Below are 71,811 nucleotides of genomic sequence, written 5' to 3'. Positions count from 1 at the left end.
GGAATATAAGTGCCCTCTACACTTGAGAAAATGAAACTTGAGTGAATCTATCAGAGATTTGTGAGCAGCTTAAGGACTATGCTCTCCAAAAGTTTTGGAAACGACTCTTCTTTTGCATTTCACCGCTCATGTTTTGCACATTTATCTTTAGATGATTAAACTACTATATATATTATTTTGAGTTCAAAGGTGCTTTTCTTTATTGCTCGCTAATGAGATGTATAAACCTCTGAGAATAATTAAGGAAACAAGACCATTTGTACTAAATAGAGGAAGTTTGTGAGTACCTTCTCTAGAAAACTCTTACGAGGCTTAAGCTCGTTCACTAGGGAAGTCCTAGTGGTTTAAGGCCTTGTTGCATATGGTCAATACAATCGCACTCCGCGAAACGAGACTAGTATAATAAATCACACATTTGTGATCTTAGTTTTTTCTCTCTCATCTTTTGCTTGAGGACAAGCAAAATGTTGTTTGGGAGTAGTTGATCAATCTCCAAATGTGCGTTTTATTACCTTTATAATGCTTCAAATATGCCCTTCTTATGCTTAATGAACATACAACTTATAGTTTTTCCTACCATTTGCAGGATACATGCCATTTAAGATACATATTCCTAATACGTGCATTTTAGCACAAAAAGGATAGGTATTTATGCTGCTTAGGAAGATTTCAGCTTAGGACCAATAGTGCCGGAAAGTCAAAGTAAAAATTCAAAGTCAAAAGTCAAGTCAACTGTCAAAGTCAAAGACTCAAGGACTCAAGACTGAAAGCTACTGACTAGGGACCTAAAGCCAAAATCAAGACTTCTATTGTATGGGCTTAGGTCAAATGCCCATAAGATTGTTTATAGAATGAAGGGTATAATTGTAAATAGTGTCTTATATAAACCAAAGTTGTAGAGAAAGAACATTACTCTAGAGCTAATCTTTGGTCAATTAGGAGTAGATTAAATGTTTTTTAATTTAAATTGTTATTTAATTATTTTTCATTTTCATGTTCTTCAAGCTTTAGTATTTTCAATACAAGTCCTTAATCTTTTCAATATAAGTTCTTAGTCTTTTCAATACAAGATTTTCATCCAATCCAATTTCATACAAGTTTCTCCATTAAAATGTGTTTAAGAGTCCAAACTACTCTAGATAAGAACTAGTGTTTCCACCATTTGAACTCAAGAACCATAAGAAAGATTAGAAAATAGTAAAGAGAGTAGTTCCATCCATCAAAATCATTCCTCCCACCATAAGAATCTAATATGAACAACACAACCCTCTTTATAACCACTATTCTACCACCATCAACACTCTAGGACCCGACGTCAGCAAGGAGAAGGATCTTCTCGACGTCGCGATGTGTCACGCACGGATTCTGACTAGGCTGCTCCCTAGTGTCCGTATAGATAGATGTTTCTTTACTTTTAGCACTTGCATACATGTGTATAACTATTAGTGTAATTTTAATTTTATTTACATGTTTAGTTTTTCTTATGTGGAATTTGGCATATGAGTAGAAGATAATACATATACATCATGCCAAATCTCAACTTTTTTGCACTACATAAGTTTTCAAAACTATAAAAACCCAAAAATTTCATAAATGAATAATTACGTAACTTACTATTATAATAACTCATGTATTTCTCATTCTATATCTAACAACTCACGCTCCAAACTTGTTTGAGGGTGGTATATTTTCATCACGAAGAACATAATACAGGTGTACTGTCGTTTTTGCTCATGTTTCTATGGTAATCTATTTTCTTATCTCTTCATACTTTGAGGACAAAGCATATTTCTATTTAGGGGTGGTATAGTAACATTTTGCAAAAACTATGAATTTCTTATATTAGATATATTAGTATATTTCTGTATTTTTTGAGGATTTGTCTTGAATGGGGACCTCAAGTGAGTATATTATTCTAACCCTGCGATCTGGTGTACCTATTTTTTTTTCCTAAAATAGACGTTATTAGTTTAGGTTATTAGATCCTATCTTCTCCTCTTTCCGCTTTTTTCCTTTTTGGGTAGCTTCAAACCACCTGAGTAGAGGTTCGATCTTTATCTTGACAACCATTTCGTTATGGCTTCAACCTCCTCATCCCACCCCTCTCTCTCCCCCACCTCCTCCTTTTCTTTGGAGCTCTCTGTTTCATAATCGTAACTCAGTCTCTTCAGCAACCACAAAGTTAAATAGTTATGCACCCATCTTTGAAGATGGGGCTACTGTAGTTCCACAAGATATCATCGATGAAGATATAAGTGAATGGAAGGGCACGGTGGTAGGGTATTTCTTGGATAAGAGGTTGGGTTTCCCTTTTGTGAAGAGTACATTGGAAAGAACTCGGAAACTCAAAGGTACTATGGAGATAACTACGGACAGGGAACTATTTTTTATCATGTTTGCTATGATTGAGGACAAACAAATGGTGCTGGAAGGTGGTCTTCTCTTCATTGCAGGTAAGATATTTGTAATTCGGCCTTGGTCACCTGAGGTTGAAGGACAAAGAAGCAATATTAGCACTGTTCCTATCTGGGCAAAAATCTTCAAAGTTCCAAAAGAACTCTGGACAAAGAATGGTCTCTCATATTTGGCCAGCTTGATTGCTGAGCCACTCTGTATGGATGGAGCTACATCGGAGAAAAAAAGGCTGGACTTTGCAAAGGTATGTGGAGTATCCTTGGAAGCCTCCATCTTGTACTATCTGCTGTAGGTTTGGGCATGCTACAAACAAATGTCCAGCCTCACCACCTCAGGTCTGGGTTCCTAGGGGATGAACTACTAGAGCACAAGAAAGGACAGTTCTAGCTACAGTCGGGATCACTCCAGCTACTGCTGTTGTCTCTGCTTTGAACTCGAAAATCTCTCCAGCTGCGGCTACAGATTCGTATTATCCTATCGATGTACCCACCCAGCAAATGTCAATGTAGCTTCTGCATATGTCAATGAAGCTTCTGCAACCATCAGCCCCGCTTCTCAGTTGGCACCATCAAAGTTCACTGAGGCTGGGCATGGTGACGCATATGGTAAAGCAGAGCCAGCCCCCAGTAGCAAAGGGCTGCTATTAGCTACTCCGCCACTTCTTGTTAGGAACTCATCTCCTTCGAGAGATTCGTTGTTCAGCTCTCGCCATGGAAATGCCCCTTTTGCTCTGCGAACATCTTCAAACTCGACAGTATCTAGAGACAGGCATAAGGATTCTAGTCCTCGAGGAAAAGAGGTAGTGATCTATTCTTCAACTTAAGAGCAAAATGAGACAGCAAGGATTGATGACAGCATCCTAACTGAGGAAGAGCTGTTTAACTTTAATGTAGAGAATAACACTTATGCAGCTCTTGTCCTTGAGGAAGAAGGAATAGCTGATGATGATATCTCAGAGCAGCATGATGAACCTTTTGATGATCATAATGTGAATCCAGCTCCACCTCTGAGAATACCATCACAGGTTACCACTAGAGCCCAACTGCATCAGCAGTAGCTTTCGGGCAAAAAGGTAAAAGGAAGGGCCAAGGGCTCTGGCAACAAAAACAAACAAGAAAAATAGTTTTTTTTATGAAGATATGTATATATAATATTAAAGGAATAAATAATCTGAAAAAAGCAAGAGACCTTAATAGTTTCAGAGTTAGGAATAAACTATCTTGTTTTTGCTTCCTTGAAACGAAAGTCAAAAAAGAAAAATTTCAAGGTATTAGTAATGTATGCTGTCCTTCTTGGACTTTTGAGAACAATTACTCTAGTGATTTTTTTGGTCGTATATTGTTCTCTTGGGATCCTTCTAAGCTATATATCACCAAAATCCTGGAAAGTGCTCAATTCATCCATGCTCAGGTCACTGTCCTAGCTACTTCATAGGTTTTTCACCTTACGAGTATATATGCAAGCAATAAAAGATTTGGAAGACTGTTACTCTAGCAAGATATCATCAACCTGCATGTCACAGTTACTGGGCTTTTGTGTGTGATGGGTGACTTCAATAATGTCCTTTACTCTCATGAAAGGATCAGCTCAGAATTGGTTCACCCGAGGGAAACTACTCCCTTTGCTCTTTGTCTCAATATTGCAAGTCTTTATGATCAAAGCTATAGTGGATGTTTCTTTACCTGGACTAATAATGGTGATGGCTTTTTTTGAAAGTGGTCCAAGATTGACAGGTGCCTGATCAACCCTATGTGGGTAAACATGTTTCCCTCTTCTGGAGTTGAGTTCTTGCTGCAGGGTCTCTCTGATCATACTCCGATAGTGTTAACCCTTTCTAATATGGTTACTTGCAGACCTCCTTTCAGGTTTTGTAACTACTGGCTGGTTCATCCTTTATTCAAGGATACTCTATGCAAATGTTAGTCTATACCAAATCAAGGAAATCCTTCCTATATGCTCTCCAAGAAGCTTAAACTTCTAAAGGCTAATCTCAAAGGATGGCCTAGACTCAGCTCCACTAATCTTCAAAATTTGGTGAACACGGCAAAAACAAATCTTGAAGAGATACAAAAGCAGCTGCATGCGAAGCCTCTAGACATTCATCTATTCAATCTTGAAAGAGTAAAGAGGTTAGAGCTATGTTCACTCATGCTCATGGAGGAATATGATATTTTGCAAAGAACTCATACTGATTGGCTATCCTTTGGGGACAGAGGAAATTCTTTCTTTCACAACTTTGTAAAAGAAAAAAAGACCAGGAATAACATTTGGTGTCTATTATTGATTCACAAGGAGTTATGCAAGAGGGACAGGACAATGTGGCCCAAGCATTCATCTCTTATTATACAGAGCTCTTGGGAGAAGCCTCACTATCTACTTGCTCCCCCCACTTCCTCGAGCAGCTAGATCTCAAAGTGTTAAAAGCAGATATGGCCAATAATCTAGTGAAAAAGATTTCAGATTTGGAAATCAAAGAAGCCATTTTCTCTATGAATGACAATAGAACCCCGGGACCAGATGGGTTTAAGTCTTTCTTTTTCAAGAAGTCTTGGGATATTGTGGGTAAGGATTTCATTCTTGCTATTAAGTATATGTTTTCACATAAATCTATCCAGAGAGGTACAAACTCTACTCTTTTATGCTTAGTTCCTAAAACTCTTGCACCTTCAAAGGTTGATGAATTCCGACCCATTGCTTGTTGTAATACTATATATAAATGTGTTACTAAGATTCTTACAAGCAGGATAAAGGAGTGTATCACTTTCTTAATCTCTGGAGCTCAGTCTGCTTTTGTCCCAGGCAGAAACATCCAAGATAATCTCATTCTGGCCCATGAACTTATTCGAGGATACTCAAGGAAACATGGAACAAGAAATTGTGCTATCAAGATTGATATCAGGAAAGCATTCGATTCTATCAACTGGAATGCTATGGAAATGAGTCTGCACAGTTTTGGGTTTCCCCCTCTCTTCATTGACTGGCTTACTATGTGTTATGGCTCTCCTACATACTCCATTATTATTAATGGCAATTCGGAAGGATTCTTTAAAGGAGGAAAAAGATTGTGACAAGGTGACCCTATCTCATCATATCTGTTTGTCCTTGTTATGGAGATTCTATCTGGGCTTCTACGGCAAACACTCCTCTCTGGGCAGATTCATCCTCACCCTAAGTGCAAAAAATTAAATATTTCTCTTCTATTTTTTACGGACGATGCCTTATTATTCTGCAAAGATGACATGGCCTCCATGCTAGCTGTGAAGGAGATACTCCTGAAATTTTCACTAGCAACAGGACTGAATATAAACTCAGCCAAATCCATTCTTCTAGTTGGTTGTATGTCTCATGAAGCTGGGGAAGATTTAACTTCTGCAATGGGCATCTCTCTCATATCACCTCCTATCTCTTATCTTGGTCTTCCCTTGACTACTACAAGGCTTGGCATCAGAGATTGTCTCCCATTGGTGGAAAGATTAACTTCGAGAATCTCTAACTAGAAGAATATATCTTTGTCCAGAGCAGGTAAACTTGAACTCATACAATCAGTGATGTCTTCCTTTCAAGTTTATTGGTCCAAAACTTTTGTGCTTCCTAAGAAAGTTCTTGACAAGGTCTCCAAGATTTGCAATCGTTTTCTTTGGTCTGGGCCTAGCATGATAAACAAGATGCACCATGCAAGTCATGAGGTTCTCAGATACTCAAAGGAGCAGGGTGGTTTGGGCATGACTGATGCACGAACATGGAATAAGGATGCATATTATGGGTTAGTATATAGAATTGCAGTGAAAGAGGACTCTTTGTAGGCTAACTAGACCTAGAGCCAGCAGATCAAAAAGCAGTTTTTCTGGACTATGAAAATTCCTTCCAGCTGTTCCTAGGTATGGAAAGGAATTTTACAGCACAGAGATATAGCTCGGAATCATATTAAGTATATCATTGCAAATGGCAAGAATACTTGGTTCTGGCATGACCTATGGTGCACAAGCAAACCTTTATGGGAGATACCTGAAGCAAGGAATCTTATCAATCTCAATAAGGCTGCTAAAGTTAGTGAAGTATTGGAACAAGGTGAATGGTCTTCAGCTATCACTTCCCTCCCAAATGGAAATATCAAGAATTCCATTCTGGGGACTGAAGTAAATAGATATCTTGAGAAGGACGAGGTGGTATGGGCTCCTAGTACCGTAGGTGAATTTACAGTGAAATCCGCGTATGCTGTTCTAAGGAAAGTGCACTCAAAGGTGAAATGGTATAGAGTGGTTTGGGGGAAGCTCTCTGTCCCTAAGCATTCTTTCACTTTATGGCAGTTACTCTCAAATTTCCTTCCTACTCAAGACAGATTGATTCAAAAGAATGTTCTGCAGCACTCTGTATGCAGTCTCTGCAATGTCTAGATAGAACATTCTAAACACTTATTTTTTGACTGTCAATATTCAAAGAAAGTGTGGGAGCAAGTCAAGAGAAAACTTGGGATAGGTGGGAATGTGCAGGGCTTTACAAAAGAATGGTATAAGATATTCAGACTATGTAGAATCAACTCTTCTAGTGTTGATATCTTTAAGGCATGCATTGGTGCTACAGTTCACAAAATCTAGTGTGAAAGGAACCGAAGGAAGAAGGAGAATTAAAAGGTCCCAGCGCAACATCTAAGCAACAAGATTCTGTCCGATATGCAGTTATTCCTCCAAAGGAATCTATCAGATGTCAAAGAATTGGTATCCCAAAGAATTTTGGCAGCAAGATTGGGGCTTAAGCTAAAATTCAAAGAACCAATGCCCAACTGGATCAAATGGGCATCGGCAGCTGAGGGAACTTACATGTTAAATACAGATGGTTATGTCCAAGATACAGGAAATAGCTTTGGAGGGATCATTAGAGATGCTATGGGGAATGTTACGCTGGCATATGCAGGAAGTTCGGCCAAGCCTTCGGTCCTCTACCAGGAGCTTCTAGCTATCGCGAAGGGTATGCAGTATGCGAAGGAGATAGGAATCACCGAACTGGAGGTCAACTTAGACTCATCAGTGGCCATAAGCATCATTCGGGGCCCAAGTAAAAGCCCATGGCACTGTTCCAATTTAGTGGCCCATATTGATGCTATTAGAAACTAGTTTGTCAAATGTAGTTTTAATCATGTATATAGGGAGGGAAATCAGGTAACTGATTACCTCTCCAAGTTGTACAGATCACAAGTTGATCTTGACATTTCTTTTTATCCTCCACTTGATTTTACTTTGCACAACATAGTGGAAGAGGATAGAAAAGGAACTATGTACTTGAGAATTTCTTCTTATACAGGTTGAGGTCAGCCAAAACTTCTAAACTTTTGAAGAAAAAAAAAAGTATATTTCTTTGTTTCTTAAAAGGTTTTCGAAAAGACCAAAAATATTTTTTGTTTAGTACTAAAAGTCTTTTTTCTTTTTTATATGATGAATAAATAGTCTAGAAGTCTCGTTATAGCAACAGAGTTTCTACATTTTTTCATGAATGGCATGCATAAGCATTTGAATGTATATAGGAGTGAGTTTCCGAAACCAAGGTTAGAACAATTAAGTTCCATATCCTGTAAGAATCTAGCCAAAAGCATCATCTGAATGATTATTAAGTGATGACACAAAGGATGTCCGGATAGGAAGATCACACGTCCACTTGCTTGATCACCACGCCATATCTTATAAGAGAATTTAAGCCTTTTTATTTTATCGATATAGCCAAATAAACGTTAAAAACCCAGAAAGATATTTTTTTTTTCCTCTAACTAGTTACCCCTTTTTAAGCTTTCAAAAACTTCTAAAAGCCTTTTTATTCTTCGTCATCAATCTCTCACCACTTACAACACACAATAAAAAGTTTACCCGGCTGACGAGTAGAGAATTGGATAAGTATCTAAAAAAGAGAAGAGAATACCTTGTACAAAAAACAGATCAGCTAGTTGCTTCGAAAAGAAATAAAATAAAAGAAAGACCCCTCAAAAACCAAAACTCCAAATAAAATCAAAGGAGTCAAAAATCGACTCTCCCAAAAGTTCAAAATCAAAAGGAGTCGATATCAAAAGAAACAAAAGCAAAGTTAGAAATCCAAAAAAATCAAAATCATATAGAGTCATGAAGGCAAAAGGCTAAAGAATGAATTAGAATTCGAAAGCAAAGAACAAAATGAGGTTCTTCTCTAGTTACAAATATCTTGAAGACTCGATTTCTCAACTTATCATATTTTGTTTTCCTTTCCATTTTTCTTTATAAACTATCACCCTAGCCCCACAACTTTTAATAAAAGACATCTAGCTCGATTAGGAATAGGTTGGTGTGATAGTAAGTGGCAATTGTGATCAATCGACCCTGGTTTCCTTTGGACGCCATTCATGTATGTGAGGAATATAAATGTCCACTGTATTTGAGAGAACGAAACTTGAGTGAATCTATTAGGGAGTTTGTGTTTTAACACATCCCTATGAGAACCCACTTTAAGGACGCTCTCCAAAAGTTTTGGAAACTACTCGATCTACTTTTGCATTTCATTGCTCATGTTTGCATATATTTCTTTAGATGATTTAATTATTGTACATATGCTATTCTAAGCTCAAAAGAGTTTGTCTTTATTCCTCACTAATGAGATGTTAGATAGAGGAAGTTTGTGAGTACTTTATCTGAAAAACTCTCATGAGGCTTAAGTTCGTCCACTAAGGAATTCCTAGTGGTTTAAGGCCTTAATGCATATGGTCAATGCAATCACACTCTGCAAAATGAGATTAGTATAATTAATCACACATTTGTGATCTTAGTTTTTATCTCTCTTATTTTTGCTTGAGGACAAGCAAAATGCTATTTTGGGGTTGTTGATCAAACCCCAAATCTGTATTTTATTACCTTTATAATGTTTTAAATATGTCATTCTTATGTTTAATAAACAGACAACTGATAGCTTTTGTTACCCTTTGTAGGTTACAAGCCTTTCCAGACTATTTATTGTAAAATATGCACTTTAGTGCCAAAAGAAGCTCTATTAACGCTGCTTAATTAGGAAAACTCGAGCTTATATGAGGAATTACGGAAAAGTCAAAGTCAACAGTCAACAGTCAGTGACTCAAACCCAAAAAACTGAAGATTATAGCATTTTCTCAAAAGTAGTCTTGCTTAACCAAAGCATGCTCAAAAAGAAAACCAAAAGTAAAAAGCATAAATCATAAAGGAAAAAAGCAACTCATGAGGTGTCTTGCATCTAGGAAAAAGCATAAAGCAAACTCATGAGGTGGTTTGAATCCAAAGGAGGAGGGCAAATTTGTAAATTGTAAAAGGTGGAGTATATAAACCAAAAAGTGAGAAGAGAGAGAGGCACCTAGAATTAATTTATGGTGATTAGGAGTAGTGTAGAATTTTAATTCAAGTCCTTTATTTTCAAGTCTTTTATTTGCTTTATTTCATTTGTTGTTTATCAAGTTCTTAAATCTAAAGTTGTTTATCAAGTTCTTCATTCCAAGTTTTAATCAAGCTCTCTGTGCTTTGCAAGTTCTTAATTAATGTTTTCATTCAACTCAATTTTTCATCTCTTTTTTTTTTGCTAAGGGTAATTGTATTAATAAGAAATTTTTTGAAGTACAAAGAATAGATAGGATTGATAGTAAATCACTATCTCAAAGCTCATTTTACAAATCTATAGTACGTGGTGTTCATATCCTCAATTCTATGCACGAATGCAGGCTTACCATCCCACCACTTCTTCTCTCCCTTTGCCAAGTGAGTTGCTTCTTTGGAACAAATGTCCCCACCAAAATTAACCTCACGCCAAGTGTTAGTCACAATGATCCAGTCCGCTAGCCCTTTCACTTTGTCCCAAGCTGCACGAATTTGCCAATGTACCTGATCATTCTGAAAAGATTTCACTGCCGTAGTAGAGTCAGATTCCACCCAGATATGTTTCCATCCCAGTTCCACCGCTTTTGAGATGCCCTCCACTATCGCAAAACTCTCCGCTATAAAGTTTGTGGCAATACCCATGCCTCTTATATATACACCAATAACATTGTTGGTACTGTCTCGAAGAAGCGTGCCCCAACTTGAAATTCTGGGATTTCCTCATGAACAACCATCAGCGTTCACTTTTATCATGGTACTGGGAGGTGCTACCCAATAGCATTCAAGGATGCGTGGAGCCCTCCTTAGCTTGACCGGTAACTTCCAGGCCTTCAGAACTTCCAAGTCTCTGGTGGAGTTGTTCATGTGTTTCTTCGATCGGTCATATGCTCTTTTAACCGCTCTCGAACTTGAAACATGACGGAACTTATACTCGACTTCTTGCTGCCATATAAGACCCCATTTCTATTTCTCCAAACAACGACTAAACATGTGATTGCGGCTGCCTTCCACAAATCCTGTAAGAGAGGGCTTTCATTTCGACATTTTATGAACATTTCCTCCATATTAGCAATCTTCGAATGATGCTGCATGTTCTTTGCTATGAGCTCCCAACACCTTTGTGCAAACCTACATTCAAATAAAAGGTGAGCTTGAGTAGACGCCAACTGAAATTTCCTCCCCCTTAGTTTCTCATCTGTATGCATGGCCCTATGAAGAATTTTCCAGCCTGTCCCAAGCGTCCTTGGCAACACCTCAGCTAACCAGAGAAACTTGGTCCACAGCGGCCCATTGGCCCTCTTTCTTATTGCTTCATATGCTGATTTTACCGAGAACAAGCCATTAATGGATTGACACCAAACTCTTATGTCTTCTCTGTGCTGATTCGGGAGCTGCAGCTGACTTAAATCCACCCCAAAGTTGATAAGAATTTTTTTTAGGGAGTCAGGAAACTTCCATTGATTCCCCTGAATGCAAGCACTGAGGGGTGCTTTGAGTTTCTGCTGAAGCCTTTTGTCCTGGATATAGTTTCCGATGATCACCTCACCTATCCCATTGTCCCTCCATAAGCTTATATTCTCTCTCCTTTACCGATGATCCACCCTTGATGCGTATCCATCTCTCTGAGAGCCCACTGTAAACCGGTCCACACTGCAGATCTCTTATGGCTCGACCAACCCCCCGATTTGTTCCTGTATTTTCCATTCATGAACTCTGACCAATCCAAAGTGATGTTCAGTAAACTCCAGGCAAGTTTCATGAGCATAGATAGGTTTATATCTCTGAGCTTACGGAGACCCAGTCCACCCTCTTCCTCTGGCTGACAAACCTTTTGCCATTTTACTGTGATGAATTTCCTCTCTACTGGACTGCCACTCCAAATGAAATTTCTGATAATGCCCTCGCATTCTTTAATCACAAACATTCGCCATTTGTAAATAGCCATGTTATGCACCGGTATGCTATTGAGAACCTGCTTATCCAGAACCAATCGACCCTTGAAGGATAGCATCTTTCCCGCCCAACTGGCTGCCCTTTTCCTAATATTGTCGACCATAGGCGCTAGCGTTGCTCTTGTAACCCTGCCTACAATTAAGGGAACACCCAAATATCTTTTCAGAAGAAACCCCTCTTTTATGCCCATGATATCCTCGATGTCCTGCTTCCTTCTATGTGTCATTGGACTCAAGAAAATCTTGCATTTTTCTTTGCTTATGAGTTGCCCCGAAGCCAACTGATAGGAATCTAGAAGCTCCATAAGATTAATAAGCTACCTCCTTCTTGCATTGCAGAAGATGAATATATCGTCAGCAAACATAAGATGTGTGGGGTTGGAATAGTTACTTTGCATCACCATTCTTTAAATTTTCCTATTCACACAAAGCCATTCCAGACCCTTACTTACACAATCCTCTGCGAAGGCAAATAGTATCGGAGAAAGTGGGTCTCCTTGCCTGAGCCCTCTCTCCGCTATGAAACATCCAATAGGCCCTCCATTAGAAAGAATAGAAATGGTATTATTTGTTACAGTCCCTGTATCCACCCTATCAGTTCTCATCAAAACCCATTCTCTACATAACTGCCCAAAGATATTTCCAATCCAGAGTATCAAAGGCCTGCGAAATATCCAGCTTGATGCCTATATTACCACCTCATCTCTTGACATTCAGCTTATTGATGAGCTAAGAAGCCAACCCCACAGCTTGAGAGGAATTCCGATTGGCAAGGAACTCATATTGTTCTTTTGTGATGATCCTTTGAGCGAGAATATTTAGCCTTGAAGCCAAGATTTTTGTAATGACTTTGAAACCGAAGTTTGCCAAACATATTGGTTTGAATCTGTCCAGCTTATTCGCCCCATTTTCTTTTGGGATCATTACCAAGAATTTTGCATTAAAGCTACGCGAAATTTGACTTCTGATGAAAAAGTATTGTACCGCTCTGACTAGGGGTGTAATACGGGGCGGGCCGGGTCAATCGCGGGTCAAATAGTGATGGGGCGGGGCGGGGGTAGGGGATACAAATCCAGTGGTCCCCGACGGGGCGGGGCGGGGCGGGTTGAAGTGTTATGTCTTAGTACCATCACCCGGTCCGTTGGGTCAGTTTACGGGGCGGGTTTTGGGCGGGTCATCTAGGTCGGGTGGAAATTATCATTTTAACCTAATTTCACTAAAAAAAACTTTCTAATTCTGCAAGTAATATATTTCCAATTCACAACATAGAGAAAAAATGGAATCAATCAATAAAAAATAAAAAAAAACTTGAATTTGAACCCAAAACCATATTTGTAAATTTGAAACTTATTTATCGTGATTTACCATTTATAAATTATTTTCCATAGCATGATAAAATGAAGATGGGAGCGAGGATCTATGGTACAAAACAATAAAATATAAACTAAAAGAATTCGAAATGAATACAAGGATGAATGATTTATCTTCTCCAAAATTCGAAAGTTGAATTTGAACTTTTGATATTTTCCCAATGTTCAAACTTGAATATGTGAAATTGATGTTGAACTCATAAGTTTGTATTCATATCTCTCAAATTCCTACAAAAGTTAAAAGAAATTATAAACAAAATACAAAAATATTAGAGTTAGAGTCTTGAAATTGTGCGGGTCAACGGGGTTGGGTCAACGGCTTTTGACACGGTGCGGGTCGGGCGGCTTGACGGGTCGGGTTTGAGCATAGAACCTACACCCATAGCCCGACTGCATAAAAAGAGTGGCGGGGCGGGGCGGGTCTATTTTTGGGTCGGTGCGGGTTTGGGTGGCAGGTGAAGACCGGGTACCCTACCGAATGATGGGTCAACGGTTTTTTTTTACACTCCTAGCTCTGACCATGTCCCCCACTATATCCCAGAATGTCTGAAAGAAATGGAATGTGAAACCATCCGGCCCAGGGGAGCTATCTGGATTCAAATCAAATACTGCCTTCTTTATTTTCCCCAGAGAGGGCAACCGAGTCAAGCTCACATTATCCTCTTCTGTTACAGACCTTGGCAACAACTTGATAAGATCATCATCCGTTGGCAACTCAACCCTTTCAGTTTCTTAGAAAACTATTGCACCATGAAATCTCCAATCTCCTTTTGATCAGTGAGAATCACCCCCTCTTTGTTTCTGAGTTCAGAAATGTATGATTTATTTATGTTCATATCAGCTAAGGCGTGGAAGAACTTCGTACTTTTATCCAGATCATTGTCCCATTTTACCTTGGACTTCTGCCTCCAAAAAGATTCTTCTTGCTCCAGCAAGCCCTCGACTTTGTTTTCTTGATTAATCAAATCAATGGCCAAAGCATCAGTGAAATTCCTCTCCAACTCTTTTTGCATAGTCCCCAGAACCTCAGATTCCTCTCTCACTTTTGTGCCCAAGTTCCCAAAGGTATTTCAGTTCCAGCGCTTCAAATCACCTTTCAGACGCTTGAGCTTTTGGGTAAGCTCGAAAACTGAATGACCTTCTATAGGCTCTCACTAACTCTGAAGCACTAGGTCCTTTAAACTTGGATCAATGGTCCACATCTTGAAGAATTTGAATGGTACATTCCTGGGTCTTGGAATTGTGATTGTTCAGCCAACAAGGGGTGAATGATCATAACACAACTTACTCAGAGCCCTGTACCTCCAACCTGGGTGCATAAGGTTCCATTCATTATTTACAAATTCTCTGTCTAGCTTCCCCACAACCTTGTCCACTCTCATATGTTTATTCCATTAAGTAAATTCGAAACCGGAGTGAGGTGCCTCCATCAGCTGATTTGAGCTTACCATGTCTCTGAAGTCCGACATTGCCACAGACAGGGGAGTTCTTCCTCCTTTCTTTTCTGTTGGGCTAAGATAACCATTGAAGTCGCCTATCATGAGCCATGCTCTAGACTGAGAATATAAACTGCTCAACTCCGCCCATAGTTGTCTTCGTCTCACATACACTGAGCTTGCATGAATGATAGTAATCAACCCATTCGGAGACTCTGTCGTGATGTGTTGGCTCGATTGACTGTGTAGAGTTGGGGCCAACACATCATTCCTCTAGAGCAGCCAGAGATTAGGCACCCTGTTATCATTAGAATTGTGAACAATTTGGGTGCAAAGCCCCATTGAACGAAGATAAGATGTAGAAAAACTAGACGGATCAATCTTAGGCTCTGCTATACCAATGATATCTGGTTCCCATTTTTTCAAAAGCTTTGCCAGCCTAGACTTCGTTTTATCATTCAAGATACCTCGAACATTCCAAAATATGCACCTCATTAGGAAAAGAGATGAGTTTATTATCAAATGAGGCAAACCTCAATTCTTATATGCTGATTTCACCCCAGACTGAAGCCTTGTCTTGGGTGGAGAAACATTTTGCAACTTCCATTGCGGCATATAGCCTCTTTTCTTTACTGGGTTGTCCCCCTTATCAGGTGGTAGATGTTCCTCTACCATATCCGCCCAGCTGAAACCCCAATCTTTATTCAACTCTGAGTTCTCCGCATGCTGTACCCCAATACTTGGTTGTGGAGGAGTACTCATCATAGCTAGTAAATTCGTGGACGGCAAAAGTTCGATACGTCAATTATTCGCCTAAGATTCGAAATTTTCAACAATAATACTTTTAAATATTCGGTCCAATAAAACGCTAATGATAAAAATATTATATACGTGTTTTAAACGGGTATAATACGAATGTATTTCTTTAAAATTTGGCTATATATTTTACATTTAAAATTTTGATATATAAGTATATAACGTTTTTATTTTTATTTTTACAATTTTATTCATGAAAAAATAATACAAATGTCAAATTTTTTGTTCTACTTACTATTACTAACACATTTATTTTTGGTTCCAACTAAGGCCCGGCCCAACCAATTTGCGAATTAAACCGTATCACTCAAAAATTTGCCGAATTATTCATTTTATTCGCCAAACCTTATAATTCGCGAATAATTCGGCAATTATAAGCCCGACCCAACCAATTCACAAATTAAACCGTATCATTCAAAAATTCACCGAATTATTCGTTTTATTCGCTAAATTTTATAATTCGTGAATAATTCGGCGAATTAGTAGCTATGGTTCTCATCAGTGCATTGTTTCTCTCGACCAAATTAAACATAGAGTTGTTATTATAGTGCATGACAATACTTGACGTGGCCGCTGGTAGTATATATATATATCGCTGGGACCCATACGTGGAAATCGGGCTCCGGCGATATTTCGAGGGAGGGCAGTGTAGGTCAAAATCGAAGGAGAAGTAAAAGAAGGAAAAGCCCGTTTCTCCATCAATTAACAGGCGAGACAAAAATTCTCTGGGGCGGGCAACCGTGTTTTGTTTTTATCATATCAGAAACAAAATAAGTAATTTGGGTAAGCCCTTTGTTTTCTCCTATTGCCAATTCTCAGTATCTGCCTCAGTAGGTTTACAATTATGCTCTATTAGGTAGATAGATAGATTGATAAAATTAGGGCTACAAATAATCATGAAAAGCCGTTCCCACCGTTTGCCCATCAGTGAGCCACCCGATGATTGGGGCGATGGCTCCTGGACTGTTGATTGCGTTTGCGGTGTCAATTTTGACGACGGAGAGGAGATGGTTAACTGTGATGAGTGTGGTGTTTGGGTGCACACTAGATGTTCTCGTTACGTCAAGGGGGACAAGTCTTTTGCTTGTGACAAGTGCAAGACCAAGAAGAAGAAGATTACTATTAATACTAGGCATGACAATGAAGAGACCGAGGTCGCTCAGTTACTTGTCGAGCTCCCCACCAAGACTATGCGGATGGATAATCCATCTGCCCCTCCCAGATCTTCTTTTAGGCTTTGGACCGACATTCCCATCCAGGACAGGGTTCATGTTCAGGGTGTCCCTGGCGGTGACCCTACCCTCTTTCACGGATTATCCCCCGTTTTCACTTCCGACCTTTGGAAGTGCTCTGGTTACGTGCCCAAGAAGTTCAATTTCCAATACAGAGACTTCCCTTGTTGGGATGATGATAAATGTGAAGACCCTGTAGACAGAGGTGCCGATGCTCTCTTCTCCTTGTCCAAACAGATTGTCTCAGCTAGTCCAGTGGAGATGCTGGTTGGTTTGAGAGGTTCCCTTGAAGGTTCCAATAAGCCATCTCATAGAGAAGCAAAGAAACGGGATATCAACAAATCAAGTGCTGCTTATGTTCATAGTGGTGTCTCCAGAGAGACCAACCATCTCCGGCCTTTTGGGCTTCATTTGGGTAAGAGGAAGAAGGATGGTTTAAGATCCAAGGATCTTAATCTTAGTGGAAAGAAGAAGGCTAGAAGTACCAGCAGAGACACAGATGCTAAAAGAAAAGGTATGATATTGTATGTATCTGTATCATTTTTTTTTTTTTGCAAAGTGAGCTGAGAATTGTAGTAAGTATAGGAAAAAAAAGGGGGAGGGAAATTACAAAAAGTGAAGGTGTAAAAGAAAGCAAAAAGAAAACCAGAATCACAGAGTGAAACTGTCTTAGGCATTAGTACTTGAAGAAGTGAATTGCAACCCTACTAGGTATCATCATCCTATCAAGTTATGAAATTTGTAACAGTTTCTGATTTTATATGTTTAACTTTCAGTTTCTACCGCTGGTCTTGGTGCACAACAACTGGACTCTCCCAAGGTTGTTGAGACACATTTCCATGACTCAAAGAACGGAGACAAGATGAAACTCCGTGATCCTGACCACGGAGGTACTATCGGTGTAACAAACAATAAATCCAAGGAAAGTTCGGCAGCTAATGTCCACTGTGCTGAGGATTCCTTTCTGAGAGCAAAATCCAGGGATAATTTAGCTGCTGAAGTCAACTATTTTGAGGATGCGTCCAAGAAGGTAAAAGCAAAGGCAAATTTTGCTGCTAATTCCCATCATACCGAGGGCTCTTTCAAAAAATCAAAGCCCAAGGACAAATTATCCACTAGCGTTCATCATACGGATGACTCCTTTAAGAAAGGAAAACCTAAGGACAGATTATTGGCTAAAGCCCACCATGCTGAGGACTCCAACAAGAAGGTGAAACCCAAGGACAATCTAGCAGCTAAGACCTACCAAGGTGTGGATGTCTCCAAGGAGGCATGGAAGAATACCTCTTTAATTGAAATAGTGGTTAAGTCAGAAAATGACCATCAAACTTCAATGAGGACCGGGAGTACTTCTGAAACTGTTGCCGTGGAGGTGTCACTTTTAGAACCAAATGATGTAAACATTCTCAGGAGTCAAGAGGTATGCACACTAACATACACAAACATGCTTTATATTGTTATTATAATGTTTTTAGAGATTGGTATCGTTCGCAGTATTAGTATGTCAAGGAGACTTGGTTTGAAGTTTATTTTGCACAAGGAGTCTCTTTTCATTCTATTACAAGAAGCACGAGTCACGCCAACTGACGAGGAGAATTGTATTAAAGTTGAGGAGACTTGGAAATGGCAGTGAAATGAAATGCCATTCTTTTTAGGGCAACACATCATTAGGATCCAAAATTTAAAATTGTGACATGCATATGCTTAGACTGTCCTGACCCTTCTTTGTATGCTCTGACGTTGTCTTCAATGATTTTGTAAGTAATTTTGCTCAATATCTTCTCCCAATTCCCTTTGGAAACATAATAGTAACTAGTGATTAGTCGTGTGGATACTTTAGGTTTTGGTATAGTAGATTTTTTGTTTCTTATCGTTAATAAAAATGGGGGAAGAGTCTTCATTTTGCGGGTTAGACTATTGCTAAGGGTGATGACCTGGATGACTTGAGGATGTTGTCGGGTATTCTGTCTTGTTTTTGTTGCTTTTTATTTTAGGATCAACATAAACAAAAATAAGGCCTTTTGTGGTTTGGTTGCCATTTTTTATTTAGCTTCATATCTCCCTACCTTGGGCTGCCCTTGCCTCCCTCCATACTTGAGCAGGGGTTAGTGGAGTGGAGGTGTTGTTTCCTCCAGGAAGTTAAGACAGGTCTAGTGAAATTTATCCATCTACCCTCAGGTGTTCTTTATGTGCTATTGGATTGGTGAGTTGCCAATGTCAATGAATGCCAGGGTTGGTGACTGACCTAAAATCATGGTACACAGGGAATTATTATGGTCCTAACTGTAGGCAGTTATGTACATGGATCCTCTTGCTATTTTTATGGGGAAAATGGTTAGGGATGAATATCCAGCACTTGAAGGAGCAACTTTAGAGTTTAGTGACATTATTATCTTGGATAACGGTTTTTTGATCCCATGGTCTATCTTTGGAATAAGTTTTAGAGGCATTTCTTTCTTATGAACTTGTTTAAGATGGGAGTTGTATTTGATTCTGGGCCATTGATGGTGCTTTTACTTTTTACTTTTTTTGTTTGTTTGTTTGTAATGTGCCTAAAAAAAAGAGGTGGGGGGGGGCCTGGGTTATCTCAACGTACAACAGGATTATTTGGGTAATTTTCCTATTTGCCTACCCTTACACAATTAATGAAACAAGTGGGTCTGAATTTTAACATTTCATTTTGAACTTCTGTCCTAGAAATGCTTACGCAGTTCATTTTTAATTAAACAAGTAAATGCAGTTGAATATGGCAGCACCATCACTGGCCATCTGCACCCTACGTTGATGCATTTTACATCTGCTATCATTTGTTACTGGTTGACACATATTTTATATTTATTTTGTTGTTTTCTTTCTCCTGCTGTCTCTTTTTTCTATTGTTGTTAAGTTGGAAATTTTAGTTCTGAATCCATTTATGGTATGTGCTCAAAATCAGGATCTTAACACACCTGTTGATGGTTTCAATCATCTTAATGACAAATGTGATTTGGGAGACTCATATAGGAGTTCTTTCAATACTGTGTCAGAGTCACTTAAGTTGAAGCCTCCTGTTGAAGATTTAAGTGATGATGCCACTGAAGTACAACAGAGTCGTGTTCTTCAAGATTCAGATAATAGCACGTCACCGTGCTCTTTGCAACCTGACTCTAAAATGAAGACTGATGGAAATGAGGATCAACCTGAAGGGAAGGCCAGTAATTTGTCTTCAGCACTTATTGATGTAAAGCTGGATAGCACAGAGAACTTGGATCAACATCTGAAGATTTCTGTTTCTGAACAATCATTTGAAGCTCTTCAGGTTTCCAAGACATTGACTACCAATATACCATCTGATGAAGATGCCGCCAAGGTGTCAAAAGCATTAAGCGATTCTGATAAAGTTGACATGATCGAAGGTATGATTTCCATATCTGGCGAACCTTGTCAAACAAGAGAAGTGATAAGCTCAGCAGGGACCGTTTCGGTGCAGGAAAGTTCTTCCGAGCTAAAGCACTTGAAAAGTGTCGAAGAACCACTGAAAGTAGAAAGTACATCTCCAAGGCCGCCATCTCCGCTAACTCAGCATAAAGTGATTGTGGATTCATGGAAATCATCTTCTACTGCAGTAATTTCCAAATCAGAAGTTTTAGGTAGTTCTAAGCCACCAGGGAGACCTGCATCTCCAAGTACTCTGAGGCCTATCCATTTCACCAAGCGAGTAAAGGTGAACTCACATGCAGATATTAAAAAAGTTCACACATTGCCTGAAACGGTAAGAGATGGTACCACAGATGAGGAACCAAGAAAGACAGCAACAGAGCAATTAAAGGCTTCTGCATCTAAAGCGTCTCATACAAGCAGAACTTCACATGCTTCTACTTCTAAGCTTCGTCAGACTTGAAGGAGGCAGTGCTTTACCCGTCTTCTAAAGCATCAGTGGCACAAAATGTGGCAGTATCTTCAAGTTCTGTTGAGTTTGCTAGCACGTTGCCGCCCCAAAGTGCTTCACAGGTACAGAACAAGACTACAGTTTCAGATTACTCTGAAAAAGGTGAAAGAACCAATCAATCGGGTTCCCATCAGTCATCGAAGGTGACTCATTCATCTTCAATGCATCCTCCAGCGCCTGTTAAGTCAACATTAAGCGACGAAGAGGTGAGATCAGTATATTAATTATTCGTGCCGTTTTTTTTTTAAAGTACAATGCTTTTTGTCAGTTGTCATATTGTTTTCTTCTCTTTGACAGCTTGCGCTATTGTTACATCAAGAACTTAATAGTTCTCCTCGAGTTCCACGGGTGCCACGTGTGCGTCATGGAGGTAGTATTCCTCAGTTGGCTTCTCCAGCGGCTACAAACATGCTTATTAAGCGCACATGCAGTTCTGGATTAAAAGACCAAATTTTGGTTAGTCTATTGCTGTACACAATCATAGATGAATCTGAAATACATCAGGCTATCTGCGTCCTTTTTATCTATTTTATAGTCTTGTGAAATTTTTAGGTTCTTGACCATTCTCTGGGTGCTTACTCTTTTCAATATCATGAACGCATTTTGTAGGTTTCTAAGAGAAAAAGCAAAGAAGGAGCACCAAAGGATGGCTCTCGTAATTCGCGGGAGTTTATTCATGATGCAAAGAAGATGGATAAGGTGCTTTCTTCCCATGATCAGTGGAGGCAAGATCAAGTCTTTTCATCAGATGTTTCTGCTAAGAAGGAAACACTTGGTGGGTCATCTGAAGTGGGACATTCCGCTAAAAAAAATGCACCTTCAGCCTCCACTGCCACTCTCGGTCAATCCACTGAATCTGCTGATCAGAATCAGTCACCCTCGCGTAACTCACCAAAGGACACCTCTGAAGAAGACGATGATAGTTCTGGAGGAATTACTGGTCCAGCCACTCGCACTTTGCCAGGTAATTTCTGGTACATGGATTTTAGTTTTTTCTCATACATCTCTATTTCTGCTATTTCACACAAATTCCATTCCCATTACTTATTTCTATTCAGAATTTTAAGTTCCAAATCTCGTTTACAGGCCTACTTGATCAGATAATGAGCAAAGGCAGGCGGATGACATATGAAGAACTGTGCAATGCTGTTCTTCCGGTATGTGTATGCTCTTCACTTCTGATATGGAACTCAATTTACTCTGTTTTACATTTTATATACTAATTTTCCAATATTTCGCTGTTGTAGCACTGGAATAACTTGAGAAAACACAATGGAGAGCGTTATGCATATTCAAGTCATTCACAAGCTGTTCTTGATTGTTTGCGAAACAGAAATGAATGGGCTCAGCTGGTTGATCGTGGTCCCAAGGTATACAACCGAAAATCAATGTGAAACTTTCTATTTCTTTGGTGTTCAATGAAAAGTTATTTCTTTGGAATGATATGGCCTGCAATCAATAGTAGTAGAATAGTGGCATTCCTAGTAGACAATTAACTATTAGAGCATAAACAATTGACTTCCCGATCAATTAAAAGTAAGAGGCCAGCAAGTAACACCGAGATACTTATATATCCTAATATGTATAGTACAAGATCTTTCTAAGCATGAAAATCTGTTAGAAAAATTGTTGAATGGTGTACTGTATTTTTCAGACGAATGGTGGAAGGAAGAAACGCAAGCCTGACTCTGAGTCACCTCTAGTTGAAACAGAGGAGATTGAATATGCCAAGGGGAGAACCACAAAAGAGCTAGAAAGTAAAATTGTCGGGTCACACAGAGAAGACTTCCCTAAAGGCAAGAGGAAAGCGCGAAAGCGCAGACGATTGGCACTGCAAGGAAGAGGAGTAAGAGAGGCCAGGAAGGGGCGAAAACCAAATGCTGTTATGGAGGATGATCTGGGGTCATTTTCCCATTCAAGTGACAATGATATCTTCAGTGAGGACAGTCGGGGTGCTAGTACACGTCCGCTTGGCAATGAAGCTTCTAGTAGTTCAGATGAAGCAGGATCCATGTAGGTTATGGAATTTATTTGTTTTCTGTATGTTGTGATCAGGTCTTCTTTAAGTAGCAGTTCATGCTAAAAATCAAGGCGACAGACTTTGACTTAGATGCCAGTCCCATCCATTAGGATAAATATTTTGTAAAAAGGTCCATTCTTGAAGCTGTATTTGTTGCGCGGTTTTGTGATACATAGATGAACCTCAACCATCCGGTTGGCCCTTTGCATAGTTTGATCTCGAGTGGGGAAAACTTGGGGAGGACTGTAACAGTACAAGACAGGAGTTGTCGGTCCATAACTCTTGGTAGGATGAGACTCGGGAGGTGTAACATTAGTGTAAATGTAAATTCTTTCCAGACCATATTTTGTTTGTGAAGCAGAACTAATGTAATCATGGCAGATCATAGAGAAATGATAATCATATCAGTCAATGTGTTAAATTCTCTTCTTCTGAGTAACTAGCAAAATGCAGCTATAAATCGAATGTGATTGACCTATTCAGCACATATTCATTAACCTATTCAGTGTCAACAATATCTCATTTATATCAGAATGTGATTGACCAGTTGCAAGGAAGACATGTAAACCACTTTTCAACTCAATCCAGCTGCAACCAGGCTCTGTTTTAACATGGTTGCTCTTCATCAAGTCCCTGATCTTCATTGTTTTGCATCCTGCAGAAACCAAGGTAGTTCTATGTAATGAATTTATGGGTAGTCAGCAATGTACTAATGTTAGTGTTCTATGTAATGAATTTCATGTTAGTGTTCTATGTAATGAATTTCTAAGTTAGTGTTCAGTGTCAGTTTTGTGTTAATTGTCATTTCTTAAATTTGATGGTTTGGATTGTCAGTGATGTTTGTTTGAAGAAAAAAATGAAAGGAAGTGAGGACAGCATAGTGGTCAAACCTCTTTTTTACAGGTCCTTCTTAACAATTTGGAGCATCCAAATTGCCGTGCTTACTAGCTATAGCCTTAGTTCTCACCATCTCCAGCAGTGCAACAATTGGCGGCTGAACTTCTCTCACATCTACTCTTGGAAGAACATCTTCAGAAGGACTCAATAATACAACACATAATTAGCCCCCTTATATGTGTTTTAGGGTGTGGAACTCAGATATTGCAACACAGTTTTTAAAGCTCTTGCCAGTATTGCAGATAGATTTAGCGTCAATATTAGCGTGTATCCTGCAGTTTAGTTCTGAATATTTTTTGGAAGTACTTGTTGCTGTGTTGCTGGAAAGACCAATTCACACTCAATGAAAGGAAGTGAGACAATCTTCTCTTATAACAGAAATAAAACAACCAGTTCTCTTATAAAGTCAATCTCCAACAAACAATAATAAAACAGTTAACAAAAACCAATATCAAAGATAGAGACTACAACCAATTAAAATCCTTCAGTCACTCTCTCCATCATCATTTGTATCTTCGTCTTCACCATCATCTCTATCTTCTTCTTCATCGTCATCTCTATCTTCGTCTTCATCATATATCGTTCTCCTCATCAACAACTGTCAAGTAAGAATGTCATCATAAATGTCAATTTTAAAGTGAACTCTAACAAAAATGTTAGAATACTAAGAAAAAATGAAAACTACGGAAATTACTTTACTTACTTATCCCTTTCTTTCTATTTGGATTTTCAGGACAATTTCGTTTGTCGTGATTCACACCAACCTAGTTACAACAAGTACATCATCTCCTGCCTGTCTTCACTTTGGTGGCTTTTGCAATGACTTTCTCCAAACCTCCTTTTATTCTAGTCCTGCTTTTGTAACCCTTCATTTATCTTTTCCTTCCTTCAATTTGTGAGAAGTTGGGATTCATAAGTAAAACTTGAGAGGCATCAACTACGGCTTGTGAGTTTTCATTGACAGTGCACGAATCCACAACTAAAATCTTGCTCTAGTCATTAGTATTTTTTATTTCCTTGAGCTCCAAAGATAGTTCTTCCAATCATTTCAACATCAATTGGTAAGTCTCATCTATTTCAACCGCTTCATGGGGGGAAGAGAATTGCATGGGATGAAATTGAGAAGAAATTCTCCATCCATCTCCCATCTACCTTTATGCAAATCACCTTATCCTTTTTACTAAGGCAAGTTTGGAGGAGTGTGGCAAGTTGAAACAGATTCTAAAAGATTATTGCAACATCTCTGGACAAAAGATAAATTTTGACAAGTTCAGCTTATTTTACAGTAAAAATGTGATCATAGACGCATGATGCTTATAAATTTTTTTTTTTGGAAAATGAACTTGTTCAATCCAAAAGACAAATATCTTGGGTTCCTACTATGTTATCTAGGAAGAAATTTGAAGGCTTTGATTACTTTGTGGATAATGTCCATGGCAAGATAAAGGGTTGGAGAGTTAAAGTTCTCTCCCAGGCAGGGAGAACTAGTATCATTAAATCAGTTATACAAGTCACCCCTATTTATGCAATGTATTTTTACTCATTACCAATGTCAACTTGTGAAGTTGGGCAAAGCATGTAGGGACTTCTGGTGGCATAGTACAATTGATAGAAACAGTTTCCACACCATTCTGTTTATGAAGTGGAAGAAAATCCCCTTCATATTTTTCTTTACTTGTCAGTGGATGATATCTAATCTTGGTATTAGGATAGATTACAACCCTCTAGATGAAGTTAGAGACTGGTTGGATGAGTTCATGAAAGGCAGTAACAACTCGGATAAGGGCTTAGCTGAGAAATGTATCTTGGCATGCATTTTTCTTGAAGGTGTTTGGGAGTTAAGAAATAATATAAATTTGATGGAAAAAGAACTGATATGATATAGGAAGTTTGTTGAGAAGAACTAATATGCTTTGGAACCTCTCCTTACAAGCAAATAGCTCAGATAAGGGAGTAATGGAGTCACAACCTACTATCTCTTTTGGTTATATTGATTTATTCTATCAATTTCCTATAATTTATAATGATTGTATTCCAATCAAGTTTGATGCTGCCTTCAACAGGGAATAAGGTGATGTTGGAGTAGCAGTGATAGCTTGGGATGACATTATAAAATCAGTAGGAGCTACTGCCTATAGGAGATTCAAAACAAAGGACCCTGAAGAAGCTGAACTAGTATGTAGCAGCATAAGTAGCAGTGAAGTTAGCAGCTAACAAGGGATTCATTCATGTTTTGATAGCGGGTGATAGCAATGATAAGCACCCAAAACTGTAATACTAAACCCCGTAGAGACATAACATTTTGGGTAATTATGTGTTTAATAATCATGAAATAATTATATTTTCATACTTTTGCAGGTTTTCGTAATTAACGTGAATATGATGATAAAACCTGCATCAAAGCACGAGAATACTGTGCATACTTGAAGTCTTCCCACTCAGCCTCAGTGAAGCCCAACAAAGCCTAACTAGAGCCGAAGATTCCAACGGGACAAAACCAGTGCAAAGCAGTAGCAAACTTTCGAAGCTCACATCTTTCAACCTAGACTCCGATTTCGGCAAGTGAACTGCCAGAACGACCAAGGCGACGAGCTCTATGCAAAGACAGAAAGTTGTAAAAATGCCAACATCTCAGGCCGCCAATAGACACAACATGTGGACCCAATCTACGGGCCCACAAAAAGTGATGAGTCATCATGCATGGACAAGTGTCAAGTTATGAACACTTTTGGACATCTTGCAAAACAAGATAAGACAAGAAATTAAATGCATGACTAGACTTTTGATTAGAAAAGGTGTGACAAAATTTGGAGGATTTGTAAAGAAAAAAACAAAACTTGTAATAAAGGTGGGAATGCTTCATGTGAGAGAGGGGGATATATATTTTGGGATGTTGGAGAAAGGCATTCCATATTCATTCTTGCATTCCATATTTGTTGTTTACATTTCATGCATGGCATTTTCTCATTTTGGAAGCTTTTGTATTATGTTGGTACAAGAAGTCTTGAACTTCTAATCAAATCTATTTTCTCAAAGTTAAATTTCCAGTTCTTTCTTTGCTTCTTCTTACTTTTTCATTTCATACATGCAAGACATCAAATCCATCCAAGGATCATGAGCTAAAAACCCTCCCAAGGGGAGGGTTAATGATGCTCATGTGAGGATCAGGCTGCATTTTAGTAATCCATAATCACTACTTAGGAAAATAGGTTTTGATTATACATCCGGGTCTAAAAAATGACCGAAGTCCCGATCAAGTTTGAGTATCGATACTCCGTGTCGGGTCGTCGCGAGACCCAGTTAACACTAGGTCAAGTCTCGTGCGAGATCCTATGGTAACTATTAGCCCTCTAGTTTGCCCAGCTGGTGTATAATTCAACCAGGAGTTAAAGTGATATTCTAGAGATGGAATGTTAATTCAACTCATCATGCTAGTGAGATGAACTCAGAGATGAGTACATCTTACTAGGGATCGATACTCGATGCCGTTCGGGTTTGTTTATGAACTCAAGACGGATTAGAGATGTAGTGATAAGGTGCTCTAAAAGTTTGTAACTGATATTGCATGATTATGATTAACCATCTTCCTGTATCTCTCTCTCTATCTAGTTTACTAAGAAATTAATCTTCGTAGTAGTTCTACATAAACTTGCATTCCAAGTTTTAATTGAGAATATTTTTAGCAACATAAGAAATAACCTAAAATCCTACTCACTAATTCCCTTGAAGCTATAAATTCAGTTGTGAACTTTGCTTAGTCCTAAAGTTTGGACGATCCTTTACTCGATTTACCAACCCACGTAAGTAAGGTAACTTGACTAGTCGGACGTTTTACGGACTTTGGACTTAAAAGTAACAAACCTAAAAAGATTGATTATCAAGCAGGAATGTTGTCAGATCTATACAATCCCCTAAAGATAGATGAAGATTGTTATGTAAACTAGACCGGCCCGGCTCAACCATATAACGAAATATGTGGCTGCTTAGGGCCCCGCAACCCAAGGGGCCCCAATATATTTACTATTTTCTTTTTTCTTTTTTCTTTAGATAAAGTTTTTATAATGAAAACTACAAAAATACAATATCAAACCCTTCGTTTCCCTTGTCTCCTCCACGTTTCCTTCGCATTCTACGACAAAAAAACTCCTCACCTATCCATAACTAATCAAAGTTATTCACCTAATCACCTTTCAACAAATATAACATATTAAAAACTACAGTACAATCTTACTTCCATCATCTCTCCTTGTCTTTTTTTTTTTTTTTTTTTTTTTTTTTTTTTTCTATAATCCCTCATTCTTTCTATATTTTTTTTTATGTAGAATTCTTTTTCTTCAATTCTCTTTCTCTAGTCTCTATTTGCAATTCTCTATTAAATAAACAGAGAGCGAGTCTCAAGGGCAAATCGCCTAAAAAAGTAACTCTAGAGGACCTTTTTTTTAATAACTCACAAGGACCGGGTTGATGAAAGTTTAAGTTTACCCTTAATGCGAAATAACAACGACTCGGGTAATTGAAAGGTCAAGTATACCTCTGAAGAAAAAAAAAAAAAACATCCCAACCGAAACAACCCGGGGTATATTCATAGCTCATGACTATAAACATTGATTGTTCATAGTACAGTATGGACTATGAACAATCATTGTTCATAGCTCATAGCTATGAACACTCATTGTTTATAGCTATGAACAATGAGTGTTCACAGACCATACTGTACTATGAGCAATCACTGTTCATAATCCAATTGTGATATGAACAAAAAACATTGTTCATAGTCCAATTGTGGTATGAATAAAGAATATTCATAGATCATGACTATGAACATTGATTGTTCATAGTACAATATGGACTATGAACACTCATTGTTCACTGTTCATAGTTCAACAAAGTTTCAAAAAAAAAAAAAAAACAAAAGAAAAGCAAAACAAAATAGTGTGCTGAGTTTTTTATTTTTATTTTTCTGATTTCTCTTGGTAATTCTCTTATTTTTGGACTATAGACCTTCACTTTCAAGTGATTGTCAAAAGAAACAAGATAGCAAACCCAACAATAATAAATCTCGTGAAAATGAAAGAAAATGACAGAAAAGAGAAAGACAGAGAAGGAGTATGGTCGATCGGTTGGAGAAGAAAAGGGTTTTGGGTTTTCTTACTCTCGTAAGTTTGTTATATTTTACAAAGAAAAGGGTAAAAGTGGGATTTATAAAAAGAAAAAAGGTCCGACCAAATTAGTTTGTCCTTGAGGGTTATTAAATTGTATAAATTGGGTTCGTGGGTTATTTAAACGTGAAAATTGGATTTGTGAGTGATTATAAAAAAATCTTATCCTCTAGAGTTGTTTTGAAACTAAATTGGGCTTTGGGACCAATTTCTTGTTAAATAAATCTATTAAAATTTGTTAATTTGAGTCTTTTGAGAACACTATTCAAGCAAGAAAACGGAAAATATCGGGATCACTTTTTTTTTACACTACTAATTGTTATCTTCTAATTCAATATTTTGAACTTTGATTAGGCCCAAGTGTGAAACTGGAGTAGAAACTAGAAAGTCCCCTATTCCAACTTTGATTAGGGCATCACCAATGCAGGCCCTCATAATAGAGGGCCACATCAGCGTTTTGAAGATATGTATAGAGGAGAGAAGGGACATAGAGGACCCTTATATTTTGTGTCCTACAATGCTAACCTTTAAAATTAATTTTAAATCTTGTATTAACTTTCAATTCTTGTGAAATTGGCATGGTGGAAGTGTAGATAGCCCAAGATCCATAGATTCTGGGTTCGAGTCCCATTTGTAACATTTCATTGTGATTTATTTTTCTTTTTAAACAAAAAGTTTAAAAACAGACAACTTGTTCAGGTGGGGTTTCGAACCTGGGATATTTCCCAATATATGAGCAATTTTGACCAACTTTGCTGGTACCACTCAACTGAAATTATTATGACCCATTTTGGTGTTATTTCGCGAAACGGACCGGGACCTCTATAAATGTGATAGAAATAGAGATAGTTTTAAAGGATGGTAATTATAGGGGCCAATATAGAGGCTGCATTGGAAGCCCATTTATGTATTGTTCTCTTAAATTTGAAGATACAGGGCCATATCAAGGTCCCATTGGTGATGCCCTTAGGCCCCAATTGTGAATCTGGAGTCTCAAATCAGACGAAAAACCAAATCATCAAAAAAATCCAAAACACTATATATAAATAGTTTGTCAATATTCTAAAGGACCAAAAGTACCCCTCCCGAAAGAAGTGACTTGTGTCGGTTGTCCCAAACACACGTGTCGAATGAAGCAAGTATCGATCTGAGCTTTTGGAGGGAGACGGAGAGAACGAAACACTATGATTATCGTCATCATATCATATCATTATAAATTTCACCAAAAACGTAATAAAACAGTACACAAGAGATCTAAAACGAGACCCTTGCTCTGAAAGCAAACAAAAATAAAAACAAAAACAGAATCCATTTCTTGAAGCTCCCTCAACCTTACACTACTCTCTCTCTAAGTGTCTTCGCACGTGTGTGGAGAGACAAAACAATATTGGATCATTGTTAATAAATAAATTATTTTTTAAGTAGGAAATGGCTTTGTTTCGGAAATTCTTTTACCGGAAACCACCTGATGGACTTCTTGAAATTTCCGAGAGAGTTTACGGTATGTATCTCTGTTATTGATTTATGTGTGAATTTTGTTCTTGCTTAATATATTGGTAATTAAGTGTTACGTTGTAGAGCTACTAGGTCAATTTTCCATAATGGTGGTAATAATGTACGTGTATGTCCTTCTTTTAGTGTTTGATTGCTGCTTTTCTACGGACGTGTTGGAAGAAGATGACTATAAAGTATACATGGGAGGCATAGTAGGTCAGCTTCGGGACCACTTTCCTGACGCATCTTTCATGGTCTTTAACTTCCGCGAGGGGGAGAGGCAAAGTCAGATTTCCAGCATTTTGTCAGACTATGATATGACTGTAATGGACTACCCTCGGCACTATGAAGGTTGCCCACTGCTCACAATGGAGATGATCCATCATTTTCTAAGATCAAGTGAAAGTTGGCTCTCGTTAGGACAGCAGAATGTGCTGTTAATGCACTGTGAACGTGGTGGATGGCCAGCCCTTGCTTTCATGCTGGCTAGCCTCCTGATATATAGAAAGCAATACACTGGGGAGCAGAAAACATTGGACATGATTTACAAGCAAGCACCTCGTGAGCTTCTGCAGTTACTGTCTTCAATGAATCCTCTGCCTTCACAACTCAGGTACCTGCACTATGTTTCAAGAAGGAATGTGGGATCGGAATGGCCTCCTTTGGACAGGGCTCTTACTTTGGATTGCATCATTCTTAGAATTCTTCCTAACTTTGACGGGGAGGGAGGCTTCAGACCCATATTTCACATATATGGGCAAGATCCGTTTATTGCTAGTGATCGAACTCCCAAAGTTCTATTCTCGACGCCGAAGAAGAGCAAAACTGTTCGTCATTACAAGCAGGTGAGTCTAATTACTGTTTCTTTCCACTGTTTTTCGTATGCTTGTGTTTTCCCATTATTTTTATAGATGACGTTGTGATTGCTTTTGCTTGATATCCTAAATTCTCATGCATTCATTATTCTGGTATAATAGTCTCCCTTATTCACCACTCTTAAAATTCAGGAGCATCCAACACAAAACCAATTGTCGAGTGGAACTTATATTCTGTTATACATGGCTTTCAATGTCCCATGTGGGACTAAACTAAACATCTCAACACCTAACAAGGCTTATCAGGGTAAGAATCCAGCCATATGTAAATCCAGGGTGGGAGTTTTTTTACTTAGTTTGTACTGCTCATATTACCCTTAATAGTGTTTGAAACTGCAATTTGCACGGGTTCTTTCTAACAAAATAATTTGAAAGTAATGGCTGCGGGCTTGTCTCTCATTGAAAAGTAAATAGTGGAATCGAAAATTTAGAATAGGAACAAATGTAGCGAGACAACTATAGTCATAAAAGAACAACAAACAAACTTCAGCATAGATAAAATGTGGAAGGGAATTGCGTATACATCTATACTTATTTGTATTGGTAAAAGTCGTTGTTGAAATCATGAGATACATAAAATAATGATTTAGGAGGGGAAAATATTGGGAGAGAACAAGAACCAGTGGCGGGGCCAGAAATTTGAGTGAGGGTGAGCCAGTTAGACAGCCAACAAAAAAAAAACTATTTTCTTACCTAATAATTCAAACCCGATCACAAAACATGTATATTTTGAACATCAAAAAATCATATAAAACGATTGCAATAAATGTATTAAAAAAAATCCAATCTAAAAAAGTACCGACTTGTTCCTAGTTGTCCTCAGTGGCTTATTTTTGTTATCCTTGTTCATCTTCTAGAACTGTTGCAAGATCAACTCGGTATCAATGCTTTGAGGAGGATCCTACTTCAGCACTAGCAACATTATTTGTGTTACTAGTTGGTTGAGCGGGCAACGAGTTTCATTTGGTCAAATATTTTAACATAACTATTTAAACAATTAAAATAAACCACTAATCAATTACACGTCTTATAAACCAATAAGAAAGTTACTAAGTATTTCTCAAGCACTTAAAAACAATAGCAATCTGTACTTATCAAAGCTAAAGAGCAATACATTATCATTTATCAAATACATTCATTAAATTAAGCAAAAAGTGGATCCCTTGTATTCATTCCTCTAATAATTTAATACACGGTCCAATAACATGGTTCTTAGTTGTTTCGCAAAAGTAAATATAAGACTAAACTCGCAGTCCAAGTAAGCAATTGATCTCGAATTCTCAATCCAATTTTCTATTTCCAAAATTAAATTTCAAGAAAAAATACAAAAAAGAAAAACGGGGGGTTATTGGCTCAAACCTGTAAGAACAAGAAGAGCAGAAATTGATGGTGATAGTACTTCCAAGTGAGTGGGGACAAATTGTTGTTGTGTTGGTGGGTGGGTCAGTGGGAGTGGAGCAAAACGTATTGTGAAGGATTGCGTAGAACACAATAAGAGAGAAGGAAAAGGGTAGTATGAGTACGTGTCCTGTTTGTTTGGGTTTCCTTTTTATGTTTTTGGTACTACGTGTGCGCTTCTTGTTTGTTGTTTGTTTGTGATTTTTTCTTAGGTTTGACCGTTTGAGTGATGTTAAGTGATAAGACTGATAAGAGTACCGACTCATAACTATATAATTTTTTTTAAAGAAAGTTGAGGGTATGCCCGGGTGTAGCCTGGGACCCCCTTGGCTCCGCCACTGACAAGAACGAGATTTCATTATCATAATGCATTGTTTTCTCTCATACGAGAGTTACAACCATAGCTAGACTTAAATACCTAAAGTAAACCCTAATAGTTGGCTATTACAATAATACCCTCATATTCTCTAACAGTCGTTACTCAACATTTGAAAGTTACAAATTGTCAACTCATGGAGTCATGGGCCATATTAGAGAAATACTAGATGGCCTCCAGCACTCAGGCCTCCAATTATGTGTTAGGTTCAAGTGTGGTGTTACTTGAACCTAACACATTGACAAACATACTTAGGATTTTGGGTGATGTGGAGTGTGGACTGAATAGGCCCTTTGGGCCAAATACGATAGCATTCTTTGATATTGTCTTAAACTTTAGGAGCATTCAACTTAAAAGCAATTGGTGGTGAGTGGAGAGGCCCTGAAACTTATATACAGTTATGCAAGGGTTTCAATACCCCTCTACACTAAACATTGCAACAATTACTATGTTTGTCAAAATTATATTATCGTGGTTGTCTCATCTTGTTTGAGTTAAGAAACCATCGTCATTGCTTGGTTGGAAAAAGGAGATTTCATTTTGATTATGATGTTTCGTGATGTACATAGTTGATAGTTCACAACTTCACAAACTTTGAGAAAATTGTCTGCTATGTGAAAATGCTGTTACAGTTGGATGGTTCCATAGTCGACATTCCCTAATTCGTAGAAACAACCCCCCCCCGAGTCACAGCCTGATCCTTCGCTCTAATTCGATTTTCTGGGAAGAGATACTTTTCCATCAACGTTTATTAGTGTATTTCATAATTTAAAGAAGGTTTCTTTGTCTTTAGAATTGTCACCTACAAATACTGGGAAAGAGAAGTGCTAGGAAGGCTTATGTGAACCAACAGAAATGGGAAACATTTAATGTTTTATGCACTTCTTGTCAGAAATAGTTTTGAATGGTCAATGCATGTTTTGTTATTCTGCGTTCGACTGCACTGTGTTTTGGATCTGTGATAACAATTGATTTGAATTTTTGAGGTTAAGGAAAGGTTATTCTCGATGAGTGATATGCACAGATATATGTACTATGTGATATATTTTCAGGGTGTTTTAAAGTTTGTGTTTGCCCCTTGCTAGAGCGGCATATTAATATTCATCTTAGATTCCAACAACTGAGGTTTGGAGTTGGTGTAAAGGATTAATTGACAAGGTCACCAGTTGGTCCTGGTAAGTCGTAGGTTTGAGTCTGCAGCTCATTGGTGCCGGTGAGAGGTGTATCATTGAAGTTGCATCCCTGGGGGTGTTTTTAGGTGTGTGGCTGCCTCTTGTTACTCCTTCACCCCTTTGGTAGACATGGATGTGTCTTGCCAACTGCTTGGGGTTTTACTGTAAATTCAATTATGGAATAAAAAATATTGATTTAGTGTCCAATATAATCAGGCAAAATTATCGCTCTTCAATTTTTTTTTATGCATCTAAATGTATTTTATTCTTGTTTGATTTTCAGATTTACCATTTCATTGCAGGCGGATTGTGAATTAGTAAAGATTGACATCCATTGCCATATTCAAGGTGACGTTGTGGTTGAGTGCATTAGTTTGGATGAAGATCGGGAACGTGAGGTGATGATGTTTCGGGTCATGTTCAACACCGCTTTCATTAGATCAAATATATTGATGCTTAATCGTGATGAAATTGATATCCTATGGGATGCTAAAGATCGGTTTCCTAAGGACTTCAGAGCAGAGGTACATTTCTCTTTCTTATTCTTGAGTGGTCCTCAATCTCGTTAGTACTTCTTTTATTGAAAGAAACTTATGTTGTATTTCTGGGTGAAGGTTTTGTTTTCAGACATGGATGCTGCTGATTCTCTGATTACCATGGAGTTGCCTACCGGTGAGGAAAAAGAAGGCCTTCCTGTAGAAGCATTTGCAAAGGTTCAGGAAATCTTTAACAATGTGGATTGGTTAGATCCAAAGGCAGATGTTGCATTAAATGTGCTCCAGCAAATAAATACGTCAAACATTCTTCAAGAAAAGTTGGATCCTACATCATTTGTCCACAATGTAGAAACTAACATTTTGTTGAAGGAGGTGATCTCTGATAAGCTTCAGGAGACACTAAAGCCTGCTATGGAAAGTATCACCAAGAGTTCTACAACCATGGCTCCGGATAAAGAATCTATAACTCAAGTCAAACCATCTCTAGAGTCAGATTTGACCAAAGGGAAGGTTCAATCCCAAGAATTGCAACTTGCACTTCAGCGATCCACTCAATCTAAGATCATAACGCAACGCATGCCTCAGTCTTCTCTGTCTAGTCCAGGTTCATACAGTAACTCTTTGCAAGGGTCGCCCTTACCTATGTCCAGATATCATAGTGCACCCTCCGCTCTGGGAATTACAGCTCTTTTGCATGACCATTCATATGGAAGTACAGAAATCACGGATCCAGTTAAAGCATCTTCACCTCCCCTTTCTACATCATCTTCTTCAGTCTCTGGCTTGCCTACCCCAGTAAGCACTTATATTGTTCCGAAATCATCTCCACCTCCTCCACCACCGCCCCCACCACAACCACCTTGCATACCAAAAGCTAAGGTGCAGTCGTCTTTAATGTCTCCTACCACAACTACTGCTGCAGTACCTCTTCCTCCACCGTTTCCTCAGATGTTAGCTTCAGTACCAGCTAGAAATCAGTCTTCAGTTCCTCCTCCCCCACCTCCACCTGTACCTCCTGTTTCAGGGGCCACCATAAAAAGTTCCCCGCGGACCAATCAGATGTCTTCCTTTTCTCCTCCCCCACCTCCGCCTGCACCCCTTGTCTCATGTACCAGTACCAAAACTTCTCAACCTCCCCCACCCCCTCCTCCTTCAGTGCCTATTACCTCTTCAGCAGCCCCTTTGCCCCCTCGACCACCATCTGCACCTTTGAAGACTGCAGCTGGACCTCCTCCCCCTCCACCTCCTTCATATCCAGGATCTTCTTTTGGTTCTGCTCTCCCTACTTCAGCTCCACCTCCGCCACCTCCACCCAGTTTGGCATCTACGCATGCTAAGCACCCAACATCTTCACAAGTTCCGCCTGTGCCCCCTCCTACTCCGTTTGCCAAAGGGGCTATTAATACTGGTGGTGGCTCTCCAAAGTTCACTTCAGCTCCACCGACTCCTGCACCTCCTATTCTTGCCAAAGGACGGGGCCTGATACGTAATGCAAGTACAAAAAATCAGCAATCAGCTCAATCCAAAAAGAGTTCCTTGAAACCTTTGCATTGGTTAAAGTTAACTCGAGCTATGCAGGGAAGCCTGTGGGCCGAGACACAAAAATCCGACGAAACTTCCAAGTACCTGATCTTAACCTTTGTTATTTCATTGCATTTAGCTAAAATACTCTTTTGCGTAAACCTATCATTCATTTTCTTCGGGATTCATATCTCTCTCTTTTCTGCCTATACTAGGGCTCCAGATTTTGACATGTCCGAACTTGAAAGTCTTTTCTCAGCAGCAGTTCCAAATTCTGATCGTGGAAATTCAGGAGAGAAATCAAGCCGTCGTGCCTCGGTTGGGGGTAAATCTGAAAAAATTCAACTGGTAATTAATTTAGTTCTGTGGTGCCAATCTTTACCATATTTTATTATTTTTTTCAAATTTATCCATTTGGTTATTTTTCATTTTTTGCAACGTGCTGTCTTAGTAAGTTGTACTCTTATGTGTTATTTCTATCTGGGCCCTTTGCAGTTTCATTCTCTTTCCTGTTTTCTTCTATGTCAAGGATTCCATATGTAATTGTGATAAGATTTTATGTCTTTGAACTTAATAATTTTTTCCTGATTCCTGCAGATTGATCTGAGAAGGGCAAAGAACTGTGAAATCATGCTTACCAAGGTTAAGATACCTTTGCCTGATTTGATGGTAAGCTGATAACTGTTATCAGTTTGAAGGTACAAACATAATTGTGGCTGAAGCATAAAAATTCATGGAGTTCAGATGAAATTGATTAATGACCAGGTTCAGAAGTATTCGCATGTCAATATTAATTTATCGAGGACTTTATCTTATAACTTATACTCTCTTACTACCTGCAAATTTTAAGTTGATGTTTTTGTGCATTTTGAAATGGTTACGCGAGTTGAATTTAATTTTCCTTCTGATTCTCAATCGGTCTGGGTTTTCTTCTTTAGAGTTCAGTGCTTGCCTTGGATGATTCAGCATTAGATATTGATCAGGTGGATAATCTCATAAAATTTAGTCCAACCAAAGAGGAAATGGAACTACTTAAGGTTAGAGAGATGATTTATAGATTTTCTTTTACAACTGCTGTTTCTGTTCCTCCCTCCCTCTTTCTATCTCTCTCTTAACTCTTATATTTATCTGATCTTTCGATGATAGGTTGTGTTTTGGCAATGAATATACGTTCTTGTGAAATATAAGTTACTTTAGGACGTTTCTTATCTCAAAAATATGTTCATGTACAGGGATATAGTGGAAACAAGGAAAACCTGGGGAAGTGCGAACAGGTTAGTGGATTTGTTTCTTTTCTTGTATTTGAATATTAGGGATGTGAGGGTGACAATATTAGAGATGAGCATCCAACTTAAAACCAATAGGTGATAAGTGGAGAGGCCCCAAGACTTTACTTTTATGCGTGGCTTAACATATCCCATGTGGGACTAAACATCTCAACACACCCTCACGTGTGACATTACTTGAGCCTAACACGTGGACAAACATACTTGGGTTACGTGGAGTAAACAACTAGGCCCTTTGGGCCAAACACAATAGCTCGCTCTGATATCATATCCAACGTAAAACCAATTGGTGATAAGTGGAGTGGCCCAAGACTTTATTTGAACGCGTGGCTTAACATATCCCATGTGGGACTAAACATCTCAACACACAAATTAGGAACATGTGTAGGTTGTCCATGGAACAAGGCATGGACACATAATTAAGTGATGTTTGTGCATGTTCTGTTGTGTCGTCATTTGATGCGAACTCCGAATGATTATTTTAGTGTGATCCCGTGGTAAATGTTTATTCTATGTTGTTTCTAGAAAACATTATTTGGGGGATTGGTTGCTGATTGGCATGCTTTATGAATTTGTCTGTCAGTTCTTTTTAGAGTTGATGAAAGTACCACGCTCGGAATCAAAGCTCAGAGTTTTCTCCTTTAAGATACAGTTTTGTTCGCAGGTCAGTGAGCGATGCGTACAGAATAACATCTGAATTACGATTGACAATGAAGTCTTATTAATTAACCAACCTATGTATGTTCCTATAACATGAAATTGTTGAATCTGGCATTTGTTCTATTCCAGGTTTCTGAATTGAGAAGTAATTTGAACATCGTAAATTCAGCATCGGAGGAGGCACGTGTAGTCTTTTACATGATTATCTTCAAGTAATTTACACTTCTTGTTATATGTCTGAACACTTACTATTGGAGTATGTGTTTATCAGATCAGGAACTCTGCCAAATTGAAAAGAATCATGCAGACAATTCTCTCACTTGGAAATGCGTTAAACCAGGGAACCGCAAGAGGTGAGTTGAATATGTTTGAATGGTATCTGGTTATGTTACACATATTAATGTTATTGTGTATTTTATTCTGCTTTTCTAATACTTTCAGCAAATTGAAAAAAATTAAAAGGTTGTGTAAATTTTGTTGCCCCTTTCTTTATAAAATGTGAATCATCCTATACCTGTAGGTTCTGCGATTGGATTCAGATTGGACAGCCTACTTAAACTTACTGATACACGTGCAAGGAACAACAAGATGACTCTCATGCATTATCTCTGTAAGGTACAATTGCACTTTAATTTTAGTGTTACGTCCTTATGTAGTATTCCTGTATAAAGATGCCTCCCTTGATCCCGATCCAGAGTATTCTCCTACTCTTTTATTAAACAAATTACCCTTTTATTGAGTTCGTCATCCAAAGATATTCTATGCGAAATGGAAAGTAGTATTGCTATCTTAAGTATGTAATCCAAGCTGTAATACACAGAGTTTGTATATTTACAGCTTGAGGGGGAGTGTTAAGATATATTTTAGTGTTAGGAAAGATCTTACATTGTATCCCACATATTCTATAAATGTGGGTAGGGTATTATTTACTTTCTATTTTGTAGATTGGGTATCTTGCACCCAAGGATGTAGTATCTACAAATAGATGTATAGTAGAGAGATGACATAACGCTCTACAACTCTTACATCCTAATTAAGATTAGTATTCCGTTGTATACTTCATCACCATTTCTTACTGGTTTAGTTATCTTTAATGCCGTCTCTACTCTCCTAGCATCACCATTTAGACTGTAATTTCAATTTTCTTCTAAAGTCTTAGATATTAATTTTGTTCATCGAGTATATTAAGAGTCGAACTGAATTCAAATATTGGAATGTCGTGATCTTTAATTAAACCCAACTCCGTGAAGATGTAAGTTAGTCAGTTAGTCCTACTTCCTCACTTGGAATAGAGTTGTAAAACACAAGGAAGATAATTTTATTAATGCAAGAGGACTACACTGGCCCAGTGAATGGGGTTAAATAGAAATAAAGTGATACATAGATATTATCATATCTAAATCCTTGATCTGTGCTAATCAGAGTGGCCATATTCTTAAACTCTAGGTACTTCTATAGGGACTATGTTAATTCAACACAAATGATTGCTTTACGATCAATTCACACACAAATCAATCATAGAAAATATAAAAAAATCGGTTGTGTGTGTGTGTGGTGGGGGGGGAGGTATCTTCCAACTGGCGTATGATGTGAGGGAAAAAATGAAATTTCCTGCGAGGAAAACAGCTTTCATAGCAATTTCATGGTGTAAATTTGTTTTCTTGGTAATAGAAATATGTAGGAAAACAGAATTTTTTATAACAAGAACTGTTTGGCTACTCATCTGGTCAAACTCATTCTTGTTGATGTCCCCAAACCATGCCATGAATAAATACTATTTATGCTTATATAGATATGCATCAACCATGCAATTTCATATCTAAATCATGTCATGAAGGAAATTTTAATAAGGTTGACTTGAAAGTTGCTCAACCAAACAATCCCTGTGTGGCCACCTGCTTCAGCACCACAGAGATCAAGGATTCCTTTTCGGTGTTCACCTATGTATACTGTCTCCCTTCTTAGGTCCCATATTAATGGGCGTTGCAGATTCCTGGGTTTTGTATGTGATTAGAATGCTATAGTGATGTGATGACATCTTTGTATGGCTGTTGATATGATAGTAATAGTAGTGATTTTTATTTATTTATGTATTTTTGATAAATTAGCATCTTATTCATAAAGTAGTGATTCTTAGTCTCTTGCTAAGAGGTACCTACTCATGTAAGTTTGTAACATCATCTTCTAAAGGAAATATAAGAAAATATTTTGAGTCTTAATTCAAAGATTCTAGGTCACATATCAAGAGTTATAAAATTATGAGATCCTTTCTTTCACCGACATACATATGTATAGGGAAGGGATCCGTCAACCCCCTTACATATATGTGGACCATGGAAGCGTTACTCCATGTTTTACTTTCTTTCTCCTTCCTGTTTGTTTGTGTAATCTAAGTTGCATCTAGTGCAAACAATAGATGGGCATCTAACTGCTTCATCATATCTCCTTTAAAGTATTGTTTAATGCTTGCAAGTGTTCTATTATTTATCTCTACAGAAAGAGTTAGTCTGGCTGATGTTTGTTCTTTGTACCTCCCCTGATTGTTATACTTTAGGTTCTAGCTGATAAGCTACCAGAACTATTAGATTTTCAGAAAGACCTCGTCAGCTTGGAGGCTGCAACAAAGGTACGGAAGAATTTTAGTCAGGTTTGAAATCACAGTTGATTTGTGGACAATAAACCTGATGTTTGGTTTCGTAATCTGACTGATCTGTAGATACAACTTAAATACTTGGCAGAAGAGATGCAAGCTATCAGTAAGGGATTAGAGAAAGTGGAACAGGAACTGACAACGTCTGAAAATGATGGTCCTGTATCACAGATGTTTCGCAAGGTTAGATACTTACAATATGTCATACTTGTGGATGCTTTAATCATTTACAATGTCATACTTACGATATGTCCGAGAATGATGGCCTGTAAGCTCCTTATCTAATTATATGTCATGGTTGTGAATAACGTTTTTTATATTTCATTTCTGTGCAAAAGATGATAATATTTTCTTCCCATGATTGCTATACATTAATTTTACGAGTAGATTGACCTATTTTTTAGGGGGTGGGGGTGGGAGGGGAGGGAGAGGTTTTCTAGGGACATGTATAACAAAAATAGATAAACAAACTTATGATCGTTAGGGCATTTCTAAGTTTTAGATTAGGCTAATTTTTTGTGAATATGATCTCCTAACCATTTTAAACATTCATAGAATATTATCAATTACCGTGAAACACTGAAAACGAACGGTCCAGAACTCTTAATCTGTTGGCTATATTTCATCGGGATATAAGTTTCTTATTTGATCTTTTTTTGTGAAAATGTTTATTGTGGTTGGGAGATCATATCTCAAAAGTTTAACCAATCCTGAAACTTATAAATTCAACACGGGAAGATGACCTCTGAAGCTTGTCTTAGGACATGAAGCGTGCCTTTACCGTTATTTTTCACATCTTTCGATATTCATTGAGTTAGCAATGCCAAATGGTTATAGTCCTACTTGCTAGTTTCGGCTCACTTTCTAACAGCGCCAAATGGTTAGCACACCATCTTCCCGATGCCTGATGCTATTGTATGGAGACTGGAAGGAAAAGAACTTGAGGATCTTTGGAAAACGGAAAACGAGTTGCATAATGTGAGACCAAACAGATTCGAAGAATGTAATCTCTTTCCTAACAAAGAAATTGCAGCAACCATGGCAAGCAGAGAAGATGATCCGAAGCATTGGAAGGATGAAGACAGAGTTTGAGGTTTTTAGTATTATCCATGTCTTTCGTGAAGCTAACAAACTAGCTGATGCTTTAGCTAGTAATATACCGACCGTTAGCTACATAGAGTTAGTCCCTAGCTCATTTTCAGAAGATGTAAAGAAAATTATTTTTGATGATGCAAGTGGCAAACAATGTGGGAGAATGTAACAAGCTATGATATTATTTTATTTAATGAAAAGGGGTAGGGGACCTCTATAAAAACCTCGCTTTCCAACCAAAAAAAAAAAATGTGAGACCAAATTTCGGGGTTTGTTCACAAATATTTGGTTGTTTATTGGAGGGGAGGGTATTGATGAACAAGATGGAGATGGTGGTTGTGATTGTGATTGTTAGAGCTTGACCATGGTGGTGGCTGCCTATGTATATTGTATTTAGTAACCAAGATACGGTTCATGAGTGAAGCAAGTGTTCCTTTTACATATCCATCTGGAGTTTTATCCCATGTTGCATGGATACTACGTTGTCATCCCATGGCTAGGGTGAGAGTCCACCCATTGTCAAAGATCTTTGGGATCTTCTAGATTGTGGGTTATGCTTACATATGCCCCTTTGGGCCTTATTTGGTGTGTGTGGGTCGCTCCCGAATTGTTCGGCTTCCGGTTTAGTTCCAAAGGAGGTCTGGCTCATTACCAAGTGGTCCAACTGCTTCTCTTCTTCCTTTCAGTTCCGGATCATATAGAATTATGCACACACTTAAGTTGGTGAGGAAAGCCATGGAGTTTCTCTTTGATTGGGCATCTGCTTCTCCGTCGTTTTGGTTGGAAAGTTTTGTCATCTACTGAGATGAAAAAGTCCACACAAGTTTAAAGCCCTGCCTAATAATAAATAAGTCCCTGGGAAGCTCCACTCACTGCCAATCGGTTTTGAGTTGGACGCTCCAAAGGTTAAAATGTGTGCTCCACGTCACCCACTATACTCAAATTCCACGTGTTAGGCTTGAGTCATGCCACAAGTGAGGGGGCATGTTGAGATTAATAGTTCCACATCGGGAGTGTAAAGCATGTGTTTAGGTATATAAGTTCCTCGGGATCTACCACATCGGGAGTGTAAAGCCTTGTGTGATATAATTTAAGTTCCTCGGGTTCTCCTCTAGTAGGTTTGAGTTGGATGCTCCAAAGTTTAAGAACTATATTTGCAATTCGGGATGAGCTTGGAAGATGAGAGGTTGTTACCATTTGGGGAGCTTGAGTGTGGTGATGGGGTCAACTAGCTACAATATTTATGATGGTATAAAGTCAATGGGGAAAAAACTACGTGCTTTAAACCTGCGATGGCACATTAAATGCTAACTGTACATATAAGTAAACTATTGGTGATCTATATCTATGCCACTCATGACAGATGACATGCCTTGGACACTTTCAAGGTGCCTCTGTAGCCTATCTACAAGGCACTGACAGTAATTATCTGTTTTTTGGACTTTGCATTCATAACCATTCCATTTGAAGTTGAGAGAATTTACTAAAAACCTGGCTGCATATCAAATGTTGTCATGTTGAATTTTAAAAACAAAAAAGCACAACATTTTTTTTTTCCGTACGTATTTGCATACCATGTCATTGACATCCTAACCCAACATCAAATACTAATGTAGGCATTTGTGATACAAATAATATTTCATTTGAAAGCTACTGCTTAGCAATTCAATTACTTGACTTGAGCATTGTTTTCCCTCTAAAGCTTTCATATTTCGTTGTATAACGTTTTTAGTAATGTTATTATTTGTATATTTCGAATTTGGTATTCATTGCTGCCTCATCTAGAAGCCTCTTTGAGATGTTTCAATTACGGGAAAAATTTATAGGACACAGTTAACAATTTGAAGTTCAGAAAGTAAAAACAAAATTTCTGTATGGTGTACGCATCTCTCTTATGTGATTTAGTGTGAAAACAAATGCCATATTCAGGGTCAATGGTCTCAATTTATTTGATAAAATTCTCACTGCCGGGATATTGTAAGCAACAATACATATAGGCGGTTAAGAATTTTAGAAAATTGAAAATTGAGTCTAACCAGGATTGAACCTATGTGTCAAAGGTGCCCAAATGCATTGTCGAGGCGGTCTATGGCAACAAGTTTTAATGGCAAAAGTTGAAGGGCCTTGCCGAGGAGGTACTTGGAAAACCTAGCACCTCGCGCCCGACAAGATACGATTGGGCATGGGCATAAATAGACGTATCAAAGAAAACCACCTTGTAGTTCCAGTATGCTATAAATTGTCTGCGGCAATGTGAAAATGATAGCCACAGAATAGCATTTCTGAAGGTGGATCTAAAAGTCTGAACAAGGAAAACAGAAGGATCTGATTAGAAGAAGGGAGAAGATGGAAGGTCACCATGGCTACAAGAAATCATAAAAAGGCTTTCTTTTAGATGCAGTCCTTGATACATTTGACACTTGACACAATGGATGGATGGAACTGAATTGTTTTTTGAATTTTTGTGTCTCCTGCAAACAAGGTGAATGTCAACTCTAAAAAACATGACTTTGGGAGGCATACAACATGTAGAGAGAGTATACATTAAGAGTAGAACTGACATACAAATCCGAAAATATGGTACTGCCGTTCAATAATATGTCATCAATAGAATCAGTTTAATATTTCTAATTTCAATTTATAGAAATTTAGGAATTTGTACAACTTCTTTTCACTTCTCTAACCAATACAATCTGCTGCTTAGACTTTGAAGGAGTTTCTTGCTGTTGCGGAGGGTGAAGTAAGATCATTGGCCTCGCTGTACTCAGGGGTGGTATGTCTTAAATGCACATTCACAAAGTGTACTGATTTACTCATATTTTGTGTATGCTCACAAAGGTAGGTTATACGTGAAATCATCTGAAGTTTAAATCTTTTACAGGGCAGAAATGCAGATGCATTGGCCCATTATTTTGGAGAAGATCCTGCTCGATGCCCATTTGAGCAAGGTATTCACAATATGCTATTTCATCTGGTGATCATTTACTTTTGTTTGATGAATATCTAAGTCATACAGATGTAGATGTATATGCAAATCCCTTTTTCTGTTACATCATTTACATTATCAGTTTCCTATGATTTTAGTTACGCAGATTTTCCCTTCAATTTTGTTGGCATGCATTGTTTTTTCATTGTTTGAGCCTCGAGGTTGCAATTTCTATTCTCTATAAGCCATCCATTGTGTGTGGTTGAAATTAAAAAAAAAAAAACTTGAGTAATGATTCTAGTATTCAGTGTCGCCTTCTTATCTGACAATGGCTACCAAGTCAAATACTACACTTGAAAAATGGATAGAATCAACTCCATTTATTTCTATAGTCCTTTTTTTATAATTATGGTGCATTGTTGACTTATCTTTATCTTCTTAAAAGTCGTATAAAATAAAAAAAGCTCTAGCAGCTGTGATTTGTTTATGGTTTATGTTGTTATAAGAAATTTGATTAGTTTTTTGTCCCCCAAGACTCTGGCCAAGGGTTAAAACAAACAAAAAGAAAATAAATATCTATCCAGCGTTTGTTGTTGAGGTATAAAATTTGTATACTTAGATACAGATTGGCATTTTTATGTGTGTGTCTTTGTGTTTTCACTGTCAATGTTGTTTAGACATTGTGATGTAGCTTAGTTTTTCAGGATTTGAACATCAAACCCTAATCAGAGAAGAAATTTTTTATGAAAAACTTCTCAATTCTTCATGACTTGGCAACTATCTTTCTCCTAATACAAGCTGCTTACTTAACTGCCCATCTTGTCAGTAAAACCGACAGGCTTGTTTTCATCTTCTTTTGCATAATCAAGCCCGAAAATCTTTGTGCCGTGAAGAATCCTCAAAACTCTTTTAGCAGTTCTCAAACGATGCTTCCTTAAATCATCGTGGACCTGGAAAGAAGGCTATCCAAAATAGACAATGTCAGGCCTTGTGTTGGCTAAATAAATCAATGACCCAACCAAATTAGCCTTTGGTGCACCATCATTTAATTGAAAAATAGATTCATTTAATGCCAGAGGTGTAGAAATTGGTTTGCAATCAGTTCTTTCCATTTATAGATTTATTCACTTATTGTCCAAGTGCTGACATAATGCTACTTTGTGGTACATCGGTATATCCAAATACATATCTCTGGTGTGATTGTAATTCTGCCTACTTTGTCCTGAATAAACAATGCAGTTGTTTCTACTCTTCGTAATTTTGTGAGAATGTTTGTGCGGGCCCATGAGGAGAACTGCAAGCAGCTTGAGCTTGAGAAGAAGAGAGCACAGAAGGAAGCAGAAAATGAGAAGACAAAAAATGGTACTCCTCCTAAAGAGTCTGAATTGACACTGACAATTCTGCAGGATAGCAACAAAGACTGACCCGGTATGTTTCGGCACAAATGTTACATAGATCAATATGGGATATACCCTTTTCAGAAGAAAGAAGAGAACAAGAAGAGGAATACAAATTCATTCTCTTTAATCATATATATAAAATCCAAATCTAACCCTGCAAGGAAGAAATCCTGCCAAATCCAGTAGAAAATGTGCATCATATGGAGAAGAAATCAGTTCTCAAGGGCATCCAGAGGAGGACGTGCTATTATAAGTCAAATCTGTAGCTTTAGGAGGTAATCTTCATTTCTTTCCTTTATATCCATTTCTTGTTACTCTCCAAATTTCCTTCTTTTGAATTTAATTTTTATTGTTGGGGTATAATTTTCTTTGGGCCATAGTTTGATCAATTTCACGTTTCGTGAAACAGAGAAAGGTGGCATGCTGCATCTAGTGTAATGGCTGTAAAATAGTCAGTTGCTGGAGATTTAGGTGTTGTAAAAATAGTTTTCCCCCCTTTATTCTCTTGTCTCGTGATTTGCTCATTCTTTCTCCCAGTTTTCTTGTATACTACTCTCCCTTGTATATTTCATTTTTTTGGACTGTAGGGATGTGTTCTCTCTTTATTAGCCAATTATCAAACTGACATCTTACTTTACTGTGTGTGTGTGTGTGTGTGTGTGTGTGGGGTCGGTTCTGCAAGATTTAGTACGTTGGCTCCTTTCCTTTTTCCCAAACTCAAGTTGGTCCTGTTACTATTCACGATTAATGGCTTTTTGCTGTCGGAAGCAGCTTAGCATCAAGCAAGTCTTGGAGTTCTATTATTATTCAACGACGAATTTGATGCTGCAACAAAGTTTTTGGAACGAATGGTGAAGTTTGGTTCGCAAGCAAAATGTTATTCTGCAAATGTTCTTCTGAATTGTAATTTAACGGTAACATTCTAGCTTGCTCAGTTGTAATTTAACGGTAACAAAATAACCCAAATTAATTATTTTGTGCAATATGTTTGTTGCTGAACCATGTGTTATTACTTGACTTTGGATTGGTTAAAAACTTGAAGATGAGGAGTTAGTTTTTTTTTTTTTGGTTTTTTTTTTGAAAAAGTTATAGGGTTAAGACAGACCCCATTGGTTTTTATTGCATAGGGGGTAAACCTTACAAACCTCCCTAAGAGTTAGATTTTTAAAAGGAGGCACACAAAGACTCGACAGACTATAAGCCTAACATACCTAAGATCACTAGACATACTACAATCGTACACTAAGAAAGTAGAGTTAGGAATCCTACTTCCTAGTTATGATATCCTTAACAATTTTAGGTATGTTTATACCTAAGAACTCAGCAAGAGAAAAAGCTGAGTTCTTTTATTTATCTTTTGGTATTAAAAAGGAATCCAAGAGAAAAAGGTCAAACGGATAAGCAGATATCCGTGTGATGGGAATCTGTTACATGATGGTTCAACGACCCCTAACTTGAAAGAGTATAGTAAAACTACACATCAGTATAGGACACGGCGTTGAAAGAGTATAGTAAAACTACACATCAATATAGGACACGGCGATTGTCATTTTCTTGTAACCAGACAGCCCGATATCCAAATTAGAGTATTAGAGATGGATGACAAATAATAGCTCACCAGTCTGTTACCAGTGTCTTATTTTTACAATAGAAAACGTAGTTAGACAGTGATATCTTGCCAATTCGTAACTGCTACCTTTCGCTACATGAATAAACAAATCTTTACATTTTCAGCACCTCAAGGGCAGAGCATTTTTTTTCTTTCAATTTTTGGCTTATTAAGAAGAGCACATCTGCACATCTACTGTAATATATCTGTCTATTTCTATTATGCGTTTTGGAAATTCAGTTCCATCTAGAAGTTACTGAATGTCTATATCTTTCTACGGACATAGTGTCTTGAACCGCTTATTTAGTGTCTTAAATAGTTTATATAGTGTCTTTAACAAATTTCATTTACGCTTATTAACATGGTCGTAGACAAGACACTAAATAAACTGTTCAAGACACTAAATAAGTTGTTCAAAACACTCTATAACAAGTCCGTAAACTGGATAATCCGTTAAGAGAATTCCTGCATCTTTCTAATCAGCTATCTATTTTACCCTCATAGACTTTGAGCCCAATTAACCAACAGATCAGAACTGGTGGTTAATGGGTTTTTCTTCGACTTCTGCGGAACAATGGTGCCTTTGCACCAACATGTCAAAAAGTCCGAGCCATTAAGTATTCATAGTCCAATGTAGTTAGTATACACCTAGAGTTGATTCAATATTTGATGTTTCAAAATCGTAGGCGCGTCGATGCGAGGGTGTGCGAGGATTTGCGGAACTCTATGTTTGATGGTTTACGCGATATTTTTGGAGTTATCGTCCAGTCGTCCTGAACTCCTGGTACAAAGTAGAACTGTTCAGGAAGGAACAAGAAATATCCTAAAAGTGTGGGCGTTACTATTGGTACTGTATGCCTCGCATGTGTAGTAATATTGAAGATTTAAAGAGAATCCAGTGTCAACAGTTTTTCGAGCTATACAAACTCATAGCGGGGAAAAACATGTTCACCAAAGTACTATTGGTCCCTCACCTCGTGAAGTATTGGAAACTAGTTTCGTTTTAGAAACTAATTGGAGTTGCCTATTAAACTTGGGTTTCTAATTCTTTTAGGAAACCAAATTGGAACTTAGGAGTCTATAAATACTCTCATATGTTAATATAAAACAGAAGTGAGAGAAAACTAATTTTGAGAGCAACCAAAATTGAGAGAAAACTCTTGCAAAGAAATAAAGTTTGTAAGGAGAGAGATTTATATAAGAGAGATCTAGTAAGTGTTATAGAGACTTGTGAGGAGTGATTGTAATCTTCTTTCCCAATCTTATAAAGGATTTGCTATCGTGGATTAAGTATCAGTAGCCAAACCACGTTAGATCTTGTGTTGTAGTATGTTTTACTTTCTTTGCATTATTATTACTTGTTTGATATAGTTGTTGATTGTTTAGAGAGTTGGGCTTGCTAGGTATTGGAGTATAGAGTGTTCATTGAAGCTATTTTAGAGGGGATCGATTGGTATAATTTTTCCTAACAAGTGGTATCGGAGCCGTTGTTAGATTAATCACAAAGATAGTTATCCAAATCTTGCTCGGAATGTGTTTGATAAAATTTCTGAGATGAGATTTAAGTTGAAATAGCTTGTTGAGATGGACCATTCTGTAAACACTCGCATGACTAGTCTGAATAGAGATAACTACACTATTTGGAAACCCAACATGGAAGACTTGCTCTATTGCAAAGACTTGACACAACCCATTGAAAATAGAGGAGTAAAACCAGACGCAATAGCGGCGGCTGAGTGGAGCAAGCTTGACAGAAAAACAACTGAGTACATTCAATAGTGGATTGATGACAATGTCTTTTACCATGTATCCCATGAGACTACCGCTTTTGGCTTATGGAAGAAACTCGAAGACTTCTATAAGAGGATGTCGGCCAGAAATAAGATACTTCTCATTAAGAAGTTTGCTAACACGAGGTACAAATAAGGTTCCTCAATGTCTAAGCATCTTAATAAAGTACATAATACCATCAATCAGTTGCACTTAATGAAGATTGATATGGGTGACGAAGTTGAGGCTTTGCTACTATTAAACTCTCTACCCGATAGTTGGGAGACTTTAGCAGTTTCTCTTGGCGGAGCCGCTAAGGATGGAATAATTACCATGGAGATGGCTACCGGGGCATTGTTAAATGAGGAGACAAGAAGGGGTTCACAAAGTAGCTCTTCTCACTCAGATATCCTTGTCACAGAAAAGTGGGGGAGAGATAAGAGCAGAAAACCATCTCATTCTAGAGGTGATGACAGAAGCAAATCTAGGGGTGAAGCTAGAACTCCTAAGGCAGAGAGACAATATTACTATTGTGCCACCAAGTCACTTCGGATATGAGTGTAGAACAATCAAAGAGAAATGAGAATAATAACTGTGTACATGAAGACATGGTAAAGAGGAATGGAAGCACAGGCCGAGATACTACCGCACTAGTAGACGATGGTCTAGTGGGAATTGTGTCAGATTGTGGTGAGTGTTGTATTAGCACCTCATGTCAGGATACAGAGTGGGTGATAGATACAGGAGCATCCTATCACGTCACACCGCACAGGGGATTTTTCACTACCTATAGCTGTGGTGAATTTGGTGAGGTAAAGATGGGTAACAATGACGTCTCAAATATTGTAGGCATTGGTGATGTTCATGTAGAAACCAATGTCGGCTACATCTTGACACTTAAGGATGTAAGACATGTCCCTGACATTCGACTAAGCTTAATTTCCGCTGGAAAATTAGATGATGAAGGCTTTCAAAACTCATTTGGTAACGGGATATAGAAACTGAGCAGAGGTTCCATTGTAGTAGCCAAAGGAAAGAAAAGTTGCGGCTCGCTTTACACAAACTAGGCACAAAAAGAAGTTTCTACCAAACTATGGCATAAGAGACTATGTCATATGGGAGAGGAAGGCATGGAAGTTCTTGCCAAGCAAAAGGCATTGCTAAACATCAAAGGTACGCATTTAAATAGATGCACTCATTGTTTGGTTGGAAAGCAACACAGGATGTCTTTCCAAAGATTCCCCTCTCACAGAAAGGACAATGTCCTTGAGCTAGTACACACAGATTTATGTGGTCCTATGAAAATGAAGTCCCACGGGGAGTTTGTACTTATTGACTTTCATTGATGATGCGTCAAGAAAGATATGGGCATATAGTTTGAAGACCAAGGATGAAGTACTTGGCGTGTTCAAGACTTTCCATAACATAGTGGAAAGAGAGATAGGGAAGCCATTGAAGTGTATTCACTCAGATAATAGGGGAGAGTACATTGGGCCGTTTGAAGAGTATTGCAAAAGTTATGGGATTCATCATGAGCAGTCCGTTCCCAAGACACCGCAACACAATGGTATAGTCGAGAATGAACCGTACCATTGTAAAGAGGATGAGATGCATGTTGTCTCACTTTAATTTATCAAAGAGTTACTGGGTAGAAGCAATGCGCACAGCCGTACATGTGATCAACCTATCGCCTTCGAAGCCTCTGTATAGTGATTTTCCAGAGAAAGTATGGTCAGACAGAGATTGTAAAGACTCAAATTCTTGTTAAGGGTATTTTAGTAAATTACATAGCAAACCTAGGGACATTTATGTAATTGGTCAGTCGGGGTTACATTTCGAACTTACATAACTTAATGAAACTTATCTCTGACTCATAAACCACGTTAGGTACACATCTCACCTACGAAAAATTAATAAAAATATCGATTAGAGGCTTTTCTGCGTTCGAAGCTGGCACGAGTTAACAGCTTACATGCATGAGTGGGCTATCGTTATAGCTTGCGGTGGGATAGAATGTAGGAGATTAAATTAAGCTGGATGGGCCGAAAAATAATTACGGCGCTAAGTCAAATTAGTTAGTGGTTAGGAGTTTAAGTATAACTTTAGGCCTAAATTAGACAATTGGGCTTGGGCCTTAATTAGCTAACAAGTAAAGAAAACAAAATCGCACGAAACAAAATCCCCCAAAATAAATCGCACCCAATTCTCTCAATTTCGCTCACTCTTAAACCCTAAGAGAGAGAGAAACCCCAAATTCACCCAAAATTCAGTGATTAAACCTCAAATCAAACACCCAATTCTTAAAAAAACACTAAGCGCGGGTGTGGGGATTCAAAATTTCTTGGAGTTGCGTCGTATTTCTGCTAAAGGTGAGTTAATTTCGTTTCAAATTAATAGTTTAAACTCGATTTCGATGGAGTTGGTTGTATTGATAAAAGATAATTGAAATGGGGTGGTTTTTAATGTCGGCAATAGCTAATTGGAGGGATATGGCTTAGCGAATTTGTGGAGAAGAAAGCTAAAGGAGTGATTCTTATTGACTTGGTAAGAATTTTTGATTATCCACTCCATTTTTGAGCAGTTCATGTCGTTTTATAATTGTTTAAGAGTAGATTAAGTAATGAACGATTGATAAGGAATACAACAGTAAATATTACTAAAATTAATGTAAATGGAAGGATGTGGAATTTGTGGTAGTTGTAAATTGTAAATGATATGATTGGTGTTGACGTGAGGTACAATGCTAGAAATGGCCTGTAGCTCTGTTAATGGTAGTTAAAGGAAAAATTTCCTGAGACCAAATTCGTAGCATCGAGATTCTTCTCGACTTACGTTAGATAAGAAGTTCTCGTTCGTTCGATAAATTTTAATAACCTACGGGTATATGATGTTATAGGAGGAATTACGAGTGGATTCGGTTAAGCGGGCTCGATTCTGTTAAGTGGGCTTGAGGAGAACGGAGCTTGCTAAGGTAGGAACCTACATACCAATATATAACCTGCTTATTTTCATGCATGATTTGAGTTGTTTAAATTGGAAGGGATAGTTTACGTATCAACCATGCATGTATATATAGTATTCATGTTTTGCATTTGTATTTTTCCGCGATATAAACTAAATATACGGATAGCTTTAGGTAATGAAATGGTTTTGAAATCTGGGTAGCGGGATTGTTTTCTTTGTTAAAAGAGTAAAATTTGGTTTTAGGGGAATGGTTCTCGCCTCTTTGTCTCGCAAGAGACAGAGAGATGGATTTTGAAGTGCGGGTAAGGATTACCCGGTTGTTTGTAACTATGTGTGAGGTTCTGGATTGTTCCATGGATGGTTCGTTATTATTTACGATGATTTTCCGTTTGGGAATCATTGGTTGTCATTTACTATGACTGGCCCGTTTGGCAGTCATAGGTTGCATTACTCGATTGTTGGAAATCCAGGAACTCACACATACAGAACCAACAGTTTTAAAAGAAAAACTAAATATGTAACTATAGTATTTGGAAATAATCGGTAATACGAGTATATATATTACTAAACTTATCACGAGGGGATTTGGAAAAGAATTGGTGAATTCCTATAAAGAAGGAACTGTTGTCGCATTTCCGGAGATGGCAGTTTGCTCTAGGATTCCAACTGTGGTGTACACCTTTTGAGGTGGTGGGCCACCTTTAAAGGGATGCATCACAGGATGTAGTCCGGGAATTCCTTTTCTACTTTTCTAGATAACCATGCTTGTACGTGTCACGCTGTATGGTGCTTAGCTTGTGTGAGGTTACATATTACCTCGATGAGGTTTAGACGCGAGAAGTGAGAGTTTAGTCCACTCCTGGATGTGTGTCAGGATCCTGAGCAGTCTGCAGTCGTCGAATGGTTGACCACTGTAAGTTAGGTGACAGCCCATATGGAGGTCGTGGTCACAGGGCCCACCTGAGCCCTAAAAGCTTTGAGGATTTTGTGTGTACGAACACAACAATGGCATTTCAGCTCCCTGCCGGTAAAATCAGGAAAACAACGGTGCATGGTTCACACTGGAAAATACTGAACCGAGATATGCCCGTGGATCGGGCTAAGTACCCGGTCGTATCTCACCATTCTAATAGGATCAAAACGGCCACAATAGTTGTATGATGTTGTGAAAACTATATTTTGAATATTAACGAAGCATATCGAAATGATTTACGCGCTAGTTAGTGAGGTATTATATAGTCCGCGATATTTGGATATTATCATGGAAACCTCAGATGTTTTAAATGTTTTACTATAAGTATTCTATTATTGGTTATCGCGCGGCGTTTCTTCGGCATAGTTGTTTTGCTCATCCTACTTTAACATTTCAAATAGGCCCGCTCATGGGAGGAGATTATCCCTACCACCGATGATGATGGGTATGGGGATTTGGGTGGTTTCCCCTATGCTTGACGAGGGACATAGTCGAGTTATTTTGTCGTATAGGGTGTCTCTATCGCATTTTATTGGATAAGAGATAATATAGTTCATTTTGGTTGTAAAGTTCATTTTGATGTAATCCGCGATGTAATTGAGTAACGATGACCGTAAACCTTTGGTGGATATGTACATATACATTACTGTTGTTTAGAAAGTTAGTTTATATAGATTTGGTTGTTGGAAGTTTGTATTATCGCGATGTCCGTGTTATGACGGGTTTTGGAGTATCTGAAAACGCTTGATTAAACAAAGGAAACTCCGCCGAAATTTCGGTAGAATTGGGATAGTGATCGCCTCGAGATTTATCTTCGCGTCCTCGGGATGTGTGTTGGGTCTCGGGGCGTGACAAAGATGTTAATTATGGATACTTGAAGGTATTTGGGTGTAGGCCATTTGTTCATATTTCCAAGGATAAGAGATCCAAGCTTGATGATAAAGCTAAGCAGTGCATTTTTCTGGGTTATGGGGATGAGAAGTTTGGCTACAAACTTTATAATTTGATCAACAAGAAGGTAATCCGAAGTCGAGAAGTTGTGTTCTTGGAAGACCAAACTATAACAGACTTTGAGAATGGTGAGAAGCTAGAAGATTTCATGGATGATCTTGTTGACTTAGAACCAAAAGTTCCTACTGTGGAATGTGCAGAAGGTATTAAGAATGCAGAGAACCATGGGTTTGAAGCTCATGATGATGATCCTTTTGCTCATGATGGGATAGAACCTATTGATATAGAAGATGCAAATGAAGTGCATGAACCACCACCTAAGCAAGCAGAAGTGCATCCTCCTAAGCCACAAGAAGATGGGGTAAGGAGATCCGAAAAAGAGAGACAAGATTCAACCAGGTATCCACCACATACGTATGTTTTACTATCTGATGGTGGAGAACCTATGTACTATCAAGATACTCTTAAAGGTACAAACAAAGATAAATGGTTGAAGGTCATGTAAGATGAGATGGGTTTTTTGTATAAGAATCACACTTATGACTTAGTTGAGAAACCGAAAGGAAGAAAAGTTCTAAAAAATAAGTGGATCTTCAAAGTCAAGCATGAGGAGAATAATCCACATCCAAGGCACAAAGCTCGCCTTGTTATGAAGGGATTCGGTCAAAGAAAAGGTATTGACTTTGATGAAACTTTTTCTCCTGTAGTTAAGATGACTTCTATCAGGGTGGTATTGGGTTTGGCCGTAAGTATGAACCTAGAGGTTGAACAACTAGATGTCAAGACAACTTTTCTTCATGGAGATCTTGAAGAAGATGTCTACATGGACCAGCCAGAGGGGTTTTAGGTCAAAGGCAAGGAGCACCTGGTATGCAAGCTGAAAAAGAGCTTGTATGGGTTAAAGTAGGCACCGAGACAGTGGTACCTAAAGTTTGATTCCTTTATGGTGAATCATGACTACATGAAGTCCGCTTCTGACCATTGTGTGTTTGTTTAGAAATTTCCAGATAGGGATTTCATAGTGCTCTTGTTGTATGTTGATGATATGTTGATAGTTGGCTAGAACATCAACAAGATATCCAAGCTAAAGAAAGACTTGAGTAAGCCCTTTGAGATGAAGGATTTGGGTCAAGCAAAGAAGATACTTGAGATGCGGATCACTCGTGATAGAAAGAGTGGGAAGTTGTGGCTTTCATAAGGAAGCTACATTGAGAAGGTATTGAAGAGATTCAATATGGATCAAGCGAAGCCAGTCAGTTGTCCACTTGGTGGCCAGTTTTGCATGACCAAAGGTATGTGTCCAAAGGGTAAGCATGAGGAGAATGAAGTGGAAAAGATTCTTTATGTATCCGCAATGGGCAGCTTGATGTATGTAATGGTGTGTACAAAACCGGATATTGCTTTTGTCGTTGGTGTTGTAAGTCGATTTCTGTCAAATCCGAGTAAAGAGCATTGGGAAGGTGTTAAGTGGATATTGAGATATCTCAAAGACACTTCCAAGGCATGTTTGTATTTTGGTGGGAGTAAGACCTTGCTTGAAGGCTACACAGATGTAGACATGACAGTTGATGTTGACTCGATGAAGTCTACTTCCGGTTATCCTATTTACATTTGCAGGGGGAGCAGTTTCTTGGCAATCTAAATTGCAAAAATGTGTTGCCCTCTCTACTACAGAAGTCGAGTATATTGCAGCCACAAATTGTTGCAAAGAGATGCTATGGATAAAGAGGTTCTTCAATGAACTAGGGCTAAAGCAGAACTAATTTGTAGTTCTGTGTGACAGTCAGAGCACCATCCATTTGAGTAAGAATCCGAGTTTTCATTCTAGATCTAAGCACATACATATGCATTATCATTGGGTTAGAGAAGTTCTCAAAGAGAAGCAATTGTGCATAGAGAAGATCCATACCGACAAAAATGAGTAGGATATGATGACCAAGATTTTGCCCAAGGGCAAGTTTGATGCTTGTTGTGCTACCACCGGATTAGTGGCACACTGCTCCCACTGATTTGGGAATGCATGGAAGTATTCCCCCTCATGGTTTGAAAGGGGGAGATTGTTGGGTCCCTCATCTCGTGAAGTATTAGAAACTGGTTTCGTTTTGGAAACCAATTGGAGTTGCCTATTGGACTTGGGTTTCTAATTTTTTTAGGAAACCAAATTGGAACTTGGAAGTCTATAAATACTCTTATATGTTAGTATAACATAGCAGTGAGAGAAACCCAATTTTGAGAGCAACTAAAATTGAGAGAAAACCCTTGCAAAGAGATAAAACTTGTAAGGAGAGAGATTTGTAAATGAGAGATTTAGTAAGTGTTGGAGAGACTTGTGAGGAGTGATTGTATTTTTCCTTCCCAATCTTATAAAGGATTTGCTCTTGTGGATTATGTATCATTGGCCGAACCACATTACATCTTGTATTGTGGTATGTTTGACTTTCTTTGCATTATTATTACTTGTTTGTGATAGTTGTTGATTGTTAAAGGAGTATAGAGTGTTCATTCAAGCTATCTTACAGGGAATCGATTGGTATCGTTTTACCGAACAAGTAACTCCTCAATTCCTTAATTTTGTGGATTGTTATAAATTTCCATCACTTTGGAAGGCTCAGTAGTACTATGTATGTGTATTTTCCTGCAACAAAGAAAATTTACTTGTCACGTGCGAATCTAAACTTTAAACCGTTAAAATCTTAGCCATTACTTATGGCATTTACTCTTTTTAGAGCTTATTTCACCAAAAAAAAACGTCCCCTGGATCACTTAGCTCAACAGCTTTGACAGATTGCAAACCCTTTTTGTCTCCAACTTCAAGTCCCAGACAAAATAGCAAAGAGACTCACGTTGTAGTTGTTATGTGGAAACCTCTTTCATGATCATCACCTCTATCTACTCAATTTCATCTGCATGTGAGAATTGTGACTTTGAGACCCCCATTACTTTTGATTTAGTAGGTAGTGTCTTGGAAACAGAACTTGCAGAGATCCTTAGACGCAAAGCGACCAAGAAGAGAATAATTTTTACCAAACTTTCACATCTTTTCAACTAATAACCACCCAACCCCACCACCAAATTTATCCTCTTTTTCTCTTAAAGCGTCAACAGTCTTGAGACACAATTTTCTTCTTACTCCTTACTTTCTCTAAGGAATCCAAGAGGACTAATACTAACTAGTATTTCCTCAGCTCAAAGTTTCTCTTGTCATTACTGCAGCTTTGTCAGTGCTGTGATACTCATTAAGTAGCTAAAGAAAAAATGCAAGTGGGTAGAACTGGAAGAACAAGTACACCTAAAAATGGTGTAGTTGGCGGTTCAGTATTGGACAGGAGAATGAAGATTGATGAAGGGAAGAGTGAGGCTAAAGTCATGAATAGAGAAGACAATTCAGAAAACAGTGGTGGAGGCAGTGTAAGTTTTCGAGCGTATGGAAGGTCGAGAAGGATTCAGAATGCTACTGATGTAATTGACAGAAGCTCAATTCAGATAAGAAAAGAAAAGATCAAACCAATGCAGCTAAGGAAGACAAAATCTGATATACGCGAGTTCGAGTCTGAAAAGAAACCAATGCATAAAAGAAAGACAAAATCTGCTCTGGATAAGCGCGTCAGTGAAGAAGAAGCAAGTGTCTCTGGTGAAGTATTTGAGAAGAACCAAAGTGAGACGCCTGGTACTAGATCTGATTCTTACAATTGCAATGAGTTGGGTGTGTGCATAGAGAAGCTGAATTCAAGTACTTTGAGGACAGAAGAGCAGATTGAAATTGAAGGAGTAGTTGTCCATGATGAAGGTGCTGATGCGGATGAAGAAGATGAAGGAGAAGAGGAAGATGAAGATGAGGTGGAAGAAATTGAGTTGGAGATAGAAGAGCAGAGTTTTGATGTCAAGGAAGTTGACATTCAACAAGTGGAACACAAGAAGGTTGTGAATGAAGAGAATAACAAGGTTGATCTGATCCGTGTTGAAAAACCACTTCTCATTTTTTCAAATGTGATCAGACCATCTCCCCAAGTTAGTTACTACGCTAGAATTAATCCAGAATCCACAAAAGCACCACCAGGTATGTAGTTCTCATTTTGTTTGTGTATGGAGTTAAGTTGATCTTCTCTTTGTTCTTTTAATATATTTAGTTCTCTTCTTTTAAGTTACAGTTTGGGATGAATTCGAGAGGCTGCAAGAAACACAGAGCAAACTACAGAACATTGGTGAGTCTTGATTCCTTGGTTGAATTGTGCATTATATAAATTTGGCACTTTTAACTGCGAAAATTCCTCCATCCTCTTGTTATTATTTTCCAGTAGACTTAGTGATGTGGAAAGACGTTCCAAAATCGGCTTTTGTTTTTGGACTTGGATCCTTTTTTCTCCTCTCATCTTCCTTCACCAAGGATCTCAATTTCAGGTAGATGAAATCGAATTCTGTGGCCAAATTATAAGTTAGTCCTTGTTTCCAAACATACTAACATATATTGTTATTTTCACCAACAGCTTGATTTCGGCTGTTTCTTATGTGGGTCTTTTTTATCTTGCTGCAACATTCTTCTATAAATCAATTCTATGCAGGTAATCCTTTAAACATTGTAAAATTTGATAAATTGTGAACATGATCTATACATTTGTTTTGACAACATTGCTATATCAGGGGAAGTATTGATGTTGATGAAGAATCAAATCAGAGGTATTTGGTGGGGGAAGAAGAGGCCATTTGGTTACTACATTTAATTCTTCCTTACTTTAATGGGTTTCTCTTAAAGTTAAAAGGTCTATTCTCCGGAGACCCAGCAACTACACTGAAGGTATATCTACATTTTTCTTAGCCTATGTTTTCATTAATTTGGTGTTGACAATGAGGTACTAAAGGTGATGACTTGTGAGAGTGGCAGTTAGCAGTAACATTGTTTATTTTGGCCCGGTGTGGAGGCTCCATCACTGTATGGAAGATGGCTAAATTGGGTAAGTAAAATTTGGTAAATATGGGTGTATTTCAATCGTAAGAATAAATCACAAGAATCATAAGACACAATCATAAGAATATTTCAATCGAGTATTTTGAGCTTGCTCAGAATCTCAAATGTTTATGGGTAGATACTCTGTTGCAATAGTGCTCATTAATTTTCAAAAGTGAACACGTATATGTCATGACGCTGTGAGTAAATTAACCTCTCTTATCAACTAAGTAAGTAACTAATCAATTATAGCAAAGTATTGAGAGAAAAAAAATATATTCTACAGATATTGATTCTATAATACAAATTGATGAAACAATATTAAGAGAAAATGTTCTTGAATCTTCATGTTAAAGAAAATTATGTTTGGGAACTAACTATTTTGCTTTTGAAGGGGCAACGACAAAGTGTCCAAAAAATTAGGAGAAACTTGTTTAGAGTTTAAACAAGGGATCTGTTTTCAAAATTGTTTATTTAGTAGGATCAACAACAGATTTATGGAGGCCTTAGACCATTTTTAGGTGAGATACTATCCTAGTATCAAACATAAAATTTTCAATAATTTGGTGTTTTTTCTTCTTAAGGAAAGACACATGTTGATGAAAATACCAAAAAAACACCAAGCCAAACACCAAATCTATCTCGCAGTTTTGGATTTCGCAGTTTTTTTTAATACTGTATGGGCTTGGGCTAGAGTGTGGGCTTCAATCACGCAGAGATTTAGAAAGAGAAAAAAGAAGAAAGTTGAAGTGCAACACATTGTGCGGTTTTTGGAAAACCGCGTGGGCTATATGGCGCGGTTTATCCAAAACCGCATAATTTGATGTCGAATATTTGATGTTTCTACTGAAATTGGTTGGTTTTTTTTGGTTTGGTTCAAAAATTTAGTAGTTTCTTAGTTTCTCTTTTAAATATGCTCTTAGTTAATATATAACTTGATACCAATGTGATCTGCAATGGTGTAGGTGTACCTCGTTCCCAAACAAACATAGGTGTTCTATGCTTAAACTCACTCTTGAATCATTATTCCATTTGGTGACATACATATAGCTCCTAAATTGAGCATAGTTTGGAATTTCAGAATTTTTGAAATTTTGATAAATTTAAAAATCGAAATTCATTAAATTTTGACTCCTATTACATTTGGAATTTCAGATAATTTCAAAATTTTAAATATTTCAACTCTATATTTAGAATTCCAGTTTTTTGAAAAACCGAAATTTCAAACGGAATTCCAAAATTTGGTTCGGAATCACCAACTATGAAATTGAGTGAAAATATTCTCCACGTAGATTCACAGGAACCACAAATAATGCCTAGTGGAAATTTGCCATTCAATATTGTAACTTTGTTTTGTTTGCCATACAGAATGCATTATGCGAAACTGGCTGACAGCACAGTAAAGTGACTGCTCCAAAATGTATTGTACAGTACAGAACATAACTTTACAATACCGTTAACTATAGTGTCACTGACATTTGCAGGTTTCTTTGCCGTTTTCACCGTACCAAAGGTCTGTTCATCATATTCCACCCAGTTAACTGCATACGGTAATTTCAATCCTAACGGTATACATATAATTCTGGTCCATTAATCATGAACATTTGTTACACTTACCTAATACATAGGCCTGTCGTCTGTGTCTTACAATTTGAAGGCTATTTTTGGATAAGACGCTTTTGTGACGCATGGAATTCGTGCAAGCACAAAAAAGCTGTAGCTGCTGCTATTTTTACCCTCGTGTGGAATTTATCTTCCGTCAGTGCGCGTGTTTGGGCAGGTAAGATTTTAATATGCCACTGTTGACCTGGTTAGCAATTTCGGATACGGCTAAAATTCGATGAATGAACGAATAATAAAAGTTTTTTGTGACGCAGCATTCATGTTGGTGGTAGCAATCCGATACTATCAACAGTCATTGTCTATGTTAAGAGAGGAATGGGAAGAAGAACAAGCAAGAGGAGGAGAAACTATGTTTGGACGTGATAACATACACATACATCATAGTGGTCCCAATTTGAAGGAGACAATTAAAGAGAAGAAAGGATCATGAGACACTATTATTGGAGACACGCTTTATTGCAATGTGGATCACTGGATTGTACTCTATGATGTTACTTTTAGTTTTTACATTTTTTATGGTGACTGTACAGATATCATTCAATAGAAACCTTACTTCTTTAGTTCTTTGTATTTTTTTTAGAATGGCCGAAAATATTGGTGGAGTGCTATATCGGATTCCCAATTTTTTTTTTTTTTCCGATAAACATCTTAAATTATATTAGTGCTTAAAGCATTAAAGGGACATAGTGGTTTTCAAGCATACAATTTGAAAGATCTGACATAGGTAACTGCCTGATAGCCCAGGCAGCTAGACTGTGTGCATCCCCATTAGAAGTTCTGCTTATCCACTCAAAAGACACATACTCTAGATTACTGAAAAGGTTTGTTACAAAAGTGTGCAAAGCAGTCAAGGTCCAGCTGCTATCACCCCCATTGAAAGCTTTAATGACTTCCACACAATCACCCTTAAACACAAAACTGTAGCGTCCTAAGTAGCATGCCAGTAGCGCTACCACCTCTGCAGCCACCATTTATGTTTCTTTCGGATCTTTAGCTCTGAATTTTCTACAAGTTGCTCCCACCAGTTCTCCTACATCATTCCACGCCATACAGCCAGCACTTGCCCATCCAGTTTCCCTGTAGAAGGCAGCATCAAAGTAAATGATTATGCTATCATTTGGGATAATATGAAAAATAGAGTCTAAGTTGTTTCTTTGGATATGCAAAAACTCAGGAGGGTTAGAGATATCTTCTCTGGATGCTAAAAAGCATTTGTGAGCCATGGTAGAACATTTTCTGAGCAGTTTAGCTATGTGAGGTGCTTTGTGCTCAAACTTTACTTCATTCCTTACTTCCCACAGGGAATGCAGCATGACACAGCAAAAAATGGCTGCCTGAATGGTATGCTCCTCTTTACTTGAGCACCACATTAGGATCTTGTCCAGCCAAAATCTGACAATGTCACCAGTTAGGTTTAACATTCTCAGCCCTAGAGTGGACGCAAACCAGGCATTTCTGGACCAATCACACCCAAAGAAGAGATGTTTAGCTGTTTCAACATTTCTTAAGCAAAAGGGGCAGGCAAAGTCCCCATGCATTTTTCTTTCCATTAAAAGATCACCCGTAGGCAGAGCTTTCATGTGTAATTTCCATATGAACAACTGAATATGGGCAGACAATTTTGCTTTCCATATCCTAGATATGGTCTTGTGATCAAAGGTGGAAGCCTGTCCTTCCCAGCACTTCTTGTTTAAAAAAGTATAGACAGACTTACAGTGAGTCTCCCTTTACTTTCTTCACTCCACTTCATTTTATCTTTTTGAGCACCTTGTGGTCTAACCACCACCTCTTGTATTTTTTTGATTGATAAGGGGATGAAAGATAGAATTCAATTTAGCTGTGTCCCATCCAGAACCATTGGTCAAGAAGAGATCAGCTACATGAAGGGTATCAAGGCTAGGATTGTCAACTCCCAGTTCTTGAAGTGTGACAGGGATACCATCCTTGCAAAGCCAAGGGTCATAGAGTGTAGGAACCGTTATTTCAGAATGCAAATTTCTATAAACCGCGAAAACCCATGCACAGCGAAATTAATGGGGTTCACGGTTGATAAATGTAAAAATAGTGAAATCCTAAATATTAATGCTACAAGAACACTAATACGTAATCCTACCGTTTTTACGTTTAAATCAATTCTTCTTACTCTCAAGTCATAATCATGCAATACAACGAGTAAGGATTTCGTTCCACTCTTAAACCCTCAAGACTTAAATAGAATTCAATTATTCAAACACAAGGAACAGTGAGAGTGATATGTTTGGTGTTTAAACTAAAACTAATTATAAATTTAAGACAACTAAATCTAAAGATTCTAACTTTATGAAATTTAACAAACAATAATTAAAATCTAACATCAATAACTACGAAATGACTAACAACCAAGAAATGAAATTAGATCTAAGCAATAGATAAATGACAAAATCGAATTTGATCAATAATAAACTACTTGATTTATCTAATGAAGCAATAACAATATTTTAATACTTTAAATTAAAACAAGGGAAATGAAAACTAATAAAAATGGAGATTCAAAACTAGATCTAGATCTAAAAACTAATCTAGATCTATCTTTTTCTAACCCTAAACTCCATTAACATTAGCTTCCTAACCTAACTGCCATTAACAAAGAGTCAAGCTTTTGTTTTTATACTTCCAGATCCAAAAATCGTGCATGGGCTTGGAGCCATGTTTTGGGCTTGAAAATCGGGCCCAAAACCCAATTTCTTTAGTCCAAAATGGGCTCCTCAGCTGCAGTTGGCTTCGACAGATGTTTCGTCTACTTCTGCTCCTCTGATTGGGTCAAGGCTTGGTATATTGGAAAGCTCTTTCCGAGCCGGTCGTTTTGACATAAGGTAGGCCCAATTCCAAGGTCTGAGTCCAAAGATATGGTCTTCGGAAGTTCTCATTGTCTTTGTGAATCAAGCTTCTTTACGCGTGGACTTTAACTTTTCATCTTTTGACCAGGCTTTACAAAGGCTTTGTCTTCTTGAATCTTGGCCTTTAATCACCGAACTCCTTAGTAACCAACCATTGCTCCTTTATCTCATCAAAGTGGCACATTCCTGCACATAATTGACTTTGAAGCCCGAAATACATAAAACACGTGTCGATTATTAACTCTTACTTATTACTCACATAATTGGTCTAAAAGTATGATTGCTAAGGGGTTAAAACTACAGTTTTGGGCTCTTATCAACCACCCCCAAACAGCATTTTTGCTTGTCCTCAAGCAAAGATGAGAAATTAGAATAAGTGACCAAAAATGGAGTTCTATCTACTCGCGTTTTCTTGAGCGATTGCATTGCATTGACCATATCTGACAAGGCCTTAAACCACTAGGAATTCCTAGTGGGACGAGTTATAGCCTCGTGAGAGTTTTCCAAAGAAGGTACTCACAAACTTCATCTATACTACAACGACTAAGAAATAAAACTATTGTTTTCTCATTCATGTCTCAACTATCTATACATCTCACTAGCAAATACATAAGAATAACCTAGAATCGAACCCTAAGCTAATATATGCATAATAATCAATCATCTAAAATAAACATATAACAATGAGTAATACTATGAAATGTAATAGCAGTCCGTTTATGAAAACTTCGAATAAGCGTCCTTAAGTAGGTCCTCACATAAATGTCAAGACAAAACCACTCGATTTTTCCACTCAAGTTTTTCATTACTCCAGTTAATGCGATGGTGGGCACACTTTACCTTACTATCTCAATGACAAACAGAAGCGAGTCGATCAAACACATCTGCCACTTACTATCACACTAACCTATTCCTAATTGAGCTAGAGGTCTTTATTAGGTGTTCATGGGGATTAGGAGATGGTTTCGAAGGAAGGAAATGGATATACAAAAGGACAAGTCCGAGATAATAGAGTCTTCATATTATGTAACTTAGAGAAAACCTTGTTATTTTCTTTTTGCTTCTATACTTTGTTTCCATCCTTAGCCATATTTTTTCTTTTTTTTTTTTTTTGCTTTTGACTCCCTTTTATTCTATTTTTTTGGAGTTTTTATTTATTTCTATTTTTCTTTTTTTTTTTCTTTTCTTTGGATGGAAACTTCTTTTCTTTTTCTCAGCAACTAACTAATTTTTGTTTACACGTGTTTTTCTCTTCTTCTTTTCTTCACTCATTCTATTCTCGGACTTATTCTAGATTGGGTAAGTTGAATTTTTTATTTTGTTTTGTTTTTGTAACAGGGTAAAGGAATTGTGGTTTATGGAAGGCTAAAGAAAGGCTCGAGGGGCTTACTAAGCGGAAAATAATTCATAGGTTTGAATTTTTGGCTATATCGATCCAAAGAGGGCCTAAATTCTCGCTTAGGATATGGCATAGTGATCAAGCAAGTGGACGTGTGATTTCTCTATCCGGATTTTACTTCTCCCTTGTGTCATTTCTCAAATATTTCACTCATATAAGGCTTTAGGCTATATTCTCACAGGATTTGTAGAATAAGTACTCTAGCCTAGATTTCAGAAACTTACTGCTAACAATCATAGATACTCATGTAATATATTTATAGATAGATGCAAAGATTATTACCTACATATTAACCTAAGTTTCTAACAATTATTCGATGCAAAAAGCTACGTTGAGACTTCTAGATTGTTAAGAGCATAGAAAAGAAAACAATACCAATATTCCTAAGTGTATAGCATAAACTTATTTATTTATATTTTTGAAATTTTTAACTTGAAAACAAATGCATATTATACATATCTATATCCTAACAGATGCCTTAATTACACGTATTTCTATGCCCCCAAACAAGAAGCATGCTTTGTCCTCAAAGCATTTAAATAAAGAGGGTAGAAAAATACCATGGAAATGCGTGAAATTCGGAACATCCGCAAAAACAAGGTTAGAACATACTAATATAGGAAATAAAAAAAAACTGACGCAACTCTATAAGAGTTCCACCCATTATGGGGTTAATGTAATTAAATTGCTTGGGACATAAGCGCACGATGAATCGAAACTAAAAACTTACCTCCACTCCAGTTTTACTCGTCATCCTCCTCTTCTATCAAGAAGTGAGGTTCCTTCACGTCTGCCATGCCATGATAATTTGCCATCTTTGCCGCCATTTATCATCTATGATTGCTAACCTATTAAAGCCACTTGGTCGGATGGGGTGTAAGGTGCAACCTGATGAGGTTGTATCCTCCACCCTTGCCAAGTCATTACGCGGAAAGATCGATAATATAATTGGTGGGTCTCACAATGTCGACCCAACCCAATCCGCGAAACGGGCACAAAAATAGGAAAGAAACATAGCATAATACGGGAAATTAGAACGGGCATAAAAGGTACTTATGCCTCATGCTATGGGCTCGAGCTAAACTAGGACATCAAAGTTCTGGGAAGGTCATGGCACATACGTCCCGTGGCTAAAAGCAAGGAAGACGCCGCAAGTGGCATCATTCACGTAAGAAAAATGCCATTCCCTAAAATGTTTAGCATGATCCAAAACATAACAGTTCCTATGTTCATGGACGGGCTACCAAAGGGGCGGCGTTATATTCCTCTTGGTCGACGATACGGAAAATGCCTGCCCCATAATGACTCATGCAAAACTCATAAGTGTAGACATACATATTATCTACCCAATAGCACCATGGGTCTTGTATTTCAAATGGCATAGCAAGTCCAAGAACAAATGCTAGCAAGAACCATAAGCGGTTCCCAACCTATGTGTGTGATCACTTCACAAACCAAGCACCATAAGTAGTAGTGCTTTGAAACAAATCTTTGAAAGACTGTTCCAGATTATTATAGGAGATGTCATCTCGAACTACGCCTGAACAAATTGCGAATGAACCGAACAACCCGCTGAAAACTGGAATTTTTCCGGTCGACGGAAGTCGGCATGCCGAAAGCTTCCAACTAGGGCGCAAGTCGCGCTCGGTATTTAGAATTCCATGTTTGAGCGAAGTCGCTTTGGTATGAAGGCGGTCGCTTCTAGGTCCAAAAAGGTGAGTGGTCGGGTCGGTATGAAGATGAGGGGGTCGCCAGCTTCTAACAAAATTCTTCAAAAAAAGTAAAGTAGCGCAGGCCAAGCTCGACAAAGCGCGCTTCTAGCAGTTAAAACCGGAGTTTAGAGCAAAAAGAAGGTAAAACTTGGAGTGGAAAACGTTTTTTTTTTTTTAAACAAGGGAGCGAGGTGGGGGTAAGAATAGGAAGTTTAGTGATCAAGCATGGAAAAACCAAACACCCCACCCCCAAACAAATTTTTGAAAAACAGGTTTGTAAAAATTTGTTTTAAAACGTAGGTCTTTTAAAGTCAGATTCCCTAGACTTAAAGTGATATATATGTATTTACATGCAGTTTCCCATATATCAATAATCTAAAAAGTTGTGGGTCTTTCCACAAATAATTAACATGGAATGCACCATCAAACATAATTAAGCACCAAGATTCCCTATGACGTAGCTTAGTGGAATGAGAGTAAAGCCTTATAGATCTAAAACCTAATCGAAAGCATACGGTTTCTTCTTTGTCCTCCTACGAAAAGGGATGCCAAGTAAATGAACGGAGAAAATTGATGGTTGTGGAAGATCGTGGGATGTGGATAATTTTGAGAAGGAAAAAATGGAAAAAATGAAAAAGTGTCGGTGGCTTGTCCTTGGGTGTTACTTCTTCACTAGTTGGTTTTAGATAGTTATGAAGCATAGGAGAAAAACGCCAAGGTCAAGTACAAACTCAATGGTTCTTTGAAAAGGTAGAGGGCGAAGAACATTAAGTGATGGAAGGTGAATGAGTGACATGAGGATGTGAGGTGGGTGAAAGGTGTTCAACTAGTGTTCTTAGGTCTATATCATCGAGGCCTTGAGATATGCAAGACATTCCTCAATAGGTGGGTAAGAAGAATCACCGGATAGAGGGCTTAAAAATTCTTCTTTTCGTCATGGCGTCAAGAGATGAATGGATGTCAATAGGAGAGAACTTCATGCGAGGCGGAAAAGAAGGGTTGCAAAAGAGTTGAAGGAATTCCCCTTGATGTTATATACATCTAGGGAGTAGAAATTGTGATCCTTGTCTTCTTCCATAAGAGGGGTATCTACTAGTGTGGGGACTAAAGTGTCACCGCACTAATGTGAGGTACAAAACTCTCAATGGACTTCACTTCCCTTCTACGAGGCAAACCTAGTTGTCCCCGTGTTTGTCTAAACATGTTAACTTCTACGTAAAGATTTCCAAAAGAAAGAGTCATTGAGCCATCCCGACAATTGATTTGGGCATTGGCGGTTGCCAAGAAAGGACGCTAAGATGATGGGAATGGAATCATGAGCAACTTCGTGTCAAGAATAACAAAGTCGGCGGATAGTAAAAAATCCGAACTTTAACGAGAATATTTTCAACCACACCCTTGGGATACTTAATAGAACGATCGGCTAACTGCAAAGTCATTTTGGTTGGTTGAAGTTTTGTTAGACCTAATTGTTTATATAAATAAAAGGGAGTAAGTTAACACTCGCCCCGTGTCTAATAAAGCAGTTGTTATGAAGGTATCACCTAAGGTGCATTGTAAAATGGGGATCGACCCGGTCCTTGTACTTAACAATTCCGTTATGTTCGATAAAGAGGGATATTGTTCGCCAAGAAGCTTCGGGGGGTATGTTGGTTTTCCTCTTCTTGGTGCACAACTCTTTTAGAAACTTAGCGTGTCCAGTAGACTTTTTATAGCTTCTAGAAAAGGTAGGTTTATAGTCAAATTTTTAAACACTTCCCTAATCTCATCAAAATTTCTCGCCATTTTAAACACAACTAGTCTTTGGGGATATGGTGCTTTATTGCTATTTTTAGCGTAGGGATAAAAGTTTTATTAGTCTTTGCTTTATCTCTAGCCGTTTTCCAACTAGGTGTCCATATTGGAACCTCTACAGTGTAGGGTCTTCACTTTCTATTATTGGGTCTTGTAATGTTTTCCCTTTTGGTTGTGGTTTAACCGGTACTTCTACAACAGTAGGGTCTTCGTTTCTATTATAGTATTTGGTATGGTATCATTTTTAGTTTGCGGGTAATCTTTAGGCATAGTCACTTGGTTATCAACTACTACCTCGAACGAAGGGTAGTGATCACCAGTATGTCCCCTTGGTTTATATTACCATTACCGTAAATAATCGCTCATTTCAAAGGCGGTGTTTGTTGACTTAGGATTAGGCAATCGCTTGACTTGGAAACACGCCGGTTTGGTTATTATTTTGGTTAGAAGACATGTCAATAACCTTTTGGCACAAAATCGCATCATTTGCATTGTTTGTTTCATCATATTAGAGTTTTGATCATCTTGATCTTTCATTAAGTTGGAGTTTTGTTGCATAATTTGATTTTGTTTCTCCAACAAGGTCACTACTACTTTGTCCGTAGATGGTTGTATTGGAATTAAAGCTTGTTGGCGTTCATGTCTTGATGTTGATAGTTAAGGGTTATGGGTACAAAAGCTCTATTCTGGGTCACCTAAGTTCCCTTGTCCTTGATGTTGAGTTAACTGGTTGAAGTGTGATGGTTGTGGTGGTGTTTGTGCATAGACAAGAGGACAATAGAAGTCGGAATGCTCAAGACTACAAATGCACATTACAACGAGTAGAGTTAATGTTCATGACCGGAGTGGGTTGTTGTTGAACGAGATGGCATCTACCTTTTTAGTGAGGGCATCGATAAGAGTTTTAAGCTCGGGATCATGTTTAACCTCAAGAGAAGAAGGAGAGAAGCGGGAGGAATCGTTACCTCCCCAATTGTTGTTCCTCTTAGATTGATCTTCTAAGAATGTATAAGCCTCTAAGGCTCCTTTACTAAGAAAACTACCCCCAGTCATGATATCTAGAACCTCCTTATGACGATGTAAAGCCCCTTGAAGAAGGCACGAACAAAGCGTGTCTTTTCGCAAGATTATGATGTGGGCATTCAATGAGAAGATCGGTGAAACGATTCCGTGCCTCCTCAAAAGGATTCATGAGGATTACGCGGAAGAAATGAATCTTTTGAAGCATTTCATCTGTCTTTAGTGGTGGGTAAAATTGTTCCATGAACAATTGAACAAGTTGAGCCCATGAGTCCACAGAGTTTGGCGTTTGGGTAGTTAACCAAGACGCCTTTGTCGGCTAGGGGTGAAAGGAAACACCCTAAGTTTAACTTGATTTGGACTTACGCTAGGATGATGGAATGTAGTGAGAACTTGGTCTATCCTACGATGCTGGTAAAGGCTTCTCGTGGTCTAAACCATGAAAACCGGTAACAAGTTAAATATATTAGGGGATTCAAAATCCCCCACTAGGTCTGCAAGAACGATGCACGACTTAGGGCCATCGTTTAGGGCTTTATAAAAATCAGAGAGAGGAGTCTCTTGTTCTTTAGCCATTGATGCAAGTGTAGTGTGTGAAATTCTAGATAGGCATGTTGTATTTATTTCTACGAAAAACAAGCCTGATTATACTAGAATTAAAACTCCTCTGACAGAAGAGGCGAGGAGTGGAAGAAGGAGTACCTGAATGCCTCCTTGCTACGCGTTTGAATAGCGTCTTGTATACGCGATTTCAGTGTATTTAACAAGTTAGAAACACTTTATAACTTGAAGGAATAAAAATTGGCATTTACCTATGAAAATTGGGCTGTTTACACTGAATTTTCCCTTGAGGGCGCGAGTTGGGCGCGGGTTGGGCGCGGTCGCGCTCAAGGTAAGTTGAAATTACAGTGTTTAAGGGCGGGTCGCGCTCACCTTGGGCGCGGGTCGCGCTCCAGGGTTTTCAAGTTTTAGGCCTTTTATCGTACTCCAAAAAATCTGAAATTTTTACAGTAATTTGCTAAGACGTCTATCAAGTAGCCTGTAAAATTTCAGATCAATCGGAGCTGTGAAAGTCCCTATACAGCCCTTCAAAGTTTGCAAAACGGTTTTCGGACACAATACAAACAACCGAATGGTTAACCCATCAAAAAAAAATCCAAAAATTGCCAAATTTTTACTGAAGACTCCTGACAGATCCTACTTGTTCCTGTAAAAAATTTAGAGCAATTGGAGTTCTACAACCTCTCTTTATTGGCTGGTGTTCCAGATATTAAGTGTTTGCAACACTGCAGAAACACACTAGAAACACTCTACTATTTAGGAGGTCAAAACAAATCAAAAACTCGTCAAATTTTTACTACAAACTTCTGACTTAGGATAGATACTCCTGTAAAAATTATAGAATTTTTAGAACTTCTTAAGTAACCTTACTTCGTCTGTTTTTCAAGAACATACGGTGTGAAAACTGAAATGCAGCACTGTAAAGATCGTATTTGTTTCACAAGGTAAACCAACTTTAAAAAATCTGAAAATATTCCAGTAAATCAACAACACATTCAATAATATGTATGAAAATTTTCAGAATTTTCGAAAATTTAGAAATACCTTCACCGCAGTGTTTTTCTCAGTGAATCCGCAGCCCCTATGCCTGAAACAGTGAACAGTTCCGAAAATTAAAGAAACAAGAATGAAAAATTAAAAGGGTGGGTGGGTAGAGAATGGGGGATTGCCCCTTGGATTCAAGCAATTGAATTCTTGTCATGAACGAGATTAAGATGGCAGCGGCGCCATTTGATAAATGTAAAAATAGTGAAATCCTAAATATTAATGCTACAAGAACACTAATACGTAATCCTACCGTTCTTACGTTTAAATCAATTCTTCTTACTCTCAAGTCATAATCATGCAATACAACGAGTAAGGATTTCGTTCCACTCTTAAACCCTCAAGACTTAAATAGAATTCAATTATTCAAACACAAGGAACAGTGAGAGTGATGTGTTTGGTGTTTAAACTAAAACTAATTATAAATTTAAGACAACTAAATCTAAAGATTCTAACTTTATGAAATTTAACAAACAATAATTAAAATCTAACATCAATAACTACGAAATGACTAACAACCAAGAAATGAAATTAGATCTAAGCAATAGATAAATGACAAAATCGAATTTGATCAATAATAAACTACTTGATTTATCTAATGAAGCAATAACAATATTTTAATACTTTAAATTAAAACAAGGAAATGAAA

At 38.0% G+C, this 71,811-nt stretch overlaps 4 protein-coding genes across 11 annotated transcripts; 3 read left to right on the top strand and 1 right to left on the bottom strand.

The window, feature by feature from the left end:
* Positions 1 to 10,052: 10,052 nt before the first annotated feature.
* Positions 10,053 to 10,409, bottom strand: LOC147509834 (uncharacterized). The gene has a single exon (XM_086597929.1). The coding sequence runs from the start codon at positions 10,407 to 10,409 to the stop codon at positions 10,053 to 10,055; it is 357 nt and encodes a 118-aa protein (XP_086454055.1).
* A 5,549-nt stretch (positions 10,410 to 15,958) lies between these two features.
* On the top strand, positions 15,959 to 22,942 carry LOC147509833 (uncharacterized). The gene is given in 9 exon segments (XM_086602022.1): positions 15,959 to 17,087; positions 17,350 to 17,993; positions 19,509 to 20,436; positions 20,439 to 20,707; positions 20,799 to 20,957; positions 21,111 to 21,465; positions 21,588 to 21,658; positions 21,749 to 21,871; positions 22,156 to 22,942. Coding segments are annotated over 9 exon segments (3,762 nt in total). The 5' UTR covers positions 15,959 to 16,237; the 3' UTR covers positions 22,519 to 22,942.
* A 6,724-nt stretch (positions 22,943 to 29,666) lies between these two features.
* On the top strand, positions 29,667 to 46,907 carry LOC147509832 (formin-like protein 18). 4 transcript variants are annotated; one of them, XR_015218612.1, is made up of 19 exons: positions 29,669 to 30,078; positions 30,216 to 30,916; positions 34,195 to 34,416; positions 34,507 to 36,011; positions 36,126 to 36,258; positions 36,508 to 36,579; positions 36,849 to 36,947; positions 37,143 to 37,184; positions 37,780 to 37,860; positions 37,986 to 38,036; positions 38,128 to 38,209; positions 38,377 to 38,471; positions 40,411 to 40,482; positions 40,573 to 40,689; positions 44,303 to 44,371; positions 44,480 to 44,546; positions 45,764 to 45,886; positions 45,980 to 46,199; positions 46,334 to 46,907. XR_015218612.1 is itself a non-coding variant. In XM_086602021.1 (17 exons), the coding sequence occupies exons 1-17, from the start codon at positions 30,006 to 30,008 to the stop codon at positions 45,946 to 45,948; spliced, it is 3,666 nt and encodes a 1,221-aa protein (XP_086458147.1). In that variant the 5' UTR covers positions 29,670 to 30,005; the 3' UTR covers positions 45,949 to 46,011. The 4 variants fall into 4 exon arrangements, 1 of the variants encoding a protein (XP_086458147.1); XM_086602021.1 differs by lacking the exon at positions 46,334 to 46,907 and having other exon boundaries at positions 29,670 to 30,078; positions 45,764 to 46,011; XR_015218613.1 differs by lacking the exons at positions 44,480 to 44,546; positions 45,764 to 45,886; positions 45,980 to 46,199; positions 46,334 to 46,907 and having other exon boundaries at positions 29,668 to 30,078; positions 40,595 to 40,689; positions 44,303 to 44,376.
* Positions 46,908 to 57,304: 10,397 nt separating this feature from the next.
* LOC147509831 (uncharacterized) lies at positions 57,305 to 61,316 on the top strand. Of its 5 annotated transcripts, none has more exons than XM_086602020.1 (9): positions 57,305 to 58,248; positions 58,340 to 58,393; positions 58,490 to 58,589; positions 58,676 to 58,750; positions 58,830 to 58,983; positions 59,071 to 59,140; positions 60,618 to 60,683; positions 60,791 to 60,913; positions 61,011 to 61,316. In XM_086602020.1, the coding sequence occupies exons 1-9, from the start codon at positions 57,447 to 57,449 to the stop codon at positions 61,184 to 61,186; spliced, it is 1,620 nt and encodes a 539-aa protein (XP_086458146.1). In that variant the 5' UTR covers positions 57,305 to 57,446; the 3' UTR covers positions 61,187 to 61,316. The 5 variants fall into 5 exon arrangements, 4 of the variants coding, with proteins under 4 accessions (XP_086458146.1, XP_086458145.1, XP_086458144.1 ...); XM_086602019.1 differs by having other exon boundaries at positions 58,487 to 58,589; XM_086602018.1 differs by having other exon boundaries at positions 58,334 to 58,393.
* Positions 61,317 to 71,811: the final 10,495 nt, after the last annotated feature.

The sequence above is a fragment of the Coptis chinensis genome, chromosome 3 (genome assembly GCF_015680905.1).
Source record: "Coptis chinensis isolate HL-2020 chromosome 3, ASM1568090v1, whole genome shotgun sequence".
NCBI lineage: Eukaryota > Viridiplantae > Streptophyta > Magnoliopsida > Ranunculales > Ranunculaceae > Coptis > Coptis chinensis.
The sequence above is the reverse complement of the archived record's forward strand: the minus strand, read 5'-3'. Positions and strand labels throughout refer to the sequence as shown.

Excerpts from the sequence above, each read along its gene's own strand:
- LOC147509832 (XM_086602021.1), top strand. The coding sequence starts at position 30,006 with ATGGCTTTGTTTCGGAAATTCTTTTACCGGAAACCACCTGATGGACTT. Across the intron at positions 36,012-36,125 it reads AAATCCGACGAAACTTCCAA|GGCTCCAGATTTTGACATGT; the intron begins GTACCTGATCTT and ends TGCCTATACTAG. Across the intron at positions 40,690-44,302 it reads TATCACAGATGTTTCGCAAG|ACTTTGAAGGAGTTTCTTGC; the intron begins GTTAGATACTTA and ends TCTGCTGCTTAG.
- LOC147509834 (XM_086597929.1), bottom strand. The coding sequence starts at position 10,409 with ATGGGTATTGCCACAAACTTTATAGCGGAGAGTTTTGCGATAGTGGAG.
- LOC147509831 (XM_086602017.1), top strand. The coding sequence starts at position 57,447 with ATGCAAGTGGGTAGAACTGGAAGAACAAGTACACCTAAAAATGGTGTA. Across the intron at positions 58,249-58,333 it reads ATCCACAAAAGCACCACCAG|TTACAGTTTGGGATGAATTC; the intron begins GTATGTAGTTCT and ends TCTTCTTTTAAG. Across the intron at positions 58,590-58,675 it reads ACCAAGGATCTCAATTTCAG|CTTGATTTCGGCTGTTTCTT; the intron begins GTAGATGAAATC and ends TTTCACCAACAG.